Source organism: Schistocerca gregaria, chromosome 2 (assembly GCF_023897955.1).
Source record: "Schistocerca gregaria isolate iqSchGreg1 chromosome 2, iqSchGreg1.2, whole genome shotgun sequence".
Classification (NCBI taxonomy): domain Eukaryota; kingdom Metazoa; phylum Arthropoda; class Insecta; order Orthoptera; family Acrididae; genus Schistocerca; species Schistocerca gregaria.
Genome location: NC_064921.1, coordinates 862,832,435 through 862,904,523, shown reverse-complemented (window position 1 = coordinate 862,904,523; position 72,089 = coordinate 862,832,435). Strand labels below are relative to the sequence as shown.

General features: G+C 42.8%; 1 protein-coding gene across 1 annotated transcript; it reads right to left on the bottom strand.

Moving 5' to 3' along the window:
• Positions 1-28,577: 28,577 nt before the first annotated feature.
• Positions 28,578-67,035, bottom strand: LOC126336023 (uncharacterized). Its single transcript, XM_049999503.1, has 3 exons — positions 66,926-67,035; positions 29,536-30,634; positions 28,578-28,646 (listed from the first exon to the last, which is right to left on the bottom strand). Exons 1-3 carry the CDS (start codon positions 67,033-67,035, stop codon positions 28,578-28,580), a joined length of 1,278 nt encoding a protein of 425 aa, XP_049855460.1.
• Between the last annotated feature and the right edge of the window lie 5,054 nt (positions 67,036-72,089).

The following is a 72,089-nucleotide window of genomic DNA, read 5'->3' as shown; positions in this document are numbered from 1 at the left end:
TTATAAAACACGAATACGACCTATTCTTGAGTGCTGCTCGAGCGTTTGGGATCCCTATCAGGTCGGATTGAGGGATGACATATAAGCAATTCAGAGGCGGGCGGCTAGATCTGTTACTGGTAGGTTTGATTATCACGCGAGTGTTACGGAAATGCTTCAGGAATTCGGGTGGGATTCTCTAGAGGAAAGGAAGCATTCTTTTCGTGAATCGCTACAGAGGAAATTTAGAGAACGAGTATTTGAGGCTGACTGCAGTACAATTTTACTGCCGCCAACTTACATTTTGCGGAAAGACCACAAATATAAGATAAGAGAGATTAGGGCTCGTACAGAGGCATATAGGCAGTCATTTGTCCTTCGTTCTGTTTGGGAGAGGAACAGGGAGAGAAGATACTAGTTGTGGTACGAGGCACCCTCCGCCACGCACCGTATCGTGGATTGCGAAGTATGTATGTAGATGTAGATGAAGTTGTGCGACATAAACAAACGTTTGACAGATTATGGCTATTCAAATTTCAAGACCGAGAGAGGTGGCTCAGTGGACCCGCTTTCTGGACGACGACGGTTCAAACCAGCGTCCGACTATTTTGATTTACGTTTTCCGTGATTTCTCTAAATCGCTTCAGGCAAATGCCGGGATGTTTAGCTTTGAGATTGGACGTAGTGAGTTGATGTTCGCCGAGAACGCCTTTAAGGTGCCAAAGACGCCATTATCAACACCTCACTGACCCTGAACGAGGTCGTGTAACGGGGCTACGAGAATCTGGATGTTCCTTTGATGATATTGTAGAAAGACTTGGGAGGATTGTACCCATAGTACATGACTGCTGACAACGGTGGTCACGATAAAGTACGCTCGCAACAAGACTGGGCTCCAGACGGCAACGTACCGCTACCGAGCGGGAAGACCGTCGTGTTCGGCGTTTGGCTCTGGCGCGTCGCACTCCATCTGCAGCAGCAATTAGAGCAGCGGTTCTCACCGCAATGACACAACGAATTGTTACAAATTGGTTACCTCAAGAACAGCTCAAAGCTAGACGTCCTGTAGCGTGCATTCCACCGACCCTAAACCACCGCCATTTGCGATGTCAGTTGTGTCAAGCGAGAGCCCATAGGAAGGCAGGGTGGAGGTCTGTTGTGTTTTCTGGTGAAGGTTGTTTCAGCCTCAGTGCCAATGATGGTGATTCGACCTGTTGTGCTGCCACTGACGAACAGCATTCCAGGGGGTGTTTCCCGGCAGGATAACGCACGCCCACATACCGCTGTTGTAATCCAACATGCTCTAAGGAGTATCGATATGCTGTCTCGGCCTGCTCGATTACCAGATCTGTCTCCAATCAATAACATATGGGACATTATCGGACGACAACTCGAGCATCATCCACAACCAGTGTCCACCGTTCGGGTATTGACTGACCAAGTGCAACAGGCGTGGAATTCCATCGCACAAACTGACATCTGGCACCCTTACTACACAATGCCTGCAAGTTTGCATTCTTGCGTTCAACATTGTGGCGGTTAAGCCTGTTGTTACTGTTCCAGAATTTCACATTTGCAATGCCTTATCTCGCATTTACGTTGAACTGTGATCTTGCAATGGTAATCACTTAAATATGTTATCTAGAGAAATGTGTTCCCGAATTTCATTACTCTACATTAATTATTTTTCGGTACTGTGATTTTTTCTTTTCTTTTTTGGCCAGTAGATCGTAGAGTCCTTCGTTTTAGCTGGTAGCCGTGTGGTCTCAGGCGCCTTGCCACGGTTTGCGTCGCTCCTCCCGTCGGATGTTCGAATCCTCCCTCGGGCGTGGGTGTGTGTGTTGTCCTTGAAGTTACATTAAATAGTGTGTAAGCCTAGGGACCGGTAACTTCAGCAGTCTGGTCCCATAGGAACTTACTCTAAATTTACACAAATGACCTACTAAACAAGTGCCGAAACGGCTGGCCTTGTCTGAGGCCTTACTCTTATCATTGATTCGAGCGGTGACGCTGAGTGTTAGTGCTTACCACGAAGACGCCTTTTTTATGCATGTTGCTTCCTAACATGTCGTGGTAAAATTGCTTCGTCCACGGTCCTAAGTTCTAACCAATTTCTGGATGTTCACCCCTGTTCCAGTCTCCTTAGTGCCATATTGTGTGGCACGGTGTATAGTGACTTTTACCTCTATGAAAATTATCGCGTTTTATCACAAGAGGTTTCGAATTTATCATTGAGTAACAAATTTCAGGTCAGCGCGGTTTCAGGGCAAAAATCACCTTATATCCTGTACTTAATCATTTCTTTCGTTAAACATCCACACAAGCACTACGTTAAGCTTTCAACCAACATGACGTTATTTATTGTGTTTTTTTTCCATCAGTTCATTGTGTCTAACAAGGCGCGATCATAGACTTTTTAGCTAAAAGTTAAGGAATGTCCTAGGCATTTTACCAGTTGTCGTCTCTCAAATGTCAGTACAACTAATGTTTGACGTTTATGTAACAGGTTATTCTCTTCAGAAGAATCCACCGTTGCTGAATAGTGGCGAAAGCATCCAGTTGAGATTTTGGGTGGCGGGAGAGGGGGGAAATGACGAGGGGGGGGGGGGGGGAAGGAGGGGGCTGCTGCATTATGCTAAAGATGCATCAGAGCGTCTTGTAATTCTAATCCTGACCTAGATTTGTATATACGTTTAATCATTTATTTATCTCAAGGAATCTGCTTACGGGGGTGTTGGAATACGATAATGTAAGCCTGTCATGCCCCGTAAATATATACAGCATCTGAAGAGGTTAGGTTCAACTAAACTCGCAGAAAAATATCTTATGAGAAACGTGGGACTGAATAGGGGACATTTGACTACCACGACACATCTTATAGTTCCGTTGCGTTCTACGTAGATTATGTCCGGCTGCCGTGCTTAATTGTCCAGACAACACCAAAGAAGTCACAGTCACAACCTTGTGATAAAATTACGTGTCCTGCACCTCGTGCGATCGCAACGTCGCATAAACAGTATTATGTTGTCTGAGGAAATGGGAAATTAAGTTGTCGATATCAATGCGAAGTACAAAGAAATATGGCTGATCCGTATGCAGAGCTACACCACCATCTGCGGGTGCAAATTTGTGCAAAATGGAACAAAAACTTGCGTATTTCTTACCACCATGAGGGACGACACAATCTGTAAATATGCACGAACATACCGTTACGATCGCTGTACGATTCTAGAGGGTATAACGGAATTTTCTAGTGATACTGTTTATCCTTCGTTTCCGTCGTGGAAAATTTAGATAGGAGCATCATCGATTGCAGTGGGTAGAAATAGCTTCGTGTGAGTGTGGCTGAAGGGCGACGCCAACCAAATCATCATAGGCTGTCCTCTGAGATCAGAAGAAACAACCAATTTGCGAGGGCGATCCAAATGAAATCCTTAAGAGAGCCATAAAATTCCTAAACGTTGTTCCATTGGTTTGGAAGCTGTCAGAAGTTATCCTTGCATCTCGACAAATGATGAGCAGTTAGTAGCCTGTTTCGGTATCATAGAAAAGAAAACTGTGCCATTATAAAGGTGGCCAACACCTTATCGACGTGCACCGCTTGCAAAAGCAATCTGAGATACCTCGTTGAGTGGTGAAGCTGTTAAACACGTGGAAATATATCGCAGGATGGAAGTACAGTACGGTTATTCATGTTTGCCCCTGCAGCAAGTGTACGAGTGGTGTAGAAAGTGTAAAAGAGGAGAAATTTTTGTGTAAGATGTTCCACGGCCAGTTCAGGGACACAGCACAAAAACGAACGAATACATTACCGCTGTTGTGAAGGAAAACTGTAAACTAATTTAAACTAATTAGTCGCTGTTTTGGATATTAGTGCTGGTTAGCACATCATTTGTCTACGAAGTGCTGCATTCAATACAGCGTGCGCAACGGTGGCGCCACGTCAGTTGACTGTTGAACTGAAAGATCGTTGCATCGGTACCTGTGAGGAACTTTTGCGTCGTTTCCAGGTCGAAAGTAATGGGCTCGTGGACAGAATTGTTACGTGAAACCTGGGCACACTATCACCAAACTGAAAATACCGAGCACGGATTGGTGTCGTACCTCTTCGCCAAATAAAAAGAATGCGCACTTAACCATTGCTGCTCATCAATTTCAGCGACTGAGTACAACTGAGTGTTGTACGCAGCTGATGGTGCTGTCTGAAGATGACCTAAGACTAGGTCGAAGCCGGCCATTTTAATAAAATAACCATCGCGATCCAGCCTATTTTTTCACTGATTTTATATTGCTCATAAGATCGCTGTTTTCCAAAAATGTTACCAAAAATTTTGAATTCTGAAAGTAATTTCTGGAGTATTCGAAAGGAGTGTATCATGCCGCTTTATTTACATTAATGAACTAATCGACAACGTCTGAATCTGCCTGGGACTGTTTTCGACAGTGTAGTTGTGTGTAAGAAGGTAACATAAGAGAAGAGCTGCAGAGGATTGATGAGTGGGACAGGGGCTGAACGTAAATAAACGTAAGATACTGCGAGCACATAATAAAAGAAATCCACTGCTGTACAATTACAATATTGGCGACAAATGAATGGAAACAGTATCTACCGTAAAATACGTAGGGGTAGCCATTCGGAGCGACCTAAAGTGGATAACCATATAAAAACAAACAGTACGGAGGCCAGTCTGAGATTAATTGGTAGAATGTTAAGGAAACGTTATTCATCCACAAAAGAAGTGCCTTGGAAAAGACATTTGAGACCGATTATCAGTCTGGGGCACTTACCATTTAGCATTAATATGACAGAGAAGATCTAATGGGGAGCCAGGCATGAGGGAAACCGACCGGTTAAAACACATACTGGTAGTTTAGTTCTGAATAACCGGTATTTGTTTCGTCTCGACTATAACGTGTATTTTTATTTTTTACTAATAGCCGAGTAAAAACCCGAAATATCAATTAGCCATATCAGCAGTGCTAATTTTTCTTATTTTTAAGTAAACCTTTCTTAAGGGTTTTTATTCGTGAAATTTATATTGGTTTGAAATGTTGCGTTAGTATAGAAAATGAGAACAGTAACCAGTGCTATTTCGGTAATAATGCCGACAGAAGCGAGCCAGAAACACAGAGCGTAAGAATTGGAACAGCATTGCTGAGACAATAATGTCCGTGTGGTCGTGTGTTCTGGCTTCACGTACGCACGTACAAGCAGTGTGCAAGACTTGCCACAACCTGATCTATTCGGTAGCTTCTCGCTGTCGGCGACGGGTATCCGTCGTATTGCAGAATGGCACCAACACTAGTCTGTAAATACTTTTACCAAGTTACGTAGCAATGGAGTACAAAGCTTCAGTTGCTTTTAAAGATGAAATATTTGTCTGACATTTCTATGAAATAATAAAATATGAAGGAAGTTATGGTAACAATAATAAATTAAAAACCCTTTTACACCCTTTTTAATGCGAGCACATAATTCTAGGTCTTCCACCCTTATTATTACCTCTTGGTTCTTGTACATATCGTATATTGTCTGTCGTTCCCTATTTTCCTGGCAATCTCGCACCATTTTATACTTTCGAATGCATTTCCCACATCGACATATCCTCTGAATGTCCCTTGATTTTTCTAAAGTCTTGCTTCCGCTATGAAGTGCAACGTCAGAACAACCTCTCTGGAGGCTTTGCTTTTCTAAGGTCAAACTAACCTTCCTCTAACAGATTTTCAGTTTTCTTTTCTATTCTTCTGTACACTACTCTTGCTAACAATTTGGATGTACGAACTGTTACGCTGATTGTAGTCCTTGCACTTCACTGTCGCTGCCCTATTCGGGAAAGTGTCGATGATATTATTCCGATAGGCTGACGGTATGTCTCTGGACTCAGATTCTACAAACCAAACTGATTAGTCATATGGTTGCCACCATCCGTCATTGATTTTAGAATTTCTGTACCAATGTTATCTAAACATTGCACCATATTAGGTTGCAAGTATACCATATCTCTGATAAACTCTCACGCTAATATTTCATCCTCTTCGTCTTCCATATTAACTACCATTTCTTCTTCTATCACGTCATCAGACAGTTATTTCCCCTTGCGGAGCCCTTCATTGTACACCTTCCACGTATGCACTCTCTCCTATTCCGTTTAACAGTAGGTTTACTCTTGCATTCTGATGTTCACACCTTTACTTTTAATTTCACCAATGTTGTTTTGGGTTCTCTGTATATTCAATCAAGTCCTTGCGATGACCATTTCTTTTTCGATTTTTTTTATTTTCTCGTAGTCATTTAGCCTTGGCTTTGCTGCACTTCCTGTTTATTTCATTAACAAGCAACTTACACTGTCGTATTCCCAACTTTACAGGAACATCTTTTTAGTCCCTTCTCTCGTCGATCAATCGAGACGCTGAGCACAGTGAAGATGTAACGCCCGACACCCATGGTTTTGAGATTTTAGCATGTATGCGTGCTCCTGACATCTGTCGACCTTATAGTGAAACAGCTTTATCTATGCTGTAGGCCCACATTGTATACATGAACAATCAAGACAAACTGTCTTACCGATTTCTCTGGTACTGGTTTTCACATGGTCCCAAAGCGCAAAGCATAATTTTGTTTCTCTGTTGTGTCCAATAGTTATCTGGGATTGCCAACATAATTTAGTGTCTACATCATTTATGTAGTGGTAGTAGTAGTAGTAGTAGTAGTACTTCGTAATCGGAGGTATATCGGTAGTTTTAGTTGAACCTCAGACCACAGAACCTGCTTAATGAAAATGATGGTAACGAGGACCATGAAGCATCGTAGTAAGACACAACTGTATGCGTGGTGCAATTAGTATGTGTTCCTTATATTCTGATTCTATTTTCACATTAATGACAAACTTTATAACTGAAAAAAGACACTATTGTCACTAGGAGATATATGGAAATTTTGTGAATTAACATTAATAATAAATGTATGCACTGAGAAGCAGAAGGGCCTAAAGCACACCATCGTCGGGCCCATATGGAAAGGAATGTCAGAGAAATCGGTTAGACAGATTTTAGTGAATGGTCACGTGTACAGTGTGGGTCTATAGCACAGGCAGACCTAACTCACCACAGGATCAAAATATGTCAGGAGTAAGTGTATACGCCACAATCTCAAAATCAACGATGGTGTGCATTAGGCTCTTATGTGTCTCAGCGCTTCATACAATCCTAAATATTAATTGTTAATTTATATCAAAGTGGGTATATTATTTTTTCAAATGAAATTTAGGAAATTGTGGCTTGGTTAAAAAAAAGGTCAAACCTACGAGACTGGCACTTTTTCTACAAATCTGATTTTCACAAATATCTATGTTTCTCAAAAGTCTGTGTACTTGTTTTGGGGTCTTATGGTTCTCAGTCCCTCAACTGAATTATTTCTTCTGTTACCCAAGGATGACACGACTTATTAGAGATATCTGTTTCTCGTCGACTGAATTGTTTTGGTATTCATCATAGCATTATCTACAGCAAACTTGGTTCAGTGCTTCAGCATCCCACTTCACTCCACCTCGATTCTATTTGACGATTATCTTAAATTTAGGTTTGTTGTTCAGCGTTATTAAACAGTAATCTGTAGCTATAGCTGCTCGTGAGTACTCCTTTTAATCCATTTTCCGAATTCGGAACATATATTAGCTCAGTCACTAGTATTACATTTATGGCAAATCATTATCATCATACAGTCATATCTTCATCATCATCTTTTTCTTCATCATCTTCTTTTTCTTTCCTTCATCTTCATCAGCACCACCACCATCCCTTTGACATCTAAGGCCAGATAAAGGTCTCCTCATGTGTAATGGTTCTCAACTATACGCATTCCTGTTGCCCTTTCATCTTTTCAGATAGTATTTACGTACATTATACCTTCTTAGTGTTTTTTTATGTAAAGGACTCCAGTAAAGAACTTGTATACTAAATGTCTAGCCAAGATCATTCCGTTTTCATTACTGTCGTAAACACGCTATCCATCAGAAGTATCTGGACACCCATATGTAACACAAAATTCACCGCTAGCTGTCACGAGAGGCGGACCTGTCACTACAAAAGGAGGCGGTGGTATTGTGTTGTTAATAGATAAGCAGCAACAGCAAAATGGGTGGGTCAGAAGAGCTTCGTGACTTCGAAGATGCACTAATAAGGGGATGTCACTCGAGTAAAAAATCAACCAGAAACATTTCACCCCAGTTATAGCTGACGAACGCAACTGTCGGTGACGTGATTGTCCAGTGGAAGAGTCAAGAAAAAAACCTTAGCCAAACCAAGACCAGGCAGACCCCATGTATTGACAGGCAGGGACTGCCCAGCATTGCGAAGGGCGGTTGTTAAAAGCCGCATGAAATCAGTAGAAGGAATCACTCATGAATTCCAAAGTCTGGTCAGCACACTGACTGTGCTTATGGTTTTAAAAGAATGGCCTAAAGTGGTCATCAACTCCTCATAAGGCACACATTTCTGTAGTCGATGATAAGCGACACTTGAGGTGGTGTACAGAGCGACCCCACTAGATAACGGATGACTGGAAACGAGTGATTTGGAGTCATGAATCACGATATACCATGTGGCAACCCGATGGAACGGTTTGGGTTTGGCGAATACCTGGAAAACACTATCTGGCATCATGTGTAGAGCGAACAGTGAAGTATGGAGGAAGTGGTGTTACGGCATGGAGTGTGGTGGCTGTTATTCATGGTTAGGGCGTGATACGCTTGTTGCTCTGAAAAAAACGCAAAATGTGGAAGGATATCATCATGTTTTATGTACAAAAGAGGAAACGTTCGGAGACGATGACAGTATCAGTATGACAATGCACTCTGTTACAAAGCAGCATCTGTGTGGCAATGGTTTATGGACACTAACATTCCAGAAATGGTAGACCTGGCCGGAGTTCCGACCTGAACGGAACGGAATAACTTTGAATGAACTGGAACGTCAAATTCGCTCTAGACTCCGGCTTTCCAACATCACTAGCTTAACTGGTTTCGGTTATTGAGGATTTTATAAGTAATAACAGTTCACACAAAGGAACAAATATCGCACTTCTCTTCCGTTTCCTTTACTTCCTGTTCGTTGCCCTCAGAAAAATACAAGAACGTGTTTGAAATTCCAATATCCTTTTGAAATCTATTTACTTCTAATAAACTCGCTCTCTCTTATCGCATCTTTTCCATCCAACCTCTGATGTCATGTAATCAGAATAAGTATCAATGTCCATGTTGTAGCTGTCACTGCCAAATGTACATGTTGGTGTGTGGTAGAGAAATGTTGGAAGTGGATGGAAACTGTCAGGGTGCTCCATATTAAAACTCGGTCATGATCTTCAAGTGTTTCATTATTCCCAATTACAGTACCGCGTTCCTCTCCGTCTGTGTCGCAGGGTCCCGTGTGGCCGAGGACGCCACTTCGCTATCTGGAAAACACCTTGGTGCGGAAGGGCTACCTCAGCGACCCGGGCAAAGTACTGCGGTGTCCCAGCCATGTACAGCGGCGGAGTTTTAATGTCATCAGGATGCGCCGGTAGATGACTCAGCGGGCTTTGTCTCGATTGCCTCAGCACTACTCGTTGGGAGAGACAGAGCGGCCTGCTGCGTGCTTCTTCGCCGTCATGGTTAAGATCGTGGGCGACAACAGGCGCCTGCAATTCGACAGCCAAATCTGCGGCTCTCGCCTCTGGATGTCTCCGGCGTGTGTTGGGAGCCAACAAGACTGTCCGTGGTAGCGAGCTGCCGAGTGGCCCGCCGCTGGCTGGCTGCAGACCCCACGTTGGCCTCGGATGGTCGAATCAGCTACTCGCTGTGGACTGGAGTGCTGGCGCACCGTCTGCTGCTGCGTGTGACACACCCCACCATCCAGGAGAGCTGCCACACTTGAATGCCCCTCGTTAGAAAACCGGCACCTATTTATACACAGCTGTGCACCTCTGTTTCGCTAACGCGCCGCTTCGCGTCACGTACTCATAACACCTAGATTGGGCAAGTGGGCCACTTGTGCCTGTAGCTTGAGCCATGCAAACTGCTGCGTTTACGTTTTTCAGCGGTTCGACGACCCTGTGGCCTCCATTCTACTTCGCAACTGCTGGTCAGCGTAACTTACTGTCAACAGGCCTGCACTTTTCTGTAACTTGTGCACTCAGAAATATTGCACTGAATCCAACTTTCGTATCTTAAACGGTGGTGCCAATACAATGTGATTATACTGACTGCACCACTGCGCATATGACACCGCTTTTCTGCCCCTTTATTCTGTCCGCCAGAAATCTCAGAGATTCCTCCAGATACATTTCAACCTGTTGATCCTCTGATGTAAGCAATGGCTCCTCGAATCTATCCAATACCCAACCAGTATTTCTAGGACGAAAGAAATACATCTTCAGTCACCATAACTTTTAATTTACTATGTACAATCTCAACTGTAAGTAAACGTGAAACCCCCAACTAATTTCTGAATTATATGTACGCCTTTTAACCGTACAAACTTTTTAATTTTTTTTTTTTACTGTCATGATTACTGCCTTAAGCCATTATCAAAAACGATACTGATGGTTACAATTAGAGTTTGTAAAGTGATGTCACCGTCAAGATCTATTGAATTGGGTGTCCCAGTGTGTAGATAAATATAAAGTCACCGATATGAATGGCAGACAGGTAAGAAACGTATTTTCAAGCTATAAAACAAGTGAGCCACAAATGGACATTAACACGGTAGTTACATATGTGAATTCCGTGAATATAATAATCTCAAGTAAGAGGAAGAGGGAAATTTATATACAGGCCAAAGTAAGTCAAGATACAACACTAGTTGCATACTACAAAAAGTACTGCAGCATTTTAAGGAAAGTCATGAGAAGGCTCAGAAGTATGCACGTGCTAATAAAAATACATAATGTTGGTAATAAGATTAAAACTATATGGGATATTGACAAACGAGGGACAGGACAACCAATCAGTGTACATTATACCGTAACAGTTAAACTAAATGACAATTTTGTGATTGATAATTCATAAATTGCAAGTACTTTCAGCAATGATGTTCTAAATATAGCAACTACAAGTAGCACCGCCGACCTTCACTGAGATTAACAGAATTCTTAAAATTCTAAAAGACGAAAGATCATGTGATGCTGATGGCATTGTGAAAAAGTTGTTCCAAATGGTTCAAATGGCTCTGAGCACTCCGGGACTTGACTTCTGGGGTCATCAGTCCCCTAGGACTTAGAACTACTTAAACCTAACTAACCTAAGGACATCACACACATCAATGCCCAAGGCAGGATTCGAACCTGCGACCGTAGCGGTCGCGCTGTTCAAAACTGTAGCGCCTAGAACCGCTCGGCCACTCTGGCCGGCAACGTTGGGTAAGCTAGATGGTAATGGGGGAGCGACACTATTAGTAAAGAACACCATCAATTACAAATAAAGAAAACGAAACTTAAATGTTCAAATGACTAAACTGAGGTAGCTGCATAAATAGAACACCAGAGAGATATTACAGTATTATGTCCGTATTTAGATAATCTATGAAAGAAGGAAGGGACATTGGCGTATAACGTGTTATCGACGTTGATGTCATTAGAGACGGAGCACAAGCTCGAAGTGGGTCAAAGATGCAGGATGCGAAAGGAAACCTGCCGTGTCCTTTTTTAAGGAAACAAAAAAGGCGCGGTTCACTTACTGTAATAGCTTGAACAACATTACAGAGACCTAGAGGACAGATCGATCTCAGAAATATATTAATGTGTTTGGTTCTCCAGTACTGGATCCAGTATGATTAGAAGAATTCGTCACAAAAGTCGCTCCTCCGTCTTATCCTGACGTCGCATAGCTTTTCCACATTAAACAGATTAGAATAATCCTCTATTAGCTCCATTCACTTGACATTTCACTGGCTTAGAATAACTTCCAAGGCCACGAGTTTCTATTCCAAAGTTGCTGTATTCCGACTCTTCTATCTACTCCTTCAGTTTGCGCGCAGCCTTTAAAATCACTCTGTATACGAAAGCTTACCTTAAAGTCCAATTTATTAATTACCAAAGAAAAATTCATAGCGGATGTTCTTGACAAATTCTCAGAAGGCAGACAATAACGCATTTTTTTAATTCTTTGTCTGTTATTTTCTTGTAATCGTAGCTTTGAAATAACGTAGAAAAATTTTTTTCCTCTATAAATAGATCTCGCATTTTCACTGTTGAAAGAATTTTCTTGAAAAACGTGTATCCAAGCACGTCTTGTTTGTCTACAATGCAGGCCTTTTCTTTATTCAGATATTGTAAAACGTAAATAATCTCCCGCTTTCAGGTATTTCGTCTCTCTTGTGAAAGAACACTTCTACATTTAGCCTAAATATGTGATGTGAAAGCCACTTTACGGGGTGTCGCGGAGGGTACCTTGTGTTCCAGTGTCAATTCCTCCTTTTTCTGTTCCAGCTGCATATGGTTCACGGGAACGACGATTGCTGGTAACCCTCTGTATGGGCTTGAATCTCTTTAGTTTCATCTTAATGATTTTCTAATGAGATAAACTTTGCAGGAGTCAATATATTGTCTGACTATTCTAGGATTGTAGGCCTTCGTAATTTGAACGGTAGACCATACCTTAATGCAGACGCCTCTGCCATTAGAACTGACTGACCATATCCATGACGCTTTAGTGCTTCCTAAATGAATCTGAAACGAAACGTGCTACGATTCTTTGGATCTCCTCTTCTTACTCCATTAATCAAAACTGGTACGGATCCCAAACTGACGACCAGCATGTAAGTACTGGCCGAGCGAGTGTTTAGTAAGCCACTTTCTTTATTGATGGGCCACGTTTACTGAGGAGTCTTCCAATGTATCTCAGTGTGGCATCTGCCTTACCACGATTTATTTTATGTAGTCGTCCCCCTTCAGATCGCTCCGTATGCAATCTTCTAGATGTTTAATACAAGCAACTGCTTCCAGTGATTCTTCTGCAATAGTGTAACGACACAAATGTCATACCTAGACATGCTCTAAAATTGGTTGTTTACTCAACCACACGATGATTTCAATTACTTATTTTTATTCATACGGCGCCCCCTTTCATTTTCACCTTGGGATTTGGCGTGATCTTAACAACACCATCCGACCACGTTGGACTGGAAGAGGTGGACGATAAGATTTTGTTCTTTGCTTTTTGTCTAACAGGTCACCAGTACTCACACCTTGAGAATATTTATGTAGAGGTGCTTAAAATACTGCTATTGAAAGCTAAGAAGTCAAACTGTTCAAGTTGTCGTGTCAGTAAACAGGAAACTGTCGAGTCACGAGTGAAATGAGCAAAACATGGAGCTCATATTAAGTGTTTGGATAGGTCTGCGCGAACATAAAATTTTGAAACTTCCCATATGGGGTGACATGATCTTTTCGAATCATCCTCTATGTCGTCTGAAGTGTGCTCAAGAGTTTAGAATTCTACGCTCGGCACATTCAACTGATCACTGGCGTCGCTGATCCATTGGCGAAGTGACTGGTAGCTGAAAAAAATGGTTCAAATAGCTCTAAGCACTATGGGACTTATCATCTGAGCTCATCAGTCCCCTAGAACTTAGAACTACTTAAACCTAACCAACCTAAGGTCATCACACACATCCGTGTCCGAGACAGGATTCGAACCTGCGACCGTAGCAGCAGCGCGGCTCCGCACTGAAGCGCCTATAACCTATCGGTCACAGCGGCTGGCTACTGGCGGCTGATTTACACGCAAGCATGTGACGCACACCCATAACGAGTACTTATAAGACGGACTTGAACTGACGGACTGAGTATGACACACTGGCCCTCAGCCACAGTATGAGAAGAAAATGAATCTGTTCAGAAATGCTGAGAAACCGGTTCGAAATGACGCGGCCTGAAAATCGAGAAAATGTTTATTGCATTAAAGTGTCAGCTGGTGAAAGAAGGTTCAGCAGTCATCCCTACTTGTGTTTATTGTAGGAAATGTATATTTCGGTCAGTGAGCAACCATTTTCAGTGTTACAGGCAATACACTAACCAATTAAAATGGAACCGTGTACATGTTAATACCAAAGTACAATTATATAATTTTCACATATAAATGGATGGTATATATCAGCAGACAAAATTATAACAATTGATCCGTTACTTGGCATTGTCCATGTTGGACTACACACGTCAAGAGTTCAAACTGCACTCAGGCTGCCGTTTACTGCCATCTCACCGCTGGCCCCAGTGATGTCATACATTCGTCATTGGCATTCGTCATGGCATAAGTAGCCATTTCGGCGAAATGCATTTTTATCGGGGCAACCTAAAGCGCTAAAAACGGTGATTTTAAATCAGAAAAATTCTTTAGAATCGAACGTAGTAATGTGAACTACCTCCTGTAGGTGGCTACAGATAAATATGTAATTGTTATCAAACAAGCATGCATTCAGGTGAGCCGGCCGGGGTGGCCGAGCGGTTCTAGGCGCTACAGTCTGGAACTGCGCGACCGCTACGGTCGCAGGTTCGAATCCTTCCTCGGGCATGGGTGTGTGTGATGTCCTTAGGTTAGTTAGGTTTAAGTAGTTCTAAGTTCTAGGGGACTGATGACCTCAGGAGTTAAGTCCCATAGTGCTCAGAGCCATTTGAACCATTCTGGTGATTAAAGTCACCCAGTATCATGTCTGACTGCCGTTTGCTCTGCGTAGTGTGGAAAGACGACGTGGCATCGACTCATTTCGTTGGAAGTCCACTGTAGAAATACTGAGCCGTGTTACCTCTATAATCGTCCATAATTGCGAAAGTGTTGCCAGTGCAAGACTTTATGCATGAAGTGAACTCTCGCTTTTCTCCCCTAAATGTTCGATGGGGTTCATGTCGGGCAACTACTTAAACCTAACTAACCTAAGGACATGAAACACATCCATGCCCGAGGCAGGATTCGAACCTGCGATCGTAGCGGTGGTGCGGTTCAAGACTGAAGTGCCTACAACCGCTCGGCCACACCGGCCTGCACAATAAACGCAAGTTACGTCAGATGCAGTACCTTTTTTCACCAACAACTGCGGTCGCTGAACATTTCCAGGTTCCACATAGAGTCAGATTAAAAAAGCATCTGCATCTTATAAACAGCCGAAATGATCACGACGAATGAACTCAGACATCATGGTGAGTTCCAGACGAACTAATGATGGCAAGCTGTTTGGTGTGGTCTAGGCGACAGCATACCTGACGTGTCGCGACAAGGGAGTGCCGCAATAAGAACAACTTATCTGGTTGACCCTGGCAGCCGCCAAGTGTCTGTAGCACAGCCAGAGCAAGCGGCGGCATGCGCTGTGCCTTGGTCATCTTTATTTCTTGCTCACTCTGTTCGTCCACGAGATACAGAGTCCTGTAGACGTAGGCGCCCAATTTGATGCTGTTCTCCTTGACATCAGGAACGCATTTATATAGTTCTGCAGTGAGCTTACCCAGTATCTGTTCAGGTTTGTGAATAGATTCAGGGCTCCCTTACAGATAGAAGTCAGCACTTCGCTCTTATCGGAACAAAGACGAAAGATGCGAAGGCAATTTCAGGAATAACCCAAGTGAGTGTAGTAGGACCGTACTATTTACACAATGTACAAAGGATATAGTAGGTAACTTCGGAATCTCTACGAGGCTGTTGACTGATGATGCAGTTGTCTGTAAGAAGGAAGGTTCGCTAGATGACTAACAAATTGCAAGAAAACCTGCAGACGATCGATGATTGATGTAGAAACTGGCAGTTGACGCTGAAGAAAAATAAATATAACATAATGCGCACAAACGGCGAAGTAATCTGCTTCTTTACAATTACACTTTTGGCAACAAATCACTGGGAATATTAACTACCTAGAAGTAAACATCCAGAAAGATCTAAAACAGAATGACCACATAAAAGAAATAGTGGGAAAAGCAGATGCCAGACAGACTCATTGGGTGAATCTTAAGAGAATGTAGTTTATCCACGAAATGAGTGGCTTAGAAAACACCTGTTGGTCCGATTATCGAGCATTGCTCGTCAGGCTAGATTAGTGGACGTCAAGTTTTTTTGCTTAGGAGACAATACTGACATTGTAACGCAACACATCGGGCTGCATAGGGAGGTGGGAGGGAGGGGAGTAAAGTGACCACTCAAAGAGAAATTCAAATTTCACTAAACCATGGTTATTGACAAAAGCCTACCACGTACACATTTGGATCTACATATTGTAAGCTATCACAAGAAGTGTTCTTAAGTGTAAAACAAAGTAATATACTGGAATTACATGAATTTTCTGAAGGTTTAATTGGTGACCATATTTCCGTACGTAAGTGGCTACTGTGGACAGGATCTTCGCAATAGGATCCCATGTTGTTTTTCAGATTTTCGGGCACATTTTTTAGGAATCTTGATTCCCTAGCATCTGAAAGATTGCCAACCGCTTGCAGGAGACCGTTTCAATCGGACTTTTGTATTCGGCCAAATATAACACAACAGTGGCTATTTTTGTAACTTAATTAATTGAAAATCAACACAAATGGTTAGGATGTCGAATGGCAGCTTTGTAAATAAATGGCTCTGGGCACTATGGGACCTAACTTCTGAGGTCATCAGTCCCCTAGAACGTAGAACTACTTAAGCCTAATTAACCTAAGGACATCACACACATCCATGCCCGTGGCACGATTCGAACCTGCGACCGTAGCTATCACGCGGTTCAAGACTGTAGCGCCTAGAACCGCTCGGCCGCTCCGGCCGGCATAGCTTTGTATATGAAATGATTTGTAAGTCGGCTTTATCTGTTGTATCAGGCGTGTTTCTTAGATGCAACTAATTCTCGTTGCGGTGAACACCTTGGCCACTTCTCTCGCGAGTAGTGCGGGCACTTTACCCGATCGGACGCCATGTCGACTTGAGTGATTCACAGGAAGAACTATGAAAGTGAAATAAATAATAAGAAGCTGCTTTTGTCGGATGAAATACGTTGTTTGAACATTGATATAGAAATAAATTATTAATCTACATTTAAGTAAGGTAACAAGAGTAACACAAATGATTTATCTTCTTGTCGAGCATGAGGAACATCTAGGTGACACTTCCGTGGCTGTTCTAATGGCACCGTCTTACATTTGGCCACTCAAAAACAAGAAAGAATTTACTAAAAAATAGACGAACAATCTTCCTCTGTCAACCTCACAGTCAACAGTTGTGATGTATATTAGAACTGTCTGACCCCTTACCGGCAGGCACAGCGATATTCAAGGCAAAAAGTGTCCAGTGCCCAATATTCCCAACCTGGCCGACGTTAGTATTAATCAGTAAACTACATAAAATTAGTAAGTTGTATTAGTTACTAACACTAACTGCATTACGAAACACGATCAAAAATGTTTCCTAAATGTTTTGAATGTCATTTGTCTTTTACTCATTACTTTTTCGTACAACAACCTTAATAAGATTTAATATACCTGCTGTCAATATGTACCACATTTGAAGATAACCGTCTCTTCAATGCGCATTCACTAATCCATTTTACTTCCGTTTGGTACTAACACTGAAGGGTCACGGAAACTGGTAAGGGCATGCATATTCATATACAGAGATATGTAAACAGGCAGAATACAGCGCTGCGGTCGGTAACGCCTATATAAGACAACAAGTGCAGTTCAAATTCAAGTGGCTCTGAGCACTATGGGACTTAACTTCTGAGGTCATCAGTCAACTAGAACTTAGAACTACTTAAACCTAAGGACATCACACACATTCATGGCCGAGGCAGGAGTCGAACCTGCGACCGTAGCCGTCGCTCGGTACCAGAATGTAGCGCCTAGAACCGCTCGGCCACATCAGCCGGCAACGAGTGCAGTTCATAGATCGTTTACTGCTGCTACAATGGCAGGTTATAAAGATTTATGTGAGTTTGAACGTGATTTTACAGTCGACATACAAGCGAAGGGACACACAATCTCCGAGGTAGCGATCAAGCGGGGATTTTCCCGTACGGCCATTTCACGAGTGTACCGTGAATATCAGGAATCCGGTAAAACACCAAATATCCGAAATCGCTGAGGCCGGAAAAATATCCTGCATGAATGGGACCAACAACGAGTGAATAGAATCGTTCAACGTGACACAGGTGCAACACTTCTGCAAATTGCTGCAGATTTCTGTTCTGGGCGTTCAAGAAGTGTCAGTGTGTGAACCATTCAAAGAAACATCAGCGATATGGGCTTTCGGAGCCAAAGGACCATTCGTGTACCCTTACACTATGGGATCAAAAGTATACGGACACTCCCAAAAACATTAGTTTTTCATATTAGGTGCATTGTGCTGCCACCTATTGCCAATTACCCCATGTCAGCGACCTCAGTATCATTAGACTTCGTGAGAGAGCAGAATAGGGAGCTTCACGGAAGTCACGGACTTCGAACGTGATCAGGTGACTGGGTGTAACTTGTGTCATACGTCTGTACCCGAGATTTTCCAAACTCCTAAACATCCTTAGGTCCACTGTTTCCTAGGTAATAGTGAAGTTAAAACGTGAAGGGATACGTGCAGCACAAAGGCGTGCAGGTCGACTTCGTCTGTTGACAGACAGAGACCGCAGACGGTTGAAAGGGTCGTAATATGTAATAGGCTGACATCTATCCAGACTATCACACAGGAATACCAAACTGCATCAGGATCCACCGCAAGTACTACGACAGTTAGGTGGGAGGTGAGAATACTTGGATTTCATGTTCGAGTGGGTGTTCATATGCCACACATCACGGCGGTAAATGCCAAACGACGCCTCGCTTGGTGTAAAGAACGTAAACAGTGGTCGATTGGACAGTAGGAAAAGGTTTGTGGAGTGACGAATCACGGTACTCAATGTATCGATTCGATGGCAGGATGTGGGTATGGCGAATGCCTGGTCAACTTCATCTGCGAGGATGTGTAGTGCCAAAAGTAAAATTCGGAGGCAGTGGTGTTATGGAGCAGCCGTGTTTTCCTTTGGGGGGGGGGGGGAGGGGGGGGGCATGCACCCCTTGTTGTTTTGCCTCGCACTATCACAGGCCTGCATTGATGTTTTAAGCACCTTCTTGCTTCACACGGCTGAGGAGCATTTCGGGATGGCGATTGCATCTTTCAACACGATCGAGCACCTGTTCATAATGAACGGCCTGTGGCGGAGTGATTACACGACAATAACATCCCTGTAATGGACTGTAATGCACAGAGTCCTGACCTGAATCCTACACAACACCTGTGAGATGTTTTGGAACGCCGATTTCGTGTGAGGCCTCACCGACCGACATCGATACCTCTCCTCAAGGCAACACACCGTAAAGAATGGACTGCCATTCCCCAAGAAACCTTCCAGCACCTGACTGAACGTATGCCTGCGAGAGTCAAATCTGTCATCAAGTGTAAGGGTGGGACAGTAGCATATTTAATTCCAGCACTACCGATGGAGGGCGATATGAACTTGTAAATAATTTTCATACATTCCATGGCAGTGTAGGGTATGTAGAAAGATGAAAAGGAGGCAAAAAATTGTGCGCTTAAGGCTGAATTTGAAAACGCGAACTTCGAATTATGTAGGTTAGGGGAGGAGAAAGAGACTGGGAACTAGGAAAAGGTAGAAGGCAAAGGGCGAAGCAGGGAAACACTTGAAAAAACTCCAGAAATTCAATTAGTAAATCAGTTTGTCTTGCTATCTGAAGTGGAGGAAGGGCCTCATCCAGATGTAGTTGAAAGTAGGTTGAAGCAGAATATTAGCTTAAAGAAAAAAGACAGATCGGGGTCAAACCAGAACAGGAAAAGAAGAATTCTGCATATACGCAGCAGTCATGGGAGGGGTGTGGGCCAGCAGCTTCAGGAGAAATTAGGTGCAGGGTACCAGGTCACAAGTTTTGTGAAACCACGTGCTAGCATTAGCCAGATGACAGAAAACGTAAGTCAGCTATGCAGGGATTTTGGGAAGGAAGGTCAGGTAATTATAATTGGCTATGAATCCAAGATACAGTATTAGAAGTGACCTGGATAAAATAGGAGCAGAAACTGAGCACACATATGTGGGGTTTGTGGAGGTTTTTCAGTGCTGTGATCAGCACTGGGTAAACACTGCTGTAAGGCATGTTAACACTGAGCTGAACTGGATGCTCCAGGCACCGACAAAATCTCACATAAGTGATGTTCCAGTAAATGCTATTGGTAGGTGGGGATACACTACACATGGTCTGCACCTGAACAGGGTGGGGAAAAATAAGTTAGCTTCTCTATTAGCAGAAACTGTAATGGGGTCCAAAGTCACAGAACGGGTGTTCCCTGTAGTTAACGGATCCAGACAGACAGATTTTTTTGGATTAAAGCCAAAGTCCAGACAGACAACAATCAAGATATATAGAATAGAGGAAACTTTATGTACAGTAAATTGGGGTAAAGATGAGGTTAGTGTCAACTTACCTGATCAAAATATCAGGGGAATAAAAAATAAAGTAGATCAGCTATTAATGTGTTTAGATGATCTCAAAAATAAGAATAAGATTGATATACTCTGTCTGATCAGCATGTACGTTTGGGCATGGATAGTGACAGTATAAGTGGGTATAATTTAGTATCTTACACTTGTAAATCTTCGATGAACAAAGGAGTTGCCATTTTCATGAAACAAGGATATAAATGCAAAACTGTAGATGTAAGCAAATTTTGTGTTGATCAGCACTTTAAGGTTTGTGCATGTGAACTTCAGCTAGATAATATAGTATTGATATTAGCAACAGTGTACAGGTGGCCATTAGGAGACTGGGAGCAATTCATAAAAAAGTTCGACCCCCTTTTGTGCTGTCTCTCAGACAAAAAGAAGAAGTTATTAATCTGTGGTGATTTCAATGTAAACTTTCTAAATAATTCTGAGAGGAAAAGTAAACTAGAAGTGTTATTAACTACATATTACTTAGAATCAGTGATGAATTTCCCTACACGTATAGCTCAAGACAGTAGCACACTAATAGGTAATGTATTTGTACAGAGATAGAGTGTAAAACAAACACATGCTCTCCCTGAGGTAAATGGATTGTCAGACCATGATGCACAAATGTTTAACTTACAAAACCTAACAGAATGTACAGTTCGGAAATCATTAAGTAAAAGTGTATGGTCGCTCAACCCGGTATCTATAAAGCACTTCAAAGAAAGCTTAAGAAATGTTAATAGGGGAGATGTGTATAATGAGTCAAATACTAATGACAAATGCAACATATTTCTTGATAAATTTATATCCCTTTTTCAACATTGTTTCCTAAAGAAAATTACGAAATGTAACACCACACACTTTTCAAGGAAACCTTGGATTACTACAGGTATTATAGCGTCTTCAGAAAGAAAAACAAAACTTTATGAGACAGCAAGAACTAATAACAGTCCAGAAGTAGTTCTACACTATAAAAATTATTGTAACATACTGAGAAAAGTTGTAACGAAATCAAGAAATACGTATGTAACAGAAGAAATTAACAACTCTGGCAATAAATTCAAATCATTATGGAATGTTGATAGAAGGGAGACAGGAAAAGTAACCACTGGGGTAGGTAGTATTACTATTAAGGAGAATGGGACTATCCTAACCAACAGTACAAAAGCAGCTAATATATTTAACAACCATTTCTTAAGTGTAGGAGAAGAAATCGGTGAGAACAGTACAAAAGAAGAAGCCAGACAGTACATGGAAGAGTCTGTTTTGAAAAAAATTAGTCAGATTAATTTTCTCCTAACAACCTCTTGTGAAATAAGTGAAATTATTAAATCTTTGAAAAATAATTGTTCTGCTGGAGTAGATGACATCTCTAATAAGATATTAAAACAATGTGGAGCAATTACAGCTGATGTTTTGAGTCACATATGTAATGCGTCATGAACTCAAGGCATTTTCCCAGACAGGTCAAAATATGACATTGTCAGGCTACTCTACAAAAATGGGGACACCACAGATTTCAATAATTATCTGCCAGTATCCTCATTTACAGCGTTTTCAAAAATCTTCAAGAAAATAATGTACTCAAGAGCGTTTAGCCATCTCAACAGTAACGGGATACTTGGTATATCACAGTTCGGATTTCAAAAATGCTGTTGCATTGAGACAGCAATATACAATTTCACTGTCCACATAATAGTCTTTAAATAGTAAAATTTCACCAATAGGAATTTTCTGTGACTTGTTCAAAGCATGTGATCTTAGGAACCATTACAGTATGTTACAGAAATTACAGTTCTATGGTATAAATGGAATAACATAGGAGTGGTTTATGTCGTACATACAGAACAGGAAGCAAAATGTTTCCTTATATGGCTCAAGTGATTTAAATAAGTTTGCCACTTTACCTAACTGGGGTGAAACTACATTAGGTGTTCCACAAGGTTCAATCATGGGTCCCCTTCTGTTGTTGATGAATGAAAACGACCTACCTTCCTATCTGAAAGAGGAAGCTAAACCGACACTGTTTGCTGATGATACAAGCATCGTTATTAATCTGGTAAAAGAAACTCCAATTGAAGATGGTACAAATGAGGTGTCTTGATAAGTCATTAATTGGTTTTCTGCAAATGGGCTTCCTCTAAACTTCGAAAAAACATAGTACATCCAAGTATCTGCTGCAAAAAGTGCAGTTCCTTCAATAAATATAAGACATCAACAGAATTCAGTAGACAGGGTAGTGCATACTAAGTTTTTGGGCATACATATAGATGACAATCTTAACTGAAAAATTTTTATTTTGGATCTTCTAAAGCGACAAGGTTAGGAAACTTTTGAAATTAGAATATTGTCAATTTTAAGGATATAGAAATTAGTAAGCTAACATACTTTGCATACTTTCACTCTACGATGTCATAGGGAATAATAGTTTGGGGTAACTCAACATTTAGACAAAACGTATTCACTGCGCAAAAGAAAGTGGTTAGAATAATGTGTGGGGTTCATAGTCGCACATCTTGTAGGCATCTTTTTAAAAGATTGTGAATTCTTAAAACAACCTCACAGTACATTCACTCATTAATGAAATTTGTGCTCAACAACATGGACCAGTTTAAAACAATAGTAAATTTCATGATTATAATACCAGAAAAAAGAAAGACTTACACTATCCTTTACTCAATCTATCTTTGGCACAGAATGGCGTAAAACATGCTGCTATAAAATTTTTTGACAAATTACCAGATGAAATAAAATCTCTGACAGACAGTAGTAATATCTTCAAAAATAAATTGAAATCATATCTTGTTGACAACTCCTTGTATACCAAAGATGAATTCTTGAATAGGAATAAATAAATCTATAAATATAGTGCTATTTAAGGGAATGGGGTAAATAATAGAAAGATTATTACTTAGCTCTGTATTCAAATATATATATAAAGAAATCTTGTTTCACGTGTGCATTTCTTGTGCACTTGACAGGTTCCACATCATAACGGCTACAGTACCGTGCAAATGATCAATGGAACACGCAACTAACTAACTAAGTGTCCGGATACTTTGGATCTCATAGTCCTGACTGCACGACACACCTTTACGCCTCGTCTGGGCCCGTCAACACCGATATTGGACTGTTGATGACTGGAAACTTGTTGTCGGTGTGGAGAGTCTCTTTTAAAATTGGTCGAGTCCATGTCACGTCGTGTTGCGGCACATCTGCATGCCTGGCGGGGTCCTACACGATATTAGAATGGTGTACCAATTTCTTTGACTGTTCAGTGTATACCGGAGCAGCTACTCGTTGCTACTTGCGCACGTTTGTATGTTGTCAGCATTGGAAGAAAAACAATAAATCTTTCCCCTCTCATTTCTTTTAACTCTGCAGTGACCTCGGTACATAACACTTTGCTCCTGACGTAAGTGACAGACTTTACTTAGCTCATGGCCAAATTAAGCACTTCTTAAAATTTTACTGTTTCTGTATGTTGTTTGTTTGTTACTGAGCGAAAAACATACAGTTTTAAGAATGTCTTAACGTTAGTTGACGTTTCTGGATGGTGCTATTAGTTTCCACAAGCATATTGCCACAAATACGGCCAAAAACAGCGGACTGCACGAATACTTGATTCGGGCCGCTTTCGACGACCGCGTTCTAGACCGTTACTAGGCTGGATTCATAGAAGAGACAGACAAGTTCTAAAGAGGAACTGCGCGTTTGTTACGGGATCATTTAGTCGACCCCAGAATGTTACGTAGTTGCTTACCAAACTTCAGTGGCAGACGGTACAAGAGAGGAGTTGTTCATTATTGAGAGGCTCACTATTAAAATTCGGGAGAGGACGTTCACATGGTCAGAAAGTCACACAAAAGCGTTTAAGGGGATATGCTCGAGAAAATAACAAAAATTTCTTGCTCTGTAGAAAAGAATATTTCATGCTGATTTCAAAAATGTATAGTTTATGGGCATTATCATTTTCCGTTCGTTCTAAAATTGAGATTGAACTTAATGTTGCACAGGGCTACGCCCATCTGTCAGTTTAAAGTGCGTCAGAATACGTAATGCATTATTTTGTTCTTCCGATTTTTCGGTCATTAGTTACGTATCGTTAACACAGGTGTATGCTAGAAGGTATTGACTCCCAGAACCAAAGCACAGCCATGTCTAGAAGACTGAGAATATATGTTTTCGCAAATTCACAAGCGTGTGGTTTTGTAGTTATTGTGTATTGTTTTCTTTCTGTGTGTGTATTTCCTGTGCTACAAACGCCGAGAGTAAAGAAATTTAGTCCCAGACGAAAGCTTCGCGTCACCCAGTTCCAAACACAACCGAATAATACACATCAGTTGCTTCAAAAGTCGCCTGTGGAAACTGAGTCTACAGGCAGTGCTTCTAGAGGTAAACTTTCACTTTCTGAACGTAATGAGAACAAGCCTAGTAGTATTGTGAGCAGAAATAACGACGGAAATGTTATTCTGAATCTAAATATGGTGTCAACACTTCTGAAGAGTGCTGTGAAATGTAAGTACTGCGATTGTGAAGATAGTATTGACGATTCTGAGTACATTTCAGCAAGGAAGGGTCTTTAAAGTCGGTTAGTGAATGCCTGTAACTCGTGTGAAGATGCACAGTGATACTATGACACCGCCAGTAACTGATAGTCGACATTACATTGTAAATGTTCAGCTTGCTTATGCAATGCGATGTATTGGAAGGGGAAGGAGAGCTGCCCAGACTTTTTGTGCAGTGACGGATTTACCTCTTCCTCCACTGAGGTTTGACAGATACTATAAATTAATACATAATACTTATTGTGGTGTAAGTGAACATTCAATGAAAAGAGCAGCAGAAGAAACAGGAATCTTGTCTGAGAATACAGATATTGTGGGAGCATTTGATGGATCTTGGCAGAAGAGAGGTCATACTTCTCCGAATGAGGCTGTAACTGCCACTTTTATTGAAACTGGTAAGATACTGTATTATGAACGTCCAACAAACCACTGTCAGGGTTGTTCAAGTAAATTTATTGGAACCTATATTTGGGTAAAAAAAATTAACGGCCAAGTGGAAACATGGAAACGAAAGGAGTTGTAAACATTTTTAGAAGATCAGAGGTCAGTTGTAGTGTGAGGTATGTAGGCTACCTTGGAGATGGAGGTTGTAAAGGACACATTACTGTTGTTAATGACAGACCAAATGGGGACACTCTGATAGAAAAGCTTGAATGTGTTGGGCATGTACAAAAACAATGGGAGCTCGGCTAGGAAAATTATGTAAAGACTTCAGTGGAAGAAAACTGTCAGACGGAAAACACATAGGTGGTCCAGGTCGTCTTACAAAAGTGAAACTGATTCTTTGACTCAATATTTATACTAGCAATAAGGAGAAATGTAGGAGATTTGGAGAACATGAGACGAGTTGTCTGGGCAACATGGTTTCACTGAGTGTCAACAGATGAAACCCCACAGCATGCTATGTGTCCAAAAGGGGAAGATTCGTGGTGTAATTACTGGCAGAGCAATGCTACCCACAAGCAGTCCTTACCACTTGCTGTAATGGAGGCAGTTAGTTAGGTCTAATATAGGGATCTGGCAAATAAAAATCTACTTACGAAATGTATGCATGATCTCTCTCAGAATGCAAATGAAAGCTTCAACAGCCATATATGGGAGAGAATATCCAAAACTGTATTAGTTGGGCTGACAGTGCTGAAGATTGGTGTCGTGGATGCAATAACAACATTCAATAATTTTTCAATTTCAAGGATCAATGTTACGAAGAAATTAAACATCCAGACGGAAAGGAATATGACATCAGCTATAATTGCTATTGATAAGCGGCCGGTAATCGAAGTAGAGACAGGTGCAGAAGCTGCTACCAAGGAATCAAGGATAAAGAAAAGAATGAAGAGAAAGAGTATGGAGGATAAGGAAACAGGAGGACAACTGGAGTATACAGATGGAATGTTCTAAACGAGCATAGTGGTAAGTTAATAAATCTGTAAATCTCCTTTTGCGATTTACCGAAAACTTGAATTTTCAGCATTCAGGTTCACTTTTCTCCTAAATGACCTAAGTTAAACTCACAAAAATTGGTACAGATATTTAGAATGACCCCGCCACCTCCCTTGCCTACTATTACCTGAAAAATTATGATGTCGGCGATATTTGAGGTATATTTTTAAGTATCTTTGTTGTAGTAAAATGAATGACTTGTCTTTTTCACAGGTCAGCGTTACGGAAGGAAACTGGAGGCATAAAACATTTATGTGAATGTTGTCTGTACTCCGACTCTTTTTCCAGTCAGTCAGTGGTTCCAAAGAAAATGGTACCACAGTGAAATAGTGGTCTGTGTTTTATACTATTATAAATATTGTTGTCAGTACCAAAGTATAATAAATATCTCAATGAATTTTTGGGAAATGCTTTGACTAAAGACCTAATTGTACTTCAGAGTTTTCAGCTATCTCTCATTTATAGATCAGCTGCATTATGAGGCTGAAGATAATGCTAAAAATGCAGCCAGTACAGGGGCGTGTCCTCTTAATGCAAGTTATTCTGCAGTCGTACATCAGTGTGTGAAGCCCTCATAAAGCTTGTCTAACTGAGAAAATCGAAGAAAGTCAAAGCTCTATCGTAAATGGGGCATTGTAGGTCACATGGAGATGGGACCTATTTTGTGAAACTGAATCGTGATTTTTGGCGCCAAGGAGACATTGTTGTTTTGAAACTTCACTGAATATGTCTAGAGAATCAGTTTTCGAGAATTCTTAGGAAGTAACTCTACTGTCTTCTGCATATGTATCGCTCAAGGATCAAGAGAAAAAAGAGGGAGAACAGAGTACATTTGGAGGTTTACAGTAATTTTTCCCACGCTCTATCTGCGGGCGAAAATATGTTTAAGGTGATCTCCACCATGTAGTATACCTTTGCTTGCAGAGTATCGCTGTCACTGAATCTCTCTTTGTGGAAACTAATATTGTAATAGATCCGATACTGATCCGCATAGTTCAGTGGAACGGCTTAATGACTACAATATTAAAGGTTGATGCCGCAATGATGATCCTTTGTCAACTATGAAGCTGTTAATTCGATAATAAAATAACGTATTCTAAATATAGTTGACGGATTTCATAAGTTAACTCCTGAACATAGCTTCACGTTGTTTTTACGAATACAAAATATTTTAGATTCCTGACCCAATGAACATGATGCAACAAATCAAAAGCTCAATTAACAAATGCGGATGTTCTAAGGTCCTTGCAAATTAAGTTATATTTATGATAACTACAAAATATTTGCACTCATTCGTTTACGGATTATCAGAATCTTAAAAATACTTCCTCTGGGTTACGAATTCTGTAACGTGCAGTGGGTTCGCCTCAAATTCTTTGGTACTTACAGTATTGAAAAATCTTGTCAGCAGGCACGAAAGTTTTGACAGCCAGGATTGTTTCCTATCCTGTAACATAGCACAGCCCGCTGTCTGGTCTTCCTTTGTAGAAACCACTTTTTTATCTGCGCGAGAATCAAACCATAACAAAAATTAAACTCTTCGTCTTTACTGTCATGGACTAGCTCATATGCTTAAGTACATAAAACAGTAGACACTCGATAATTTGCTTTCGCAAATCCTAAAGATAAGCAAGCGATCTGTACAAAATTCAACGTAATGTATTGACTTTTTTAATGAAAATATGCGTCGCTGTGTTATTACACCAGTCTTATCATAGCATCGGTTTGTGCGTTTGAGAACAATTCCAGTGTTTCACATCAATTTCTGTTACATGTGTTCTGTCCATAACGATCCCTTAAATTTAGGTAATTTTCTCTTTCAGAGTTGTACTGCGATTCAACTTAATCTCAGGCTTAATATAGTGGGAAAGCCTACTAACTATGTGAGTATAAGAACAACTTCTTTAATGAGGGCTGAATGAAATACTGTGTTACACCCTATTACTGCAGGACAACATTCTGAATGCTTCATAGGAGCACACTGAAATGTTGATAACTTATTTGATCGAAACATAGACTACTACAATGCCAGTTTACGACTACAGTACAACATACGTTTGCCGTCTTCACACTGCACATAATATCTGCTCAGTAAATATTCTTCTTCGCACTGTACACAGTATCTGCTCAATAAACATCCTTCACATCTTCCTGTATCTCATTATACCTCGTGATCTTCACAAAGGTAATGAAAAGCTAAAACGAGCAACATTTAACAATATTTTTGGACTCCTCTTACTGCTACCGTTAAAAAATAAGCTACATTTGAATATAAATTGCACAGACTTTCATCAACAGCATACTGATATGGATCGAACGTAGTTTACCAGATCACTATGATTAATCAGTTAACCGCGATGTTATATCTTGGTGGTATTTTCTACTTACTGTTCCAGCATAGATTATAGTGCTTAGCTGATAAGTTGTTAAGCCTTTTGGTAAATATAAAGAACCACAGTGGACGCTAAAAGCAACGCATATATCTTTTAGGTGCAATAAATCGTGAACGCAATCAGCCAGCCTGCCACAGGTTCCCTAATCCAGAGATATTGCTTGCGACTAACGAATGCTGAACAGCTGAATAACTGATAATGTGTACAGTAATGTGTCCACCTAATAACTAATGTGTACGTGGAACACTACGCAGTGAAACGATAGAGATACAACTAGCGTTGTATATTTCACGTATTAACACTGAATGTTTGCATGCACCTAAGTTAAACATCAGTTCTCTTTCATTTGCATGTAAAAGAAAACACATAGGACTACATTTTTCTGTGCTCTGTGAGCAAATGTTTGTTCTCTCTTCATTTCTGTGTTATATTTATATCTTTTCCCCTACCCCATTGAAAACCATTAGGTTCATGTGAACAGACTAAACTTTCTGCTTCAGAGCAACAGTCAGCTATACACTGTCATTTATTATTCAGTTCCTTTACATAAAAATTCATTAAAGACAAGGCAAAGTACGCTTATAGCATTTATTTCTCAATTTATTATTTACATGAATTACATCTCTGTATCGATGGGAGGAGGTAAACAGTTCCGGCATTCGCCTTACAATCAAGGAAAACCTCCCAAAAACCTTGATTGGAACTGAGGACTCTGTAGCTCGGTGCACTGCAGGGAAGTTGATGCGACCAGACGGAGAAGCGACGAGACGGAGAAGCGACGAGACGGAGAAGCGACGAGACGGAGAAGCGACGAGACGGGGAAGCGACGATTCGTGGATGCGGCGAGAAGGGGAGGCGGCGATACGTGGAGGCGGCGATACGTGGAGGCGGCGATACGTGGAGGCAGCGATACGTGGGGGCGGCGATACGTGAGGGCCACGATACGTGGGCGCCACGATACGTGGGCGCCACGATACGAGGAAGCGGCGATACGTGGAGGCGGCGATACGTGGAGGCGGCGATACGTGGAGGCGGTGAGCCGGGGAGGCGGCGAGACGGGGAGGCGGCGAGACGTGGAGGCGACGAGACGGGGAGGCGACGAGACGGGGAGGCGGCGAGTCGGGGAGGCGGCGAGACGTGGAGGCGGCGAGACGTGGAGGCGGCGATACGTTGAGGCGGCGATACGTGGAGGCGGCGATACGTGGAGGCGGCGATACGTGGAGGCGGCGAGACGTGGAGGCGGCGATACGTGGAGGCGGCGAGACGGGGAGGCGGCGAGACGTGGAGGCGACGAGACGGGGAGGCGGCGAGACGGGGAGGCGGCGAGACGGGGAGGCGGCGAGTCGGGGAGGCGGCGAGACGTGGAGGCGGCGATACGTGGAGGCGGCGATACGTGGAGGCGGCGATACGTGGAGGCGGCGAGACGTGGAGGCGGCGAGACGGGGAGGCGGCGAGACGGGGAGGCGGCGAGACAGGGAGGCGACGAGACGGGGAGGCGGCGAGTCGGGGAGGCGGCGATACGTGGAGGCGGCGATACGTGGAGGCGGCGATACGTGGAGGCGGCGAGACGTGGAGGCGGCGAGACGGGGAGGCGGCGAGACGTGGAGGCGACGAGACGGGGAGGCGATGAGACGGGGAGGCGGCGAGTTGGGGAGGCGGCGAGACGTGGAGGCGGCGAGACGTGGAGGCGGCGATACGTTGAGGCGGCGATACGTTGAGGCGGCGATACGTGGAGGCGGCGATACGTGGAGGCGGCGAGACGGGGAAGCGACCACGCTGACCTCCCCTGTGCTGAACTGTACTGAATGTGGTCGCAGCGTGTTTCTTTATATACCCTCTGCAGCTTTGTTGAGCTGTGGTTTCCTAGGAAAGCGACTATGTCATTGTTGTTTCATCATATAGCTTCTGTCCATTATTATAAGATTAGCAATAATTTTCCGCGTAAGTGCATGTTCAAGTTGTGTAGCAATATCTATATTTACTCATACATTACGCAAACCGCTGTAAGGTGCATGGCGGAGGGTACTTGCTGCCAATATTAGCCATTTTTTGTCCTATTTCAGTCGCGTATTGGGAGAGGAAGAAATACCTACAGCCTCTCAACGCGCCTTAATCTCTTTCACCTTATTTTTATTATCACTACGTGACATATATGATGACGGCGACAGAATTGTCGCACAGCCTTCTTCGAACACAGGTTCTCAAAATTTATCCAACGCGGTTTCACGAGACAACGACTCCTTTCTTCTAAAGGAAAGAAGGAATATTGCTGTTTAACGTTCAGTTTACTGGAAGAGGCTGCAGTTGGAAATCGGCCGTACTATTTAAAAGACACAATCACAGCATTCGCCTAAAGCTGTTTAATGAAACCATGACAAACCTAAATCTAGTTGGCTGTAGGGGGATTTTATAACCGTCCTACAGAATAGGAGGAGTCTTTCTTACCACTAAACAACATCATCCGGTTTTTTTTCTTTTCTTTTTTTCTTTTCTTTTTTTTTACATCCCGCGCTCTGCTGTCGGAATGGCATCTTTTGTCACGTAGAGGGCATGTGATAAGGTACAATTGATAATAAGACTGGGACGCCAGGTAATCGTCGGATCGCACAGTAAGCAGACAACGGAGTCTGCAGAATTATCGCAAAAAGCTGAGACTTGTAGAATTACGAGTGCTTTCACCTTAAAGAATCACGTGGTGTGGCGACAGACCAGTAAACGAAAGGCCCTTGAATGCTAGCTTGTCATTAAAATGCAGGAACGACTCAGCGCTGGCTGCTTTGTAGATCAGTACATACAGCAACGCGCGGTGCAGCTCATAGAAAATTATAGTCATTGGGGCGGCATAATGGGTTGCCTAGCCTCCTAGCCAGAAGAATTACGCGTTAGGTTCGATGAGGTCAATGGTGGTGTCAGCAAAGGACGACTTCCATGATATCATTTGTCCTACTCACTCACCGTGGGAGTGACAGAGTGTAGAGCTGCTGTGTAGTTCTGTATCAGATACTGAGGTACTGAACTGTGTAATCCTGAGCACAATTTTTTTTTTAACAGGGTAGCAAGGAATATGCATACACTATCAATACTAATGGTAATCATTTCAACTAATGTATGACGTTTTGTCAACGGATTGCCGTATTTTTAACAATTACAGCTAATTTAATTGCCTCCCTAGTTAGACTTCAGCTCTACTGAACACATACGTATTTTTATAGATTCTCAATCAGCGTTATAAATGTTCACACTATGGTATCTGCTTAACTACTTAGGCACTTCAGGCACACATGCATTGACGACTGCATTGCTCGATTGACGCGGTCCACCACAATTTTATGGCGCTAATCATAAAATTGTACCAGAACAATATATGCAGTTGTTGTATTTATAGCGGGGTACGTTTATAAGAGTGAGCAACTTGTAGTATGCAGCAGACTAGTGCAGGTAAAGAGGGAATTCGTCGCTAAAAGAAGTATGCTAGTAACAAACATATACTTTAACTTGAGGAAGAAGTTACTGGGAATGTACGTCTGGAGTACAGCATTGCATAGAAGCCGTCTACTGACTGTGGAAAAACCAGAAAAGAAGAGAAGCGAATCGTCACAGATGTGGTGTTACAGGCGTATATTGAAAATTAGGTGTACATAGATAAAAAGTGAGGATACCTCTACAGAATAGACGAGGATAGAAATATGTTATAAACACAGTACAAGAAGGAACACTGTGACAGGATATGTGTTACGATATCGTAGAATAGCGTCCATGGCACTAGAGGGATACGCAGAGGACACACAATGTAGAGGGAGACAGAGATTGGAATATATCCAACAAATGACTGAGTCCACGCGTTGTAAATGCTACTCTATCCCTTTGGTATTCTGGGATCAGTCTATGGGTACAGTAGACTTCCAAGAGCTGAATTCGGTGGGCACTAGGACATGATGGCAAACGTTGCTTTGACCGAAAGAACTAAGCCTGGATTTCTGTGATTTTTAGCCAAGTAAGGGATATTTCCTCTCGACGAATCCTGCGGTCCTTGGTGTATCTGAGTGAGTGTTGGGTTAATGAGGATGTGTATGATTTTGTCACAGCTGTCTCGTACTGTTTAATTTTTCTCCAATAACAACGAAGTTATGAAAACTGGCAGGGGACAGTTTTGTTTTAGAAGGTCTTGCAATTCGCGGAATCATATTGATTAATACAACTGATGAAGATATGATTGAATTCTTTCTCACGAAGCACGTGCACACATCGTGTGTGATGTAAAACTGATGTGGAACAGGTGGTTTTCGAAGCATCCGTGACTGACCATGAGGTATGCGATGGTAGTTGTGAGCCTGCAACATCAGTGTAGTGGAGGCTTTACTTTAAGCGTAAGATATCGCCCTGTTTCCGGAAGACTGCTTTCATTCTATGCTCCTCACTTTTTTGACTCAAGCTGCGACCTTCGAAGGAAATCGTTAGCTGGGATTTCTTCAGTACCTCCCTGACGCAAAACATCTATCGTTTTCAGAATTAGATTTTCACTCTGTAGCGGAGTGTACGCTGATATGAAACTTCCAGGCTGTTTAAAACTGTGTGCCGGACCGAGACTCGAACTCTGGGACCTTTGCCTTTCGCGGGCAAGTGTTCTACCATCTCTTTTTAAATGATCTCATTGCCGGTGGGTATCATCCGAGATGTGGAGGAAGCACTGCAGCGGCATAGAAGACACTGGGTGCACCCGACTGCATATTGTTGCTCTTGTCGGCACCAAAGACTCCTGCCGTCTGGGTTCAGAGGTCATCCTCAGTTCATACAGGCGGTTGGCTGAGTTGTTGAAGGTGGAAAGCCTCGCTCGCGGGGTGGAATCTGAGCTAACTACACTCCTGCAAATCGAAATAAGAACACCGTGAATTCATTGTCCCAGGAAGGGGAAACTTTATTGACACATTCCTGGGGTCAGATACATCACATGATCACACTGACAGAACCACAGAGATGCTGGATGTAGTCCTGTGGAACGGCTTGCCATGCCATTTCCACCTGGCGCCTCAGTTGGACCAGCGTTCGTGCTGGACGTGCAGACCGCGTGAGACGACGCTTCATCCAGTCCCAAACATGTTCAATGGGGGACAGATCCGGAGATATTGCTGGCCAGGGTAGTTGACTTACACCTTCTAGAGCACGTTGGGTGGCACGGGATACATGCGTACGTGCATTGTCCTGTTGGAACAGCAAGTTCCCTTGCCGGTCTAGGAATGGTAGAACGGTGGGTTCGATGACGGTTTGGATGTACCGTGCACTATTCAGTGTCCCCTCGATGATCACCAGAGGTGTACGGCCAGTGTAGGAGATCGCTCCCCACACCATGATGCCGGGTGTTGGCCCTGTGTGCCTCGGTCGTATGCAGTCCTGATTGTTGCGCTCACCTGCACGGCCCCAAACACGCATACGACCATCATTGGCACCAAGGCAGAAGCGACTCTCATCGCTGAAGACGACACGTCTCCATTCGTCCCTCCATTCACGCCTGTCGCGACACCCCTGGAGACGGGCTGCACGATATTGGGGCGTGAGCGGAAGACGGCCTAACGGTGTGCGGGACCGTAGCCTAGCTTCATGGAGACGTTGCGAATGGTCCTCGCCGATACCCCATGAGCAACAGTGTCCCTAATTTGCTGGGAAGTGGCGGTGCGGTCCCCTACGGCACTGCGTAGGATCCTACGGTCTTGGCGTGCATCCGTGCGTCGCTGCTGTCTGGTCCCAGGTCGACGGGCAGGTGCACCTTCCGCCGACCACTGGCGACAACATCGATGTACTGTGGAGACCTCACGCCCCACGTGTTGAGCAATTCGGCGGTACGTCCTCCCGGCCTCCCGCATGCCCACTATACGCCCTCGCTCAAAGTCCGTCAACTGCACATAAGGTTCACGTCCACGCTGTCGCGGCATGCTACCAGAGTTAAAGACTGCGATGGAGCCCCGTATGCCACGGCAAACTGTCTGACACTGACGGCGGCGGTGCACAAATGCTGCGCAGCTAGCGCCATTCGACGGCCAACACCGCGGTTCCTGGTGTGTCCGCTGTGCCGTGCGTGTGATCATTGCTTGTACAGCCCTCTCGCAGTGTCCGGAGCAAGTATGGTGGGTCTGACACACCGGTGTCAATGTGTTCTTTTTTCCATTTCCAGGAGTGTATCTGCAGTGTCGTTCCCAGAACCGATCGCCGTCCTCTGGTTTGGAGCCCAGTGGAAGACTTAAACCAGAGGCACAGACGATTTTGCAGAGATCTGGGGTGCAAATTTCGCGACCTCCGCTATCGGCTGGAGAAATGTAGGTTGCCCCTGAATAGGTCAGGCGTGCACTATACGCGGGACAGCTACAAGCTACAACGGTAGTGGAGTACGTATGGAGTGCACAAGTGGGTTTTTTGGCTTAGAGAATTCCCTTCCTAGGCGTGACAAGATGCCTTCTGAGAAGTGACAAGGTAGCAGTAGGCAAAACGCAACAGGGAATGACAATATTAATGTGGTAATATTAAACTGCTGGAGCATCTATAGAAAGGTCACAGAGCTGCTCTCATTAATGAACGGTCACAATGCCCACACAGTACTAGGGACGGAAAGTTGGCTGAAAGAAGATGTAAACAGCAATGAAATTCTAAACTCAGATTGGAATGTATACCGCAGAGACAGGCTGGACAGTGAAGGGGGAGGCGTGTTTATAGCGATAAAAAGTGCAATAGTATCGAAGGGAATTGACGGAGACCCGAAATATGAAATAATTTCGGTGAAGGTCACGGCTGAAACATGGTAATTGGATGTTTCTATAGGCCCCCTGCCTCAGCAAATGTTGTGGCAGAACACCTGAAGGAAAATTTGGAAAATATTTCGAGTAGATTTTCCGACCATGTTATGGTTTTGGGTGGAGATTTTAATTTAACAGATATAGACTGGGAGATTCATACGTTTATAACGGGTGGCAGGGACAAAGAATATAGTGAACTTGTTTTTAAGTGATTTATCTGAAAACTACATTGAGCGGTTAGACAGAGAACCGTCTCGTGGCGATATCATATTAGACCTTCTGGTGACAAACAGAACCGAACTACTTGAAACAATTAACGCAGAACAGGGAATCAGCGATCATAAAGCGGTTAAAGCATCGGTGATTTCAACCGTAAATAGAAATATAAAAAAAGTTGGAAGATTTTTGTATTCAGCAAAAGTGACAAAATCCTGATTTCAGAGTACTTGACGGCTCAACACAAAAGTTTGTCTCAAGTACTGATAGTGTTGAGGATCAGTGGACAAAGATCAAAATCTTCGAACAATATGCATTAGATGAGTATGTGCCAAGAAAGATCGCAAGAGATGGAAAAGAGCCACCGTGATACAACAACCGAGTTAGAAAACGGCTACGGAAGAAAAGGGAACTTTACAGCAAACTTAATCATAGCCAAAGCTTTGCAGACAAACAAAAATTACACGAAGCGAAATGTAGTTTGAGGAGGGCTATGCGAGAGGCGTTCAAAGAATTCGAAAGTAAAGTTCTATGTACTAAATTGGCAGAAAATCCTAAGAAATTTTGATCTTATGTCAAACCGGTAGGTGGATCAAAATAGAATGTCTAGACACTCTGTGACCAAAATGGCACTGAAACAGAGGATGACAGACTGGAGGCCGAAATACTAAATGTATTTTTCCAAATCTGTTTCACAGAGGAAGACTGCACTGTAGTTCCTTCTCTAGATTGTTGCACAGATGACAAAATGGTAGATATCAAAATAGATGACAGAGAGATAGGAAAACAATTAAAATCACTCAAAAGAGGAAAGGCCGCTGGACCTGATGGGATACCAGTTCGGTTTGACACAGAGTACGCGAAGGAAATTGCCCCCTTTCTTGCAGTGGTGTTCCGTAGGTCTCTAGAAGAGCGTAGCATTGCAAAAGATTGGGAAAGGGCACCGGTCCTCCTCGTTTTCAAGAAGGGACGTCGAACAGATGTGCAGAACTATAGACCTATATCTCTAACGTCGATCAGTTGTAGAATTCTGGAACACGTATTATGTTCGAGTATAATAGCTTTTCTGGAGACTAGAAATCTACTCTGTAGGAATCAGCATGAGTTTCGAAAAATACGATCGTGTGAAACCCAGCTTGCTCTGTACGTCCAAGACACTCAGAGGGCCATAGACGCGGGTTCCCATGTAGATGCCGTGTTTCTTGACTTCCGCAAGGCGTTTGATACAGTCGTTTAATGAACAAAGTAAGAGCATATGGACTATCAGACCAATTGTGTGATTGGATTGAAGAGTTCCTAGATAACAGAACGCAGCATGTCATTCTCAATGGAGAGAAGTCTTCCGAATTATGATTGATTTCAGGTGTGCCGCAGGGGAGTGTCGTAGGACCGTTGCTATTCACAATATATATAAATGACCTTGTGGATAACATCGGACATTCACTGACGCGTTTGGCGGATGATACTGTAGTATTTCGAGAGGTTGTAACAGTGGAAAATTGTACTGAAATGCAGGAGTATCTGCAACGAATTGACGCATGGTGCAGGGAATGGCAATTGAATCTTAATGTAGACAAGTGTAATGTACTGCGAATACATAGAAAGAAAGATCCTTTATCATCTAGCTACAATATAGCAGGTCAGCAACTGGAAGCAGTTAATTCCATAAATTATCTGGGAGTAGGCATTAGGAGTGATTTAAAATGGAATGACCATATAAAATCAATCTTCGGTAAAGCAGATGCCAGACTGAGATTCATTGGAAGAATCCTGAGGAAATGATGTCGGAAAACAAACTAAGTAGGTTACAGTACACTTGTTCGCCCACTGCTTGAACACTGCTCACCGGTGGGGGATCAGTACCAGATAGGGTTGATAGAAGAGATAGAGAAGATCCAACGGAGAGCAGCGCGCTTCGTTGCGGGATCATTTAGTAATCGCGAAAGCGTTACGGAGATGATAGATAAACTCCAGTGGAAGACTCTGCAGGAGAGACGCTCAGTAGCTCGGTACGGGCTTTTGTTGAAGTTTCGAGAACATACGTTCACCGAGGTATCAAGCAGTATATTACTCCCTCCTACGTATATGTCTCGCGAAGAGACCGTAAGGATAAAATCAGAGAGATTAGAGCCCAAACAGAGGCATACCGAAAATCTCTCATTCCACGAACAATAGGAGACTGGAATAGAAGGGAGAACCGGTAGAGGTATTCAAGGTACCCTCCACCACACCCCGTCAGGTTGCTTGCGGAGTATGGATGTAGATGCAGATGCAGATATCACGACCCATAGAAGAACTGCGTATGTAAGCTATACAATGCATCGTCTGCCAACAGTTCGTTATAAATTATTGTCAGTTTATAGACAATAATGTTCCAAAATCTTGAACGACACTCAACTGATCTGTTACGTGGAGATTCTGTAACTATTGTTTCTCTTTCTTCTTCCGAGATGTTTCGACAAACCCTTCGATATCCTCCGCATTAACTATGGGTTGTATATTAAAGAGGAAAGCTTCGTCCATAGTTGGGTCTCTGATTCAGGATAAAGATTCATATACTACCGTTCAGTATTAAGCTTAATTGCACTTTGGTGATCGTAGCTATGTCCTTGTTCGTTATAGTTTGGTATACCGGAATATTTTCTTGACTGATACAAGTTGTGAGACGTGCTCGCACTTTTTTGCCTTCCAATGAATGCAGTCACAAAGCAGAAATTTTTGGTTTGGTGTGTCATTCGAAAACTGTTTGCTACCAAATTCGTTCGTTCATTGTACGGGTCGGGTAGGCATAAGAAACAGTATTTCAGCATTGCATCCAACAGTTTGGGCAATACACTACCTTTTTTGCTGTTTTGCAGTTTGAATCCACGCTATAATATGCCTTGACTGGCTTGACTGGTTCTGGAGACATCGTGTCCATGTTTCAGCGACTGTTTGGTACAATACATCGTCATCTAGGAGCGACATGTTTAGTTGCTAGACCTCTAGTACCAGGAGGCGCTGTTGTTTGTTGTAGTGAGCCGTGATGTGGTAGTCACGATAGCCCTGAAAATTTCTTCACAGAAATTAAAATTAGGGCACAGATCTTACCGATGCAAAATACAATTAAAATTTCCTTTTAAAATTGCATTATCTCGCACTTCCGTTAATAGATTCACTATTTCGTCGCGAAACAAAACGCTTCTGCCATGTTTGTCTGTGGAGCGAGTCGCAGCGTTTACCAGCATACATACCAATTATAGTTAAACTTTTGCTGTTTGAGAGAGTCCACATGAGAAACGAGTGATCGTAGGAGAAGGAAACATTGTGGAAACATTTGTAAAGACGTGCGGAAGAGAAATAACGGGTAAACGATGAAAGAAACACATTTTGACTTTCATACGAGAGGCAACATTTGCTAGCTGCTTATCAGGCTTACAAACGTTGCTCAATATGACGACCACCTGCATCCACGATAGTCTGGGACTGCACTAGAGATGGCTTTACTGCTGCCCAAAATATATCACATGGGATTTTGCCTCCCTTCCTCGCCAAGCTGAGCTTCAACCTCCGATGTGTGATAGTGTTCCGATGATAAACCGTTTCCTTCTGGGAACCCCACAGCCAGAAGTCACAAGGGTTCAGATCTTGTGATGCAGTGGCCATCTCACGAGGAAAGGGTCAATAACGGCGAAGAGCCGCAGAACTATTGCTGTTAATTTGATAAAACTGCGAGTAAGTCCTGCTCGCCATGTCCAGACTCATGTTGACGGTCTGCAGCTGTAAGGCCGTACCAGTACCAGCACCTACCAGCAAGTCGTGACACTGACACTATTGACAACGTAAATCTTGTAGCGCACAGTCTGAACATAATCCCTGTAAAACTGGGTATCCATACGGCAGTTTTCCGGTTTAGGTATCGATACAACCCTATATTTACCAAGAAGAGGTCGTGTATTTTTGCCGCACTGCCTCTCCCACTTTCGAGTGATGATATGCCCACCTTATACATTATTACTGTCCCATAAACGTCGGAGACTTTATCTGTGATCACCTCTTGAAGTATTACTACGTTCGCATCTGCTACACATAAGTATTACCGTAGACATTCCACCATTCAGTTCTGACAATAGTAACTATATTATATGGTTGCATAAATGTGAGGCGTCTGTTCTTCAACGATCTCATCGGGTCACGCTGTTATACTATTAGGAAGGTTGTTGTTTGCTGTGTTCATAAAGTCATCGGTCTTATCTTCTACGCTCATCTTAACAAATTCGGCCCTGGTGTTTTCCTAAGTCGGAAACTCTTGTGCTGTCTTTCTTAATCCTAGAACACTAAAGTTGGGGGAATAGTTATATTGTACTAAATCATTGTAATGTTTAATAATCCACATTTGATAGAAAGGAATTCATAATCTATGGGTTAAGCGTTATTTAACTACAATTATTAGATCTCCCCCGGTTTTATAGAGTATAGCATTGACTCATTATTTTGGTTGCATTTATCGCAAATCTCTCGCCCAGCGCAAAGACCCAAGGCAACGGAAAAAAGTGCAGGTGAATAATAGCTCTGAGCACTATGGGACATAACTTCTGATGTCATCACTCCCCTAGAACGTAGAACTACTTGAACCCAACTAACCTAAGGACATCACACACATCCATGCCCGAGGATGGATTCGAACCTGCGACTGTAGCAGTCGCGCGGTTCCAGACTGTTGCACCTAGAACCGCTCGGCCACCCCAGGGTAAAATAGCATATAGGGAAAATTGCAGACCGTTGTCCTTAACATCAGTTTCCTGCAGAATCCTTGAACTTATTATGAGTTCGAGTATAACAAATTTACTTATAAGGGAAAAGCTTCTGTTCACAAATTAGCATGGTTTTACAAAGCACCGATCGTGCGAAAATCAGCTTGTCATTCCCTCACATGAGATCGTGCAAACGATAGATAAAGGGCAACAGGAGGATTTCATATTCCTAGTGGCGCAATGAAGACTGTTAACAAAGGCACAAGCTTGTGGAATAAGTTTCCAGGTATGTGAGTGGCTCGAAGACTTCTTAAGTAACAAAACCCAGTATGTTGTCCTCGACAGCCAGTGTTCATCAGAGACGAGGCTATCGTCAGAAGTGCTCTATGGGAGTGTGACGGGATCGCCGTTATTTTCTGTATACATAAATGATGTGGCGGACAGGGTGAGCGTCAATGTGAGGATGTTTGCCAACGTACATTTCGCGTAAGGACCACGAAGTTAAGGTCAGAGAGATTAGGCATCGTGCAGAAGCATATAGACGGTCGTTTTTCCCTCGCTTTATTTGCGTGTGGAACAGGAGGGGGCATGACTAGGGTACCCTCCGCCACGCATCGTACGCGATCGACGTCCTTCCGCTCAAAGGTCTGTGTACGGTGTGCTATAGGCCTGAGTCTTCATTCTAAAATTGTTGTTTGTGTGACTAGTCCGTCTGCCTACATCGTATTTTCACTAGAGGCAGCCAGAGTGCAGTTTCTTGCTAATTTGTTTACCTCCTCGTTGAGTGCGAGTGGCCCCATTGATCTCGACTCGGCCCTGGCGGCTCTGCGCCTGGTGAAGGCGGATCTACTACCTGGGTGTATGTTAGTTACTCTTCGTGCTTCATTGACGCTGTGGTTTGGCACGCAGACACCCGCTTTTTATGTGTCCTGTGGAACTGCAGATGACGCACGTCTGCGGTGGCCCGTCGTGTACCACGAGGACCTTGAAGCCTCGAATCACGAGAATTAAACAATCGAACTGGAGTTAATGCATTATACCAGATTGCAACAGTAGCAACTTCACCTTTAGAGCAGAGGTTGAAAGTACCGTTTCAATTGTAAGGTTCTTTTTATTTTTCAGTAGTTAAAACACGACTACTTTCGGGTTCTTACATGCCCATCATCAGGTGTCATACTGAAAATAAACAAGAGATAGGAGCTAAAAATAGTTTTTAAAAGCAGTAGTACATGTACAAACGGGAAAACGAAGTTCGACATAACATTTTAGACAACAGCACCGCACGTTGTAGCCGCGTGGTCCCAGGCGCCTTGCAACGGTTCGCGCGGCTCCTCCCGTTGGAGGTTCGAGTCCTCCCTCGGATATTGGTGTGTGTGTTGTCCTTTGAGTAAGTTAGTTTACGTTAGTTAAGTTTGGTCCCATGGGAACTTACCACCACAAATTCCCAAAAACAGCGTCCGCTTCGCAGCATAGCGGTAGCGTTACCGCCTACCACACAGGGCACGGGTTAGATTCCCGGCAGGAGACTGGGTGTTGTGTGTCCTTCATCATCCTTTTCATCATCATTGGCTCGTAAGTCGCCGAAGTGGCGTCAACTACACTGGACTTGCAATACGGCGGCCGAACTCCTCCGAATGGGACCTCCCGGCCAACAATGCCATACGATAATTTCCATTTTCAAAAACAACGGCCGGGATAGGTGCGGTGAATCCTAAGTCAGTGGCAAAGCGACACAGCGAATACTACGGACGACTGCCTGGGTAAAGAAATATGCAGTGAACGTCAGGACACTTAACACTTTGTGCTGTGAATCCGACCGCCGCGCTGCACGAGGACAGGACGCGATGTACCACCAGCGAGTGCAGAGCACCGAGTTGCGAACACGAAGGGGGAAGCAAACTTTCAAACAAAATGGTTCAAATGGCTCTAAACACTATGGGACTTAACATCAGAGGTCATCAGTCCCCTAGACTTAGAACCACTTAAACCTAACTAACCTAAGGACATCACACACATCCATCTCCGAGGCAGCATCCGAACCAGCGACTATAGCAGCAACACGGTTCCGGACTGAAGCGCTGAGAACGGCTCGGCCACAGCTGCCGGCAAACTGACAAACCAGGGTGCCAAAAGTACTGCCATCTGTTGACGGGAAGGATAATGCAGGATCAACTATCCCGGGTGTTCACATTTTAAATTAGTGAGTTACATTCAAAAGGAAAGAAATCGTTACATAGAAAGTTACACGAAAAGCTCTTCACGAAACATGGTTTTACACTTTACTTAAGTACGTGCTCAAATCGTCTACATCGAGTGCAAGCCACAGATTTGGATGACATGACGTTGTACGCTATGGCCGTTCGACGGCGGAAATCGTCTGGGGTAGTTGGGGCTTCGTGCTAGATTGTATTATTCAGTGCTCCCCACAGAAATAAATCAAGAGAACTCAAAACAAGAGACATGGCCAACTACTGCACTACAGCACTCCGTCCTGTTCAACTGCCAGGAAACGTTTCATTCAATATTTGCGCTGCAACACGGGAAGAGTGAGCAGGGCAGTCGGCGTGACGGAAACACATACACTATCGACTATCCAGTGGTACCTCTAGTAGAAGAACATATAGAATGCTCTTAACAAAGTATGAGTACCTATTACCGTTCCACATTCTTGGGATGAAGTAAGGTCGCACAATGGTGTTTCCTATAATGCCGCATCATACATTTAAGCTTCACGGCCATTATTGTTCTACTTAACGAAGCCAGCGTGGATTTTCAGTATAGCACTGCTGCATGTTGTACGTAACTTTACATTATCGTGATAAACATTGCTCCTTAGCTAAAGAGCACAGGTTGGAAAAACCTAGTGTCGTTTCCCAAGCGATGCACAGCAACCAACAAAATTCCATACGATTTTCGAAATCGCACCCTCCGAGTGCCTAATATAGTAAAGCTGCTAAGTGTGGAATTAATGTCAGTGCTAGATGCTAATGACATTCCTTTGGCTGATCCCAAATTCTGTGGCAACTCGTCTCTTGTCACCATTCGCCAATTAAAAGTAGCTTGTCTAACTTCTCCTAAATGGTGTACACGTCTGTGTGCAAAAAATGATGAAGCAGAAATAGATGACACAGTTCCTACTATTTTTGCATGCAGACAAATACACAGTCGAAAGCTTTGATAAGACGATATAGCCTGACGCCTCGGTAGGTGCATGGTCAGGGTGGCGGATTGCTAACCTAAGGGTCTCGGGTTCGGTTCTTGTCCAATTCTGATACTTTTCTATACTCTGGGTCTGGGCGTTGTGTTGTCTTCAACACGTTTATATCGTCATAGTTGACATTATACTACTGAGATAGCTGTATGGGCATGTCCCGAAAGCCAGGAGGGAAAAAAACGCAACGTAGCCTGGAATAGGCATATTTGCAACGCAATAGCCGAAACCGACCGATTACCAGTTTTAGAATATTTCTCGGATTCTTCTGTGAAGCGTTTCAGCCTCTACAATAACAAGCATTATATCATTGTAGTCGCCTTTTAAGACGCCTTCGATCCCCGTTAAAAGGTATATCATTCTCTTTAAAAAATCCTACTGCTTTAATACCTCGACCGATACAAGAGTTAAGACTCTTTATAACGTACCAAAGTGCATGCGTCTTAGCGTACTATCATTTGCCGAAAACCTGGTTTCGGTGTCTAGAACTGTCACATACATAGAGGGCATGTTATCATCTCTCGTGACTCATTATTGCACTGAAGCGCCAAATAAACTGGTATAGGCATTGGCATTCAAATATAGAGACATGTAAACAGGCAGAACTCGGCGCTGCGGTCGAGAACGCCTATATACGACAACCAGGGTCTGGCGCAATTGTTAGATCGGTTATTGCTGCTACAATGGCAGTTCATCAAGATTTAAGTGACTTTAAATGTGGTGTTATAGTCGGAGCCACGAGCGATGGGACACAGCATCTTCGAGGTAGCGATGAAGTGGGGATTTTCCCATATGACCATTTAACGAGTGTACCGTGAATACCTGCAATCCGGTAGAACATCAAATCTCCGAAACCGCTGCGGCCAAAAAAGCTGCTGCAAGAGCGGAACCAACCAGGACTGAAGAGAATCGTTCAACGTGACAGAAGTGCAACCCTTCCGCAAATTGCTGCAGGTTTCAATGCAGGACCATCGACAAGTGTCAACATGAGAACCGTTCAACTAAACATCATCGATATGGGCTTTCGGAGCCGAAAGCTCGCTGTGTATCCTTTATGACTGCACGATAAAAAGCTTTACGCCTCGCCTGGGCCCGTCAACACCAACATTCGACATATGTGTGTGTGTGTGTGTGTGTGTGTGTGTGTGTGTGTGTGTGTGTGTGTGTTTGTGTGTAACAAATGTGCGTCCGAAGAGTATCGCATAAGAATTGGATTTAAATTTGTCAAGAACTTTCCGAGACGTTTGGTAACAGTCTTCCCATTTACAAATCACATGTGTATTTATGTATTATATATATTAAAAATTACATAGCCTTTGTCCATCTGAATGTTAATTAGATAACTGAGTAAAAATTTGAAGCAAAATTATTAAGAACTTTTCGATATTTTTTGGTAACAACGTTTCCCCTGTTTGTCTAAAAGTTTATTAGACTTTGTGTAAAAATCTGACCAAGTGAGGTGACGCAGTGGCCAACATCCTGGACTAGCATTCTGGAGGACAACGGTTCGAACCGGCGTCCATCCGTCCGTGATTTCTCTAAATCTCCGGTATGCTTCCTTTCAAGGATCATGGCTGATTTCCTTCCCCATCCTTGACGGAATCCGAGCTTGTGCTCCGTCTCTAATGTTCTCGGAGTCGACGGGACGTTAAATCCAATTTTCTTTCGTTCGTTTTTGTAAAAATCTATTCTAGAAAGTTGTAAAAATTTATAGCGTATGTCCAGCGACGGTTTATTAGAGTATTGCATAAAATCTGAAGTAAAATGGTAACGAACTTCTCGATATTTTTGCTAAAAATGTTGCCCATTTTTTAGAGTATATGTGTACTATTGAATTATGTATTGTTAGAGTAAATCAGTTATTTACTTTTCGAGAGTTTTGGTAACAACTAAAAACATCTACTTGCCTTTATGTAGTCGTATGGAAGATAGCTAAAACACCTTCCCATCCCAGTTGTAGCATAGGGGCAACAAAAATCCGATTTTCGATATTTCGCGTAATTATTTAGAGAGTTTAAAAATTTAAAATGCTATCATTATCTGTTTTTAGTGGGTATAATCTTATTTTAAAGGTTTAACACAATAACACAAGTACTATAATTACAAACTGTGTGTTTGTCTCGACGCAGATACTATAGGTACAAACTATGTGTTTGTCTCGAGGCACAGTATCCAACGACGCACAAGTACACGGACTTCATTCATGCGGTTTTGAGAAAGAGAGCAGTTAACGACTTCGCCGAAGTTTCTACATAATTTCAAATCTTTACGAAACTTTTTTCTCACTGATAGCTGCTCTCGCCCCCTCCCCAGAAAATGATGATAGAACTTTATCGCTTACAACATTTTCGCCGGCCGTACAGTCAGACTTCTGTATTAGGCATCACGCTTTAATTTATTACTACTTTACTACTAACTCTATTTGCAATACGTTTTGCATACAGTGTCTACATGTACGGGTATAACTAAATACGGTCGCAGGTTCGAATCCTGCCTCGAGCATGGATGTGTGTGATGTCCTTAGGTTAGTTAGGTTCAAGTAGTTCTAAGTTCTAGGGGACTGATGATCTCAGATGTTAAATCCCACAGTGCTCAGAGCCATTTGAACCATTTTTTTCTTTCGTCTTTTCGGAGCAAGTAAACACTGAAATGAACTTCATTCGTTTCCTGAATGTTTCATTTGTTCCATTCTCGTATCATCTAAAACTCATAGTTTAGGATTTTTGGCATTTTTAAGGACTTTATCAATTTCTTGTATGGCGATTCCAACTGTGTGATTGCTAGCGTCCATATCTGTTTGTCGTTACCTTCTGTTGTATTTTTGTGACCCTCGATTTTTCATTTATGCAAGAGCTGACGAGCAGTATTATGACTAGACAGGTTGATGTTCCTTTACAATACCGACCAAGCGTTTCGAGTAGTTGAAGAGAAACCGCAATACGTGGGTTTGAATGAAACTATTTCGTTTATCTGCCGTTAAGCATTCTAGGTACACCACTCTGGACAGAGGGTTTAGCTGAAACAAAGAACGATATTTTCGTAACCCATGATTGGATTACATCCAGGGACATAATTTAAGTTCCATTAACAGGCTTGGGGTTGATTGTTTGAAACCATTTTTTATCGTTACCATGGCAAGGTCTCAGTCTGCCACTGACGAAATTGTCCAGTTACTTAGCAAACTGTAGAATACCGCTCACTATTTAATCAAATATGTATTTTAACTGGTTCTACTGTGGGTTATTGGTGGAACGTTGTAAATTACGTAAGCAACGCTGTTTTTTGCCTTGCTTCACAAATTTTATTACGGTTAATGCACAAGCTAGGTTTCGGGTATAAGCCAATTTTCAAGTACATTACTGTTTCCAAAGATGATAAAGCAAAGACAAACATGATGTTAAGGCAAAGACAAACATCTCAACTTCTTAATGTATCGGTCCTTAGTTTATTGTAAAATTTACTCAGTGACTATTTTTTTACAACTTACATATGGAATTACACAATTGAGCAATTACACAACATGACCAAACATACCTACCAATGAAGTAATCCACCAGCCCAGAAGTTTTTATATACTTATGGACTGAGGCCCAAAATTTGTCAAGGAATTGTGATATTATCTAAAAGAAGTGAATAACTGAACTGGGTTGCTCACTTAATAATAGGTGTGGGGATACTGACATGTATATGTGCTTCAGCTTAGACCCTTTTATCTACTCATGGATCGAGGCCCAAAGTTTTACCAAGCAGTTGTACTATGTGTATATCCCTACACCTATTATTTAGTGAGCAAATCCAGTTAAATTATTCACCCCTTTTAGGTGATATCACAACTCCTTGATAAAACTTTGGGCCTCAGCCCATAAGTACGTAGAAAGTTACAGGCTGGTGCATGACTTTGTTCCTAAGTATGTTTACAGAGTTTTTCCAAGATGTTCTTGCAGATTTCCGATCTGTCAATTTAAAGAATATGAGAAATGTGGATGCAAAATAATGGTCCTCCGGAGAGCTTCCAACCTATAGCAAATACAGCTATCACATTACCACTACGCTAAGAGCAAGTGCTGTTTCTTTCTCTTTCTCTTTTATGTTTTTTTTTTCAATGTATACGGGCTTGATGTCCCAGCAGTCTACTTTTTTATTGATAGAAAGCCTCATTCTATTTAGATGTTCACATGTTTACATGGTCACATGCCACTGCAAGGGAAGAGCACCTTTCAAATCCTATAATAGAGACCAAATTTTTACTCATCTGCAGGAAGTTTCATTTTCCTTCTTCAGAGCATTACATCAACGTATTAACAGGAACAAAATAAAATACAAAAACCTGACTTTATATTTCAGTTTGTAGAATGAGATTAACAATTTCAAATAACCAGAATGACCTAAAACTAACATTGTACTTAAATAGTACACTTTGGAAAGTTAAACGATCATCAGAAATTGGAAAACACAATAAAATTATTTTCTAACAAAATAGTTCTCCAACTATGCTAAACATTTTAATGAATATCTTTCATATATAAAAACAAATCCTGTTACACATATAAGAGTTCAGTGAAGTCGAATTAGTAACAACGGCTTCATTGTAATACCACAAATAATATATCTGTATTGCTTGAAAGCTATACAAACGTAACCCCGTTCTCGCACAACATGAAGAAATAAAGACGCAGCATAATGTAGGATTTGATTTCCAATCTCCCCGCCGCTCTCTTATCTTCCGTTCTTTGTTTCATCGCATCGATAATGTAACTGGACGATCTAGCTATGCGGGGGTTCGTGAAAGTACTCCATAGGAACACAGACAAATACTGTCGGCATTTCAGACTACTCACGATCTGATGCCATTTCTGTAAAAAGTTCAAAATTCTATCGTATTCTTTGTGCCGTCGTCCGCGAAGCCACGTTACTGCATACGTTTTAGTACATGGATTGTGCATGGCTCCGAGAAGAATACAGTCTACGGTCAAAAGTTCTGTTGTCCCATTCGAAGGAAAATAAACTATCATTTTTGTCACCAGACGCCACACTTCCGCCAAGGGGCCACATATGAGGCGGTGTCATCGTTTTGCAGTGTTTGGCACCGACGGCATAATGGCGAACCCGTCCTATGAATCGCGTGGAGCATGGACCGGGCGACGTTATTACAATTAACTGTTAGGTATGACACTGCACGTGTATCTGTGTCTAAGGAAACATGATGTTTCCGTCGCCATACTTCATGACAATTAATTTGGACGTCTTTGGATGTCTGGTTTCCGGAAGAGCCATCTGAACGTAGCTGTACTCGATAAATAAAGCGCCTATATGCTGAAAAGACTGGAAAATGAGCTAGAGCGCCACTGACACTGTCCGAGAAACTTGTTCAATTTCTTCTATTAAGATTCTGACATATCTGATGTCCTCTCCACAGTTTTAACATTGTGCTGATACATAGATCCTTCGTTTGATCGTGTACATGCAGAAGATCCAGTGCACACCTACGATGAACGAGGGTAAGGGCGTCGTGTCTTGCTGTAAGTACTAGGCTTGCACTAACGAAGGAACCGTAGGCCGCCAGTATGCGTCGTTCTGTCATCACCATCATCGTATGTACTTGGGCAGAGTGCAGTGTTGGTAACGCTAGGTGGGTGTTTACATATGTGACCTGCTGGTTAGCGTCTAACGCCCTTATGATAGTATAACGAGATTATTGTTCATTATGAAGAGGAAGGTTGGACAGAGAGTGAGTTACCGTCAACAGTTCAGTGACAGGGTTGTTCCTATCAGAATCGACAGCAAACCAGCACCGATAACGATAGTACAGCTATACATGTCCGACTTTGCAACCTGGAAGTATATGAGGATATTGAAAGGGTAATACAGTACGTAATGACAGATGAAAATCTAATATTCATGGCGGACTGCAATGTAGTTGTAGGGGAAGGAGCAGAAGAAAATATTACAGGAGAATATGGGCTTGCGAAAGGAATGAGAAAGGAGATAGACTAATTGAGTTCCGTAATAAATTTCAGCTAGTAGTAGTGAATACTCTGTTCAAGATTCACAAGAGGAGGACGTATGCTTGGCAAAGACCGAGTGATACAGGAAGATTTAAATTAGATTACACCACGGTCAGACAGAGATTACGAAATCAGATACTGCATTGTAAGGCGTAACCACGTGAAGATATAGACTCAGATCACAATGTAGTAGTAGTAAAGAGTAGGATGAAGTTTAAGAAATTAGTCAGGAAGAATCAACATGCAAAGAATTGGGATACGGAAGTACTAAGGAACGACGACATACGCTTGAAGTTCTCTAAGGCTGCTGGTACTGCATTACACAGTACACTTGAAGAGGAATGGACATATCTAAAAGGGGCCATCACAGAAGTTGAAAAGAAAAACGTAGGAACAAAGAAGATAACTGTGAAGAAACCATGGCTAACAGAAGAATTACTTCATTTGATCGATGAAAGGAGGAATTACAAAAATGTTCCGAAAAATTCCGGGATACAGAAATACAAGTCACCGGGGAATTAAATAAATAGGAAGTGCAGGTAAGCTAAGACGAAATGGCTAACTGAAAAAAGTGAAGAAATCGAAAAAGAAATGTCTGTCGGAAAGACTGAATCAGTATACAGGAAAGTGAAAGCAACCTTCGGTGACATTAAAAGCAGGGTGGGTTACATTAGGAGTGTAACGGGAATTCCACTGTTAAATGCAGAGGAGAGAGCGGATAGGTAGAAAGCCTCAATGAGGGGGAAGATTTGTCTGATATGATAAAGAAGACACAGGAGTCGATTTAGAAGAGGTAGGGAATCCAGTATTACAATCAGAATTTAAGAGAGCTTTGGCGGACTTAAGATCAAATAAGACAGTAGGGCTGGATAAAATTCCATCAGAATTTCTAAAATCGTTGGGGGAAGTGGCAACATAATGACTATTCACGTTGGTGTGTAGAGTGTATGAGTCTGGTGACATACCGTCTGACTTTCGGAAAAATATCATCCACACAATTCCGAAGACTGCAAGAGTTGACAAGTGCGAAAATTATCGCACAATCAGCTTAACAGCTCATGCATTCAAGCTGCTGACAAGAATAATGGAAAAGAAAATTGACGATATGCTAGATGACCATCAGTTTGACTTTAGAAAAGGTAAAGGGACCAAAGAGGAAATTCTGACGTTGCGATTGATAATGGAAGCAAGACTAAAGAAAAATCAAGACACGTTCATAGGATGTGTTGACCTGGAAAAAGCGTTCGACGATGTAAAATGGTACAAAATGTTCGAAATTCTGAGAAAAATGGGGGTAAACTAAAGTGAGGGACGAGTAATATACATTATGTACAAGAGACAAGACGGAATAATAAGAGTGGACGACTAAAAAAAAGGATCGTTTCAGTATTCAGGTTTTTTAAGAAGGGCGGGTGATTGGCTCAATGCTTCCGATTTCTTTGGTGGGGCTGCCACCTTATCGCCCAGATGCTCGGCATATGGGATTGGCATTACTTCCGCAGCCATATACGTGGTTTAACCGCCATCATCTGTTAAGGGAGGGGGAGGGGAATGTAAAGGAAAAGAACAAGGATGGGCTATGGTTAGGAAAAGTATAGAAGTGAGGTTATCGATAGGTCGTTGTGGGACACAGGGGTCTGGTTCCTCCCCTTCGGCCTGTCCGGAATGGGTGACCCGGCTGGTAGCTTCGTTGTCGCTGGCAAAGCCCTCCAGATCCAGAGCAACCAAACCTCCTCGCGCGCACGGAAAGCGCTACGTTAAAGCGGTGTCCCCTGATAAGAAAGAACGAAGTACTCGGATTAAAAAGGTTGTAAGACAGGGATGTAGTCTTTCGCCCCTACTGTTAAGTCTGTACTTCGAAGAAGCAGTGATGGAAATAAAAGAAAGGTTCAGGAGTGGTATTAAAATTAGAGGTAAAAGGATGTCAATGATACGATTCACTAATGACATTGCTACCCTGAGTGAAAGTGAAGGAGAATTACATAATAGAATGAACAATCTAAAGAGTACATTATATGGATTGAGAGTAAATCAAAGAAAGACGAAGGTAATGAGAAGTAGCAGACATAAGAACAGCGAGAAACTTAACATCAGGACTGATGGTCACGAAGGAGATGAAGTTGATGAATTCTGCTACCTAGGCAAGGAGGACATCAAAAGCAGACTAGCACTGGCAAAAAGGGCATTCCTGGCCAAAAGAAGTCTGCTAGTATGAAACATAGGCCTTAATTTAAGGAAGAAATTTCGGAGAGTGTAAGTCTGGAGTGCAGCATTGTATAGTAGTGAAACACGTACTGTGGGAAAATCTGAACATAAGAGAATCAAATGTTCAAATGTGTGTGAAATCTTATGGGACTTAACCACTAAGGTCATCAGTCCATAAGCTTACACAGTACTTAATCTAAATTATCCTAAGGACAAACACACACACCCATGCCCGAGGGAGGGCTCGAACCTCAGACGGGACCAGCCGCACACAGGAGAGAATCGAAGGATTTGAGATGTGGTGCTACAGACGAATGTTGAAATTTAGGTGGACTGATACTGTAAGAATTGAGGTTCTGCGCAGAATCGGAGAGGACAGGAATATGTGGAGAATACTGACAAGAAGAATGGACAGGATGATTGGAAACCTGTTAAGACAGACGGAATGACTTCCATAGTAGTAGAGAGAGCTGTAGATGGCAAGAACTGTAGAGGAGGACAGAGATTGGAATAAATCCAGCAAATATTGAGGATTCTGGTTGAAAGTGCCACTATGAGATGAAGAGGTTGTCACAGGAGAGGAATTCGTGGTGGGCCACATCAAACCAGTCAGAAGACTGACGACCCAAAAAAAAAAAAAGAAAAAAATTGTCACACACCTTATCGTTGGTGTTTTTGACGTAGACCGTAGACCACTCTGCTTATATTGGGGAAGTGGATTTCAATCATATGTGGTGGTTCAATTCTATTTTCTTCTCGTATAAATTGTTTCACTTCATACGCCCTCCGTCATGCAAATTCATTATTAAAGCCGATGTTCGCCGGGCGCGGTGGTCTCGCGGTTCTAGGCGCGCAGTCCGGAACCGTGCGACTACTACGGTCGCAGGTTCGAATCCTGCCTCGGGCATGGATGTGTGTGATGTCCTTAGGTTAGTTAGGTTTAAGTAGTTCTAAGTTCTAGCGGACTAATGACCACAGCAGTTGAGTCCCATAGTGTTCAGAGCCATTTGAACCAAAGCCGATGTTGATAATGATGCCGACCGAGTTGGCTAAGCGGTTCATGGTGCTACATCTTGGAACCGCGAGACCGTTGCGGTCGCAGCTTCGAATCCTGCCTCGGGCATGGATGTGTGTGATGTCCTTAGGTTAGTTAGGTTTAAGTAATTCTAAGTTCTAGGGGACTGATGACCTCAGATGTTAAGTCCCATAGTGCTCAGAGCCATTTGATAATGATGTTTGGTTTGTGGGATGCTCAGCTGCGCGGTATAATTTTCCAACATTTGCTCAGTCCATTCTTGTCACTTTCATGAATGATGATGAAATGACGTGGACAACACAAACACCCAATCATCTCGGGCAGGAGAAAAATCCCTGACCACTCTGGGAATCGAACCCTGGACCCCGGGCTCGGGAAACGAGAACGCAGTCGCGAGACTACAGCTGCGGACTGAAGCCAATGTTGGTGGTATACTGTCGGTACTGCTGCGCCATTTTATGTCGAAACTGTAAGCAATGGCGAAGACTAACACGAAGTAAACAACCTTGTGACCGTGAAGCTCTGGGGAAGGGATGTAAACACACGTCCTAGCCGCACGACTACTGAAAGCAGAATAATGTTTCAAACTCTATCAATGCCATAATTATAGTTGACATAGAGATCTGCGACGCAAAAGACGAGAGTAGTTTCATTTCTCTGTGGAACTTTCTTCCCCGACTGAAAACCATAAATCTGATGAACCAATTCCGCATCTTACATGAAAATCACTCAGATTGTTTAATACAGCTGCATGAAAATTCAAGTGAATTTACCAGAATAAATCTGTGCCTTTCCAGGAAGTAAGTTGATCACAAAGTTTCCTAACATATTATGTGATGTTGACAGTTTGGTAGCCACACGAATAATACGTTTACACTGCGAACGGTTTCTCTGAGCACACATGGAAATGCAGACTGTAGCTCGTTTCTTAAAGGTACATTGCCGAGTTGACTCAGAGCCGAAAGATGAACAGTATTAAGCAATGACACTTACTTTCATTTCTGTGACTAGTCTTATGGGCTAAAGCATAGATACTAATAACATTCAGATGCACTGACTGCAGCCTGAAAATCATAAATGAATTGCTCTCACAGCCACTATTGTTTTTCTTTCTAAGCGCACTGAAAACTTAAAATCTCATTCACCAAATGTGATTAACATTCTTGGAGCTTCTACCATGCTTGTAATGTAAACATTATGCTTACTTAAACAGTTGATCTTTATGGACGTACGAAAGATATTTCTGGAGAACACTGTCATTGGCACTACCCTCAAAACAGAGGAATGCAAATTAGAAGACAAACACAGAGTTTTGCTTGCAGAACGCGAACATCCAAAAAGAAATTCCGTAGGCTACGAGTAATGTAAAGCTTCATATCATACAAGCGAAATGTGCAAAGAAACAAAGTGCAACTATCAAGATTACCGAAAAAGCACAATGCAAAGGTACACAGAAATTGAACAGGAAGTGTAGAAAGTAACACAATACGATGACAGAAATATGATATTCCAAAGTAAAATTGTCATACAGTCTATAATACTCAGAAGAACGCAAAATAACTTCTACCCACGACGATTACAAAACAATCATCGCTGATGCTATGTTCAGAAGAGAGAAAAAGTTCTTATGAATAAACTGCTCGGTTTGCTCTACGCTTATGACACAAAGAGAGGGAAATGGCAATAAAAGGTTTATGTAATTGAGCGTGGGACACATTTGTGAAGTAATAGCTCACAGCCAGTGAAGTTCCTTCTAAGCTATCGCCTGACAGTTTGATATTAACTTCTATCGATCCTCACATGTTTTACAGGACGTTCGGAAATTTCCGTTTCAGACTTCTAGTACTTTGTAGAACAAAACTTCTTCTTATCTGAAGCACGTACCATCAAGTCAAGCGCTTCTGCGCTAAACTACAACACTCGCCCTCGGATGTCAGATACTGGTGATGAAACTAACACGCACACACAGAGACAGAACGTATTCTTTTAGTCTTTTCATATCAGAAATGCGATTGAGCACTCTCCGTGGATATCATATATGCTAGTCTAGCGTGCTATGCCCCTAAAAGTGTTACTCCACAACGTGAAGCTTTCTGAACAAACCTCAAGTAACTCTCTCACCGCAAACATCAGAAACGTTCTCATGACCTCACGGGAAATCAGCACATCGAGTCCAGAAGAGCCGACGAAAGTGGGTTTCTATGATTAACAGCTGTATACAAACGGAGGCATCCAGCTTGCCTACCAATCTCAGCACATAGCTCGTTAAGTGTAAGACATGGGAAGTGATATTAAAGGTGAATAAATATTAAAAGAAATCTGTTACTTTTTTTTGGGAGAATACAGGAGGGAACAATTGAGGTAAGAGAGAGATGAATTTGAAACAACAAAAAATAGCCTTAAAAAGCCCCTCATAATTTAGTACTTTTTACGTATGTACGCAGAGAGCGACTGAAAGAGAAATGTTGTGTTTAAAAACATATTTAAAAGATGCTTACCGCCGGAATATTTTTCCCTTGTACACTACGAACCAGCGTTACAACCTTGGACTGTTCTATGAACAAATGCGCCGGGAGAAAAAATATTCAAATGTGTATGAAATCTTATGGGACTTAACTGCCAAGGTCGTTAGTCCCCAAGCTTACACACTACCTTAACCTAAATTATCCTAATGACGAACACACACACCCATGCCCGAGGGAGGACTCGAACATCCGCCGGAACCAGCCGCACAGCCCATGACTGCAGCGCCCCAGACCTCTCGGCTAATCCCACGCGGCTCCGGGAGAAACTGAAGAACAATATTTAAATTATTCATGTCAGTTAAAAAGGGAACTTAGAGGAAACTAATTCATATTTTATAGTCTCTGGTTTAGTTCTCTCATATCTTGTCCAGAATCGCCCATTGTTTCTAAATTTACTCATGCGTCTTGGCATGGAATCTGTGAGGAATCGCACGTAATTGCCAGAAGAGGAAACTTTCTACCAGGTTTCAAGAGCACAGTGTCGGAGGGCGTCAGATGTAGCTGGTTGGTTTCGTGGACGGTTATCTGACAGCTTTCATGCTACCTCAGCTCAAATATTCTAAAATGATTTTTTTTTTCAAGTCATCAGTCTTGTGACTGGTTTGATACAGCCCGAAACGAATTTCTCTCCTATGCCAACCTTTTAATCACAGAGTAGCACTTGCAACCTACGTCCACAATTATTTGTTGGATGTATTCCGACCTCTGTTTCATCTACGGATTTTACCGTCAACAGCTCCCTCTAGTATCATGGAAGCTGTTCCCTGACGTCTTAGCAGATGTCTTGTCGTCCTGTCTCTTCTCCTGGTCAGTGTTTTCCATTTGTTCATTACCTCGACGATTTCTCGGAGGACCTCCTGATTCATTACCATATCAGTTCACCTAATTTTCAACATTCTTCTGTAGTATCACATCTCAAATGCTTCGATGGTCTCTATTCCGGTTTTCCTACGATCCATGTTTCACTACCATACAATGCTGTTCTCCAAACGTACATTCTCGGAAATATCTCCTTAAAATTAATTCTTATGTTCGATACTAGTAGAATTTTCTAGGCTAGGAATCCTATTTACCAGTGATAGTCTGATTTTTATGTCCTCCAGCCTTTGTAGCAGAATTCCTTAACTTCGTTTACTTCGTGATCCCCAGTTCTGTTATTAAGTTACTCGCTGTTCTTATTTCTGCTACTTCTCATTACTTTCGTCTTTCTTGTACCACTTTACATTCTCTGACGCTTTTCCAAACTCTACAAATCCTATGAACGTATCTTGATATTTCTTGAGTCTTGCTTCCATTATCAAACTTAACGTTAGAACTGCCTCTCTGGTGACTACCTTTCCTAAAGCGGAGCTTATTGTCATCTGACAGATCTGTGTTTTCCGTTCTTCTGTATATTATTCTTGTCAGCAGATTGGATCCATGAGCTGCTGTCTTCGGTATTGTGTGGATGACGTTTTTCCGAAAGTCTGATGGTCTATCGTCAGTCTCATAGTATCTACACACCAGTTTGAATAGTCGTTTTGTTGTCACTACCACCAGTGATTTCAGGAATTCTAATGGAATCGTATCTATCGCTTCTGTCTGTTTGGTCTTAAGTCATCGAAAGCTCTTTTAAATTGTGATTCTAATACTGGATCCCGTATATTTTGCCTGTCGACTCCTGTATCTTGTTCCATTACGTCATCGTAAAAGTCTTCTTCCTCATAGAAGCCTTCAATGCACTCTTGCTGCTTATCGATTCTCTCCTCTGCATTGAACAATGGAATTCCCACAGCACTCTTTAATGTTACCGCCCTTGACTTCACGTTTTCCATCAGCTGTTTCGCCTTAGCTTCTGTGCAATTTGAATTTATTTTATTCGTAAGTTGCTTGTATTTCTGTATTCCTGAATTTCCCTGAACATTTTTGTACTTCGTTTTTTCGTCGATCAACTGAAGCATTTCTTCTGTTACGCATAGTATGTTCACATCTGACTTCCTTGCATCTATGTTTCTCTTTATTCGTATCAACAGGCTGTGGCGGGCAGTCCATAGCGTTGATGCCGTTGTTTGGACAGCTAGTGGTGAACGAATGTGAAGTTATGCACAGGAGAATGATCTTCCTGTAACGTGAGTTCTCCTTCACTGTGTAAGCAGTTCGTGGTCACGTGGTTAGCATAGCTCTGGATTACGAGGCCAAGGAAAGGTTGAGGATTTTTCGGCTCGGGACTATGTGTGTGTGTGTGCTTGTGTGTGTAAGTGCGCCTGTGTCTTTTGCTCATCATCGACGCCCAAATCGCCGAAGTGGCGCCAAGTAAAACGACGATCGAACACCCCACATGTGATTTCTCTGCCAATAATGCCGTACGCACTTTTAATTTTTTCTTTTAATAAATAGCATCCGCTCTGAAGGAAGCATCACATTCGACACTACGTGGAAGCTCTGGCTTTTCCCTCTCACAGTTTCTGTTTCACAACGGATCACTGTGCGCGTAGTTCTCCAGTTTCCCTCTGCCTTCAGAGATCTGCGTCACGGTAATCGAAGAAGTTGATCTCTCGCCGCAACTGTTTCACATTTAGTAAGGAAAACTTGGAGGCGCTTACGCACAAGCTCTCTGTCCTCTAGGTGCGTTTTCAGTATCTTCCTGCATGAGACAGTTGATACTGAATGATTTTTAACTGAATTTCGTTATGAATTTTCACGCATTGCTAAATTTGCACACTTTCATGGAATGTCAGCAACGATAATCCAGTATGACTGGTCTGAACATTGACACAGACCGTTTCGCGGTGGAATGCGCATAACATTTTTCTAATTTGTATCGATTTTGGGTACCTGTTCTTACTAAAACAGTTATGTTATATAGATAAGCTGAAATTCATTTTTGTTAGTACAGTTCATACTGATTAGCGTTTCTTCTTTCATTTATATCTTACATTTACTTGTTGTGTTTAACTCAGTAATCAGCATTAATATAGTCCTACACATGATTGAAAACAGTTTGAAAAAATTCGGATGTTTTTTCAATTACACTCATGTGCGTAGTATGTTGCTAGCACTTCGTCGCCTTGCATGTTATGCTGTGTAGCAGACATTAAATGTGTGCGGATCAGCATAACGAAAAGGCGAGGGGTCTCGCTCGTTTTGTCCACGACTGTACATTAATATGTTCTGCGGACGTAATCAGCATTTTAGTCACCTCCTCTCAGCATGTGCCCTGTTGTCTCGTAGGTACAGGGTGTGCCATGGGCCCTGATAACTTGTTCCATGCGTGATGGATATATAAGGCGCGAATGGCGCCCTTGCTGTATTCACCCTGTTCCAAAGTTCATCTGCAGTGGTTGACATTGGATCACAGCACTGGACCCGTCGTGTCACCATATTCCAAGGTCGCAGGATGTCATTCACGTAGGTCACATTGGTCACAGTGCCCTGGTCACGCACCAACTGTGATGTGTACCCAATAAGCAACCCCAAGCCATGAGGCCTTAAGTTGGCGCTGTATGTCTTGCGCGAATGCAGCCATTGTGCAACTCCCCTTATCTGCGGCAAACCAAAACGCGTCTACCATTTTCAAACAAACAGACCCTGAATTTGTCCAAAAACTCTGTCTGATGCCATTTGTGTCCCCAGTGACGTCGTTCGATACACCATTGCCGTCTAGCAAGTGTCTGCACATTCGTCAAAGGTAGGCGGAGAAGTGGCCTACGAGCACGTAACCCATGCCGTAACATACGGCAAAGGACTGTTACACCTGATAGTGTGCGATGAGTTACACTGTTCCACTGTTGCTCTAGAGCCGGAGGATGCATATCGGTCCTGCGATGCCATTCGGATGAGGTGTTGATCTTCCTAGGAGGGGGGGGCTGTCCGGTTAGTGCAACCTGACCCATCTCATTGTGTGTTACGGCCTTCCGTGATCCATTTTACTCACCCCCGTTGCACTGCCAGAGCTCTTCGTCTTGCACGAGCAGCAGTTTCCCAGACGGATGAATCACATTCCCTCATGCCAAAAACGTGCCCTGTTTCAAACTCACTCACCTGAGGATACGTTTCGTTCTTACATCTGCGAGATATCCAGCCCGTCTGCTCAGGTCACACTGATCCATTACCTTCGGGCTATAGCGACAATGAGAGCCGCATCTACATTTTACCGGTAGGTGGTGTTGTGCCACGACACCGATGTTTACCCTGAACATGGTTCAAAAGCTAATCATTTCTGCAGAACATACTAATGTACATGCCCTCTGAATAAGAGCGTCCTATCTCTAATCATTCAAGAGCTACCAAACCGCAGGGATGTTAGCAGTGGAGCAGGATACACACGAGACCAAGATGCGAGGTCGCGACGTAACTGATACTCCACCAACGCCTCTGGGACAAGTGTGTGTGGAACATTCAAGGTTAAAATGTAACTTGGTAGATTGTCACGTATAATCTCTAGCGTTGGCTCTTGAGTAATTCTATGACATTAACATGTACTTGAAATTTATTGGCAACTGAAAATTTGGTCAACCATCAGCTGTATAATGCAATGACAAAATTGCAGTGACGAAAATGCAGTGATGGAAATGAGAAGTTGTGCCAGACTGGCATTCAAACCCGGATTTCCTACGTGTCGCCAGCGGTCGCGTTATCATTAGGCCATCCGAGCACGACTCAAGGCCAGACCAGTATTTACATACTTCTCAACCATGTGTCTACAACCTGTACTCGTACATCCATGATGTATATTCCCATACAGGAGAAAAATTTTACTTGAAAATCGCTTTCCCTATGTCTGCAGATAAATACAGTATTACAATACCTGTGCCATTCCGAATTACGATGCAATGTTCCTTTGGAATATACAATATCGTATTTATCCGGCGAGACTGGGCAAGCGACTTTCCATTATACAGCTGATGGTTGTCCATTTCGCAACTGCAAGTACATTTCATGTATTTCAAAAACGGCTGCAGTCGGCGCAGTGTCTGTTCCTTTGAACATGCAGGTCTAAACTGAACTTGAAAAACATGTCCGTTCGTATCTCTATATCAGCGACTGCCGTGACATTGTCATTTACGACGGACAACCAAGAACCTGTTCCGGATGTAGGAAGGAGGGCCACTTCCGATCCAGGTGCGTCCATCGCCGGATCACGCACCCACCGCCTGCCGACATGGCGCCGCCGTGGCTGCCCCCACTTACATTGCCTCTCTCACGACTGCTACCGCTTCATGGCGGCATCTGACACTCCCTGATGACCCAACAAAGCATACTCTGACTCAGCGGGAAGATGAAACGCCCGTTCTACGCGTTGCGGACTCCACTTCGACAGCGACTGTCGCATCATCTGATGACAATGTCCATAACAGTAAAATGGTAATTGACTTGTTGATGGTGCCACCTGCGGTCTTTGTGCAGGAGCGTCGTGATTCGCTACCTTCGTTTGAAACGGAAGGGCACAGAAGAAAGCGCCGTAAGCAGAGGTGCAGAGCAATTTGAGAACAGACTGAGGACCAGCCGCTGGAGAACGAGGACTTCTCCTGCCAAGATGATGTTCCCAGAGAGGAAACCGCGCCGGCTTCAGCGTGGGAGCACAGAATGGGATTGAGGAAGTTTCGTACATACCCACAGCTGAACGATCAGACATCGATAGGCGAGATTTGTGCTGCCGTACAAATACCTCCACTCCTCCTAGACTGCAGGCACCCATCCCGTGCCCTGGGGAGACCATGGTAGATGGTCTTGCTCTGCTTTCAACGGCGTGGGCGGAGGACGATGACGATGACGCCATACAAGTTACACCGACAGGGACTGGCCCAATGGCACCGTAACTTGAGGAATGGTTCCGGCTGAGGTATTGGGATGGCCAGTGCCGATTACGCAGCTCGACACTCAATAGACATTTCCGATCTAATGAATTACTCGGCACCTGCAGTTCGACGGAAAGCTTACCCTATCGCCACAATTACAGTCAGTAAGAGCGCGTTTCGTGTCCCTCCCCGGCTTCTATGGTTATGCGACATATATGATACAGGGTGATCAGGCCGGCAGCTGACGGCGATACTAGTGGATAACGGTATTCCCATTGATGTGATTTTCCTTCCCACAGCCTGGGGCTGGCGATCACGGCACTAGTTACACGTATTATTAACGTGTATGCTCCATCGGGAACCGACAAACGCCACGAAAGGTCGCAGTTCTACTCAGAGGAAATCACCCCCCCCCCCCCCCCTCCATTCCCCACTCGCCCCTCTTTCTTGGTCACTACGATCAGTATATCTTCTGCGGCTATTTTAAGTGTAGGCTCCACTCCAAGGGTCAGGTCTCGCACTTTACGATTTGTGAGAATTTCAGATACTGGTGCGACACCTGCATCCCCTCGATACTTGGGACAGAGTGTAAGGTGGCTACTCTGGACACACATTTCTTGCTAGTCACTCGGCCAGTCGTCTTGATCATATCTGTGTCTCGCGTGATCTTGTGTCAGGAGGGTTCGGCGTCGGATGGTGGCCACTTGCATTCTCAGACCATAGTACCTTCCTATGCATGGTCACCATCCACAAATAGCGTGTATGGCGCAGCCGTGGTAGGTGGAAGAGAACTGTGGCACACCTGCAGGACCCAGAATGCTGTCAGGTTATCGGCATCGCGTTGGCGGAATGCAAAAACAAGTCTTCCACGATACGTTTCGATGTTGACATGGTGGTCAGAATATGCAAAACCAGCGTTCCAGCAGATGCTGATTCAATATCCAAAGTACATGACCGCATGGCATCGTCATGCTTTGGGCTTTTATTGCACGATTCTTCACGACCTCGCATCCCAACTGCCCTCACCAGAGGGACAGAGGGTAAGCCGCCTAATTAAAGCCAACATATTTCCCGTTAAATGGAGAAAATTGGAAGGGGTCGTCGTGCGGTCGCGGCGTCAAGGCCGAGAAAGAGGCAAAAACTCACCTATGCACGACATCGTTCTCGATAGCCGTCGACGCCGAAAATGGCTAATTACGGACCTCACTTCGCTGGTTGGTCGAACATTAACCACCCAGGCAACCATTGTGGAAGCCTTTGCAGACCATTATCGACGTTTTTACTAGGAGGAGAGTATAGAGGAGAGGAAGGATAACGACATTTGCAGCAGGTGTCCTGCATCCTCGACCACTCAGCAACATCGTCGCTTTTAGCGGCGATTACGCAGGACTACATTGAGGATGCGCTAGATAAGGGTGCACTTATTTTCGGTGATGGACTACTCATTTCAATACACAATCCTTACAGAGGTCGATCTTTGCCCAGTTACTGCCTGTGCGCATAAAGAAGGTCCTGCCACTAACCCTTTCAACGGGGCAGACGACGCAAGAAGGAGAGTCCAACATGCAAAAGGCCACTGGTGAAAGTAGGAATTTGGTAGCTCTCTCCACTCCCTGCCACATTCGAGTTGCTGTGGCCTAATTAACTTCAAGCACGCCAACATTCATACCACCACCTGTTACGATTGCGCACATTGCTCCCCCTCTTTTCCACATCTCGGCAGCCGGCCGAGGTGGTCTCGCGGTTCTAGGCGCGCAGTCCGGAACCGTGCGACTGCTACGGTCGCAGGTTCGAATCCTGCCTCGGGCGTGGATGTGTGTGATGTCCTTAGGTTAGTTACGTTTAAGTAGTTCTAAGTTCTAGGGGACTGATGACCACAGCATATGGGTCCCACAGGGCTCAGAGCCATTTGAACATCTCGGCATTCATACTTGACTATAGCTATGTGCATCCTGATCTACCCACCACCAGAACTCTGTAGCCGAGAGGCTGATATACATCCCTTGCCATGTAATTGAGAGTAAACACCTACCCACACTGTTGTATCCTGCCTACTCGTCAGATATGGGGTGCCTAGGAACACTACAGCCTGTGGCCTGGAGAGCAGTCCAACAACCAAACGCTTCCTCCATACACGGAGACGAGCAACGTGGTACCATGTGGTCAACTGAAAAATACTTGACAGGTTACACGCTATTGGGCTGATGGATTCACCCCTCTCTCCGCCTTGCCACCTCCTGGACACTGACGAACACCATCTGACGTGCAGAACAGCGTTTGACGTATTGATGCTCGTACAGAAGATCCTCACCTGTTACCTGCATGCTCCACCTCACAATATTGACCCACAGCTCTTCCTGAGCCCAGAGGATAGTTACTTCCCGATCGTGAAGACTCATTCTATAACATGATTTAAAGGCATGTCCATTTATTACTTATTCTGCGATGATGAGAAGATGGTTTTTGACTACGGACAATATCTCCAAGGTAACCAAAGCAGACTTGAGCACACTCCTCGCTATCAACAACTGTTCGCAAACTATTTGCACAGTGTCTTCATAAACCCCCTTACAGTTGGCGTGTACCGCGTAAAAGGCGACACCCCGTAATTCACCTTGACATGAGGTGAAATAATTATCAACTTACTGCCAAATGAACTTTATACCCAGATGAGAAGCGGGCGTGGAAGAGCATGCTGTATTGTTTTTCATCATTAATTTGATTTCCTTTGACCGTGTGGTTGTTGGATGTTTAGCGTTCGCCTGTGTGTTGGAAGCTGGAGGACCGTAGCAAATATGGGTAAAAATAAGAGTCACCTGTGTGCTGGAAGTTGGACGGTCGTAGTACATGTGGGTGACAATAGATTTATTTCATGTTAAGATGATTTATGTTCTTTAATTTGTTTAAAGTGCTTTCCTGCTAACAGAAACAATTTGTATTAAATAGTATATGCAATTTTGTAGTAGAAGAACAAAATAAATAAACTGAAAAAAGATAAAAAATGAATGAAAGTAAAACCAGAGGGGCCTTCAGCCATGGGAAGGGGGAGGCATCGTGGCCAGGTCTCTGGGTTCGACCCCTGCCCACAACGTCTCCACCAGCCTGAAGTAGACACTCCATTTCCCACAAACGAAAGAAAAAAAGGTGACCAGTCCGTAAAATAAGTCCTGGAGCAAAAAATAAGAAAAAAGGTAAGCCGGCCACCCGCAATAAACGGGAAATCCGGGTTCAAGTCCCGGTGGAGAACAAATTTTCATTGTTATCATTCCATTATACAACGGATGGTTGTTCATCTTCACAACTGTGAATGTATTTCATGCATTTCATAACGACTGTTCTTCGTCACAGCGCCTATTATTTGTACGATCTCCCTCACCTTAACCTGTGGGGGTGGGATTTAAATCTCTTATTAGAAGGTGTGTAACATTTTTATGTGTCATTATACGGATGTAGGCTTTCTGTACATACCGCATTTGATGTGTTTTCTGGAGGAACTGAGTTCCAGATACCCTTTAAATGTCAGATATTTTTTGTTTACTTATCATTATATTTTGTACTGTTTACTTTTAAGCATTTACAAAGTATCGTTACGCCCTCCTTGGTGCTTTGTATTCCTGGAGCTTTGTTGCATTATTTTGCGTGTTGCACCTCTCCCCTGGTTTATTTTGGTATCTTTCAATGGTACTAGTTCCATTACCTGATCCTGTGAGAGCTTGTACTCGTGTCATATGCCATGACAGCCTTTTCCTTTACTTAAAAAAATGAACAACTTTGGAATTTCATACATTTTATTGTATATCGCTAAACAGTATGGTTCACACTTTTTGTCAATACAGCATTTTGCATAATTTTGATTTTGTGTAATTGGTTTCTATACCTTACGCATATTATTTTAAATTAATGCTTTATTATTGACATTTGACGTCAATGTAAAATTTTTTTGTGGCATGTTATTTAACTTTCTTGCTTTCTATACCTTTCTGAAAGTTATGGATTATATTCAACAATTTTTATGTAAATAAATTAAAATTAATCATCCTGTTTTCGCCGATGTGCAGCACCACCTATGTAGGCTTCACCGCCCTCTGGTGGCGTAAATTGTCTACATGATGTAGTTTTGAAATTAGTCTGCCATGACAACTGTATAAGTTACAACGTGTCTTTATGCATACTCCCTGTGAGTTTTATTTTGGTTTACAGACTATCTGATGATGGGTATCTCCCGAAACGCATCAAGTAAAGGCATTGGTTTTTCATCCAGTGGCAGTTCATTTAGCTACCAATTCAGCAATTTTACAGCACTCATATTAATTTGCAGTATGATCGCATTCTTCCTGCGTGGCTTCATGTCACATTTACAGTTTTTTATTTGCTCTATTCAAATATTCCATAATACTTGCTTTTATGTGGGTAATGTCGAGGAGTGGTGTATTGTATACCAATCTACTACTACCCTAAAATACCAACTGTAGAGTTTACTCCCATGGTCAGTTTGAAGTTTGCCTGGGCGGTTATTCGTCCCTGTCGTCAGCAATTGTTCAACGCATGCTAATTTGTAATATGTATGTATAGCCATAAATATATACTTGAAACCTTTGTTTGCTCTTGAATATTGACTCATATCCACGTCTGCCTGCCGCAAATCATCCAAACCACGTGTAATAACACGCTTGCATATTGATGTTCTTTTTGTTTTTGTGCTGGTTTATGGAGCTCTTTGATGACCATGTCCATAATGATTCAATAATGCATCTTTCTTGAAGCTCTGAAATGACTGATACGATGTCGTTCTCGTGAGCGCTATTCCCCACGGCAAACAATAATCTGAGCAGCTGTAACCGTTCTATGTTTTTGTTGGTTCAATGGTTCAAATGGCTCTGAGCACTATGGGACATAACATCTGTGGTTATCAGTCCCCTAGAACGCAGAACTACTTAACCCTAACTAACCTAAGGACATCACACACATCCATGCCCGAGGCGGGATTCGAACCTGCGACCGTAGCAGTCGCGCGGTTCCGGACAGAGCGCCTAGAACCGCTAGACCACCGCGGCCGGCTTTTTGTTAGGGTGTCATAGAGTATGTGCTCCAACGGTCGATTGTTATTCTGTTATGCTGGAGGTCGATACCTTTGCCCACACCATGTTCAATTTATAATTCACGTCTAATAATATTCACATTTTTCTTTCTCCTTTATGTTCGTCCATATCCTCCCCCTCCTCCTCCTCTTCTTCTTCTTCTTCTTCTGCCTCCATTCCTCGTGTCTGAGACCAATTTAAGAATTTCACTTACTGGCCTAAACGCCTCAAAGGGAATAATCTCGCTCCAACTCCCCTAATTTTAGAATTCATAACTTACTACGAATAGCCTTCCATGCTGATGACTTTTTCATTTTGCTAACAATACTGCTGCTTACTAAACCAGCTTCAAGATGGTGCACAACTTATTTGCACATGCATGTTAATGTACAGGGTTTTCTTTTCGTATGTATAAAATTCGCTCAGTCTCATCAACATTTACCTTCACTCTACTGATTAACCATAGAATCGTTCTAGTGCTTTCTTCCTGTGCATTTCTTTCCTCAATACTCACAGAAGGAGTTTTTTTATAGCTTCTAGTTTTTCTTCAGTTTCATTGTACTTTGCAGTTACTGTTTTGACACCATCTCCTTCCCTCTCTTCCTCCTCCTCCTCCTTGTCCATGCTTGCATTTCAGTAAGTTGTTTAAGAGTTTTGGTGATTTTTCAGTAGAGCTTTTAAAAGTTTCAGTTTTTGTGTCAACGTATAGATGTTGGTCTGCGTATCACACCATCGAGATGAGTGCATGACATTCTTATGAACCTATCCATAGCAAACAATACACTGATGCGTAATGTATTGCTACACCGTCTTTTAAACAAAAACTCCTGGGAATTTCTTCTGTATCGGCCATAATTCAGTTTCGTAGTTTTATCAATAACTAAACACATAACAAATTGCATCATCTTGGTTCCGAGAGTTCCGGAACCGGTACAGATAACTGGAATAGAGATCAATGTAAACATCATTTTCGCCATTCTAATTGCTCATGAAAACCACACACTGCATGTTGTACCACCATACAGCGAGACCTTCAGTGGAGGTGGTCCAAATTTCTGTACACCCGGGACCTCTAATAACCAGTAATATATCCTTCAGCATTGATGCATGCCTGTGTTCATCGTGGCATACTATCCACAAGTTCATCAAGGCACTGTTGGTCCAGATTGTCCCACTCCTCAACGGCGATTCGGCGTAGATCCCTCAGAGTGGTCGTTGGCTCACGTCGTCCATAAACAGCCCTTTTCAGTCTATTCCAGGAACGTTCGAAAGGGTTCACGTCTTAGGAACATGCCGACCACTCTAGTGGAGCGTTATTGTTATCCTGAAGGAAGTCATTCACAAGATGTGCTCTATGGGGGGCGCAAATTGTCGTCCATGAAGACGAATGCTTCGCCAATATGCTGCCGATATGGTTGTACTATCGGTCGGAGGATGGCATTCACGTATCGTACAGCCGTTACGCCACATTCCATGACCACCAGCGGCGTTCGTCGGCCCCAAATGACGCTACCGCGAAACAGCAGGGGACCTCCGCCTTGCTACACTCGCTGGACGGTGTTTCTAAGCCAAGGCGTTCAGCCTGACTGGGTTGCCTCCAATCGCCGTCTCCGACGATTGTCTGGCTGAAGGCAGATGCGACACTCATCGGTGAAGAGAACGTGATGCCAATGCTGAGCGGTCCATTCGGCATGTTGTTTTGGCCCGTCTCTATCGCGCTGCATGGTGTCGTGGTTGCAAAGATGGACCTCACCGTAGACGTCGGAAGTGAAGTTGCTTATCAGGCGGCTTTTTACGCACAGTTCGAGTCGCAACACGACGTCCTGTGGCTGCACGAAAATTATTATTCAACTTGGTGGCGTTGCTGTCTGTTTTCCTCCGAGCCATAATCCATAGGTAGCGGTCATCCACTGCGGTAATAGCGACGCATGGCAGCGACAGTTCCTGTCATTCTGTATCTCCTTCATGTCCGAACAAAATCGCTTTGGTTCACTCCGAGACGCCTGGACCTTTCCCTTTTTGAGAGCCCTTCCTGGTACAAAGTAACAATGTGGACGCGATCGACCCGCGGTATTGACAATCTAGGCTTCGTTGAACTACAGGCAAGACGAGCCATGTACCTCCTTCCGGGTGGAATGACTGGAATTGATCGGCTGTCAGACCCTCTCCGTGTAATAGACGCTACTCATGTGTGGTTGTTTACATTTTTGGGTCGATTTAGTTACATCTCTGAACAGTCAAAGGGACTGTGTTTGTGATACAATATTCACAGTCAACGTCTATCCTCAGGTGTTCTGGGAACCGGAGTGATACAAAACTTTTTTTTTGATGTGTGTAGGAAGCCATATGGGAGTCACTCCAACAATCCTCCCATATGGTGAAGAACGCATTGAATGACATTTTGGTTTGTACTGTTGCTTGGTAAATATGCTATAAATTCAGGCTGACTTATTTGAAAGCATTATCCCCAATCAACAGCATTGGAATCCTTCAGTATGTCTGACTCACATAAAAGACATTAACTTTCATATGATGACAAAAGTAGAAATATTGCTAGATCTCATCCTGGTTCTCCAGTGAAACGTTGTCGGTTCTGAATACGCTGTTTGGTTTTACTTTATCAAGTGGCGGAATATTACTGCTTTTACTGTACGTCTGCTGTGTTACTCCCTCGATGCTGTGCGGAATTACCTGCAGATTCTGATATTTGGACTGAAATGACGTTTTTGAAAAATACATATACATGTCCGAAGTGGATCCTCCCCCCCCCCCCCCCCCAAGGTGTGTTAGCGGTGACAGTACAAGATTAGTCTTCCCACAGGCGGAAGGCCTGATAGTTAAATCGCATTTGCTATTGGGAAGGATTGACCCTCCTTCTCCTCGGCGTCAACATCACTGTGGAACCAGCTGGTTACTGCGAAGTCCTTGTAATGAGGACGTCTCATTCACTCTGCCATGGCGAAGACTAGAGGTTTACATTAGCATGCAGTGGATTTTATAGAGAGAAAAGAAAAACACATATTGCGCTTACACTTTTATTCATTTATAATCCTATACATGCTTAAGTATGCTTGTAATACAGTGCTCACAGCATGTATGGCTGGTTCACACATATGCCCATGTGTTATTGCACAACATTCATCATACAGGTGAACAGTTATTTTCTCCGACAGATTAAGAGTTTGGTGCGCCAACTCCATAAAATTATTCCACAGTTTCTCGTCGAATCTGTCCATGTATGATTGTAAGCTTAGCCACCTGTCCAGAACATGCAGAATTGCGTAAGTAGCATACATTAATTTTATAAATGTCTGCTACTATAGATGAGTGCTCTCCTTTTCGGTATAAATCTTGATCATGACAGGGAAGTCCCATGAGGAAACTCTATGGTTATTTCATTTGAGGATCGCTATATCAAGGAATTTTTGAAAACCAGCACTGGGTAGAACTCGCGATCGACGATCACCCCAATACTAACACGTTTGTTCTTCCTGATATTTTAGCTGTAGGTGGTGTTATTGACATAACTCTAACATCCGGTGGCTTCGCCTCACCTGTGGGAAGATGAAGAAATATGTTAGATACACATATGTGTGGTCACACTCTTTTAGTAAATCTCCACCGCCACTAATACTTACTTGCCACTTGCCTCAAGATGAAGAGATAAACTGTGACTCACGGTTTGATATCTTCACTCTGAGAGGTCTTACTCTACTGATATAGCGCTATTCTAAACCGCCGTTAATATATTGTATATGTAGCAGTGTATTAAACATTAAAAAGGAAAGAGCTGTATGTAATCATCTTTCGTTTCAGGTGTGCAAGACGAAGTGTGCAGAGAGCTCCACAGTCAGTTTATCCCCTGATACAATGAATAAGATCATGGCAATAGATGCCAAATGCGATAAGAAGTGAGCAGTGGTATTAGTAATTAATTTAAATGCAAGCGACGATTGCATACTGCAACTCCTAATCACAGAAGCATCTTTCAACACTGTGCAGTCTCCAGCCATTCTAAAACCGTTATAAACATATTTGAACAAATTGTAATAAAATACGTGATGATGGTGCAACTAGAAGAGTCTGGATCCGACAAGATGGAGAGTGTTACGCATATTACATACTGAAATAGCTAAATGTATAAGACAGGGCAAGGTGATTCCTGAAATGTATAAAAAATTCTTATGGATGGATGCAATAATTTGAATACAACAGATTACTATCTATTTCCTAGAGAATTACTCATAAATTTCACAAGCTACCACTAGTGTTTCAGACTGACGAGTTTATTTCCAATTATGACTATTGTGATAAACTTTTTCAGTTGAATGGAGACTGTCATGCTTTTGGTCCACCTCCTATGAAACTTTGTTGAGAACATTGTACAAGTGGGATCTAAAAAAATGGTTTTTTAATATGTGTTCTTATTTTTTTCATATAAAATGTGAGCCTGATTCAGCACAACCAGTTTTAATAATAGCCATTCTCTTTGTCTGTTCACAGGTACCATACTAACTGTGCTAAACCAGCAGCATGTCTTTAAGCACTTTGAATAAGATGCAAATCATGTATAGAGAGACGGTGGGCCATGTTTACTCCAGAGGGTGAGGTGCGACTATCCACAGCCAACAGTATGCCTGCCTGCATTGGGCACTGCTGGTCAGTCCATTAGCCACCTGGCGCTGTGACATGACCCATCTTTCCGCCCCCTCCCCCCTTCGTCTTAGCTGAGTACAGTGTGAGCCAACAAAGTAAATAGCTAACCCATCCCATTGTTATTTATTATAATGTTATAGTGTCAAAGTAGGAAGATAGTATATTTTGGTGTAATGTGACGTTAATTACTAGATTCTGTATTTTTGTGAAGGACCGTTATCTACTGTAATATTAGAGTAAAAACAGTGTATTTTGGTGCACTGTGGAGCTAAGTTCCGTATTTACTACTGTATTCCTTGAAAAATCGCTAAAAGGCTTTGAGGTGAATTAGTGTGCTGAGGTGGTGTAGTCGCTGGAGCGAGGTGCAGACTATGAATGACAGTCTCAGGATGCTGGAGCCACTAAAGGAGGTGGTGGTGTGATGGGAGGACGCTGGAACAGCGGGGGAGGGAAGACGACATTTGAGGGTCATGAAGTGCCTTCTTCATGATGACAGTTGTCACTTGACGCTAAAAGCATTCAGACATAAGGGTAAACGTGAACAGTGACATACTGCCTATAAATTGCAGTAATTATAACGGCAGTTGAAGGCCATGAATTTTAATTATAATGACTGTTACTGCCCATTAATCATGTCCTAAATAAGTAAAACAAGAGTCCAAGCAAGTGGCTTGCTTACATAAGGGTAATTAGAAAGTGGTCAGTTTGTTTACATAACAAGAACAATGGGACCCTCTGCTCTAAAATTGTTACAGCCCCTTCTCCCCCTCTATTGTAGTTAGCTCTTACAGGTATTCTAAAACGAAGCATAGGCCATGTTTATCATGTGATAGCTTAACTTAGTAAACAACTAACATGACGAAGAGGTTAGTTCATGGTGATGATGAGGAATGCTTACTGAAGGTTATGGATAATATTTTCAACGGTGACAATGAAGTAAGTGATTTGTCTTTCAGTGATTCAGATTCTGAAGCACTGCATGCAGCAGTTCAAAGTGCCCTTGGTTATGAGAAGTAATGGGT

Excerpts from the sequence above, each read along its gene's own strand:
- LOC126336023 (XM_049999503.1), bottom strand. The coding sequence starts at position 67,035 with ATGGACAAGGAGGAGGAGGAGGAAGAGAGGGAAGGAGATGGTGTCAAA. Across the intron at positions 30,635-66,925 it reads GCTATAAAAAAACTCCTTCT|CACAGGGGAGGTCAGCGTGG; the intron begins GTGAGTATTGAG and ends AGTACAGTTCAG. Across the intron at positions 28,647-29,535 it reads AGTCCTCAGTTCCAATCAAG|CTTTTCATTACCTTTGTGAA; the intron begins GTTTTTGGGAGG and ends TGCTCGTTTTAG.